General features: G+C 33.7%; 1 protein-coding gene across 1 annotated transcript; it reads right to left on the bottom strand.

The window, feature by feature from the left end:
• Positions 1 to 8,930: 8,930 nt before the first annotated feature.
• Positions 8,931 to 27,305, bottom strand: RGS13 (regulator of G protein signaling 13). Its single transcript, XM_074220391.1, has 4 exons — positions 27,241 to 27,305; positions 20,588 to 20,649; positions 14,114 to 14,280; positions 8,931 to 9,854 (listed from the first exon to the last, which is right to left on the bottom strand). The coding sequence occupies exons 1-4, from the start codon at positions 27,303 to 27,305 to the stop codon at positions 9,669 to 9,671; spliced, it is 480 nt and encodes a 159-aa protein (XP_074076492.1). The 3' UTR covers positions 8,931 to 9,668.
• Positions 27,306 to 68,011: the final 40,706 nt, after the last annotated feature.

The raw sequence follows: 68,011 nt of genomic DNA, 5'->3' as shown, positions 1-68,011 counted from the left end.
TCTGCCTTATGAGACTAAGTTGAAAGAGATCAAATCCCTCTTAGCAGTCATTTCACTTTCAGTTGCACCATGATCAATACAATTCACAGATAGAAAAGATTGGCAAACTGCTTCACTGAAGTCTCAATCATGATGGATGTAACACTCACATCTGAATATCTAACTCAAATTTGGTAGAATATTGGACTTCAATCATGAGTTTTGGGAGAGTGATCTCATGAAAGTGGTAATAAGAATATTAATGATACTGAATTTTTCTTCACTTGTACTCTCCTACTTGTATGTCCATCTTCAGCCTTTAGAAAGGGTTGTCTTGACCTGGTTGGCCTCTCTGATTTATGTGTTCTGGATTGGATGAAAAGCATATTGCACTGCATTGAATTGATTATTTTGGATTAAGATTCAATTCACAGGAAAACTAACCACAATATGTTCATATCTATTTGTTTATTAAACTCTTCCAAGCATCTTGATCAAATGAAACAAAGGAGTTTCAGTTCAGAAGGTGGTAAAAGTTCCAACAATGAGGAATGTAGCTGACTAAAACCAAAATCTCAGTGTGTCAGTGATGGGTTATCCTCCCATAAGAGGCATTATGAATGAAATCAGAGGCCATTTCATGTCTCTTCTTGTTGTCAATGTACTGTGGAGGGATTCTTAGGTAAACAGGAAAATATAACTTCCCCTGAGGAGAACTTTGATTCACCAATGAAAAAACAAATATTTATCCTTCTTCTATGTCTCTGCAACCAATTAAGGGACGTTGTTATAGAATACCATCACAAAAACAATACTTGAATAATGGAAATCCTCCCTCTTTGTAAGATTTGGTTCCTGACATGTTATTTTGTTGTTTTAAGCTTAATTTTGAAGGTTCTAGTGTACCCTTTTTGACTTATTTTATTGGTGAGGATGACCTGCATGTTCAGATGTACTGTTTTATATGTTTGTGCTTACTTGTTTTCTACTGAACTAGATTAATGAGGAATGGATTTTGGAATTCAGAAAAAAGTTTTTTTTCAGATCTAGTCTTTTTAAGTACAAGAGACTGCTTATGTCACAGCCCTGTACTCCTCTCTTTGCTTTGTGTGTCATTTTTTGTTTCCCTCACATCTAACATCCTCTATTTTGGGCTAGATAGTTTCAAGTTTCTTAGATGATAAATAGCTCCCTGCTTGTGACCTGTGGGGTAGGAAAACAATAAGAATTATTTGAAACAGAAATCCTCTATGCCCTGTAAACCACTTAAAATATCCCTTGTTTCCAAAGTGGCTCTGACTCCAGAATTGAATGGGTTACCCTGATGGAATGAGAGGTCTTTATGAAGACTTGATGTAATAAATCTAGAAATAGACTCTCATCATAATAGTGGACTCCTTTCCCCTTTCTTTCTGATCTTGTACAGATGATTTTGATTTTTTAAAATTAATTAATTTTTTCTTATTTTTGTACAAATTATTTTTTATACATTACTAAAATATTCTTGTTTAAGAGTAAACATAATACCCCCTTCCCCCCAAGAAATATAGACCTGCATGAGCAATAAAATAAGGGAAAGAGAAAAAATTAAAATTAAAATTAAAAAATGATAATAATAATAATGATGATAATAATAATAATAATAATAAATGTGCTTCAGTCTTTCAGTCTGTGTTCCAACACCTCCAGCTCTATCGTGGGTGGATGAGATTCTTTATGGTAAGTCCATCACAAAAGCTACTTCCATATTTTTCCGCCGTTGCCATTGCTGATTGCAATTCCCTCCATTCATACTTCCCCACTATCATATACTATATTTTCTCTCTCTTTTCACTCTGTCTCTCTTCTTAAATGTTCTGTAAGGTAGCTGAGTGGCATAGCAGACTGATCACCGGCCCTGGGACCAAGGGGCCCCGAACCCACTTGCTACCCCTAAGGCCCAGCAACCATCCAACCCTGTGTTCCTGGACAGGCCATCCAATCCCAGCACCTTGCAAGAAGTAAGAAAGCAAATGTGTTATATATGACTACTTGCTCCCCCACCATGGTCCAAACTGTCCTCCATCACTCACATTCCCCCCTTTCCCTTGTCCCCCTTCTCTCCTTTTTACTCTAGATGTCTATACCCCATTGAGTATATATATGCTGTTTCCCTCTCCAAGCTGCCTCAGATGAGAGTGAAGGTTCCCTCATTCTCCCTCAACTTTCCCCATTCCATATCACTGCAATAACTCATTGAAATAATAACTCAACAAGCAGTGGTCACACTGAGGGCCGGACTTCACATGCTTGCTCTGGCAGAGTTCCCCCTGCTGATTCCCCAAGTTGTGCTTGGTGCTCCCTGGGTTGTAGATCAGAAAACTGCCCATCTGCTACGCAGTTCCCAGCACCCTGCAGCTGCCTTCAGGAGGCTGAAGTTCCTTCACTTTGGTGGGCCACCCCTCTAACCCCATGGAGCTGAGGCTCTCTGTTCCTTTCCAGTTTACCTTGGGCTTGGGAACTGACTCACTGGATCCCTCTGTGGATTCCATCTCTTGAAAATTCAGTTAGAGTACTTACTTTGTAATTTTGGAAATATCAGAGAGAGAGAGAGAGAGAGCACCTAAGAGAGGATCCTCTCCTGTCACTATCTTGGCTCCGTCCCCTGATTTTGATTTTTTTTTACACCTGAAATGAAGACTTCATATTTATCCCTTTTAGATTTTAATTTATTCCATTAGATTAATTTTATTATATTGTTATGTCTCTTTCTCTGGTGATATTCTTGGTTAAATCCTTTTCATCATCATCCTCAATACAGTATTGGGGCTATCACATCCCAGTTTAAGGGGTTATTCCATTTGCAAATCTCCCTGCCCCCTCTTAAGGCAGCCCATTTTAGCTCTGAAACAGTGCTAATTGGTGGAAATATTTTTCCTTACATCTAGCCCAAATTTTTTTTTTATAACTTTTCCTCATTTTGCCTGGTTTTTCCTTTTTGGGTATAAATAAAAATAGCACAACAGTTTTTCAGATACTTGAAGACAATAGTCATATTTTTCCTGAGTCTTTTCTTCTCTATTCTAAATATGCTAGTTCTTCCAATTTATCTTCATATGACATACTTTTAAGACCCTTTACCATTCTGGTTAATATTCAACAGACACTGCAGATTTTTCAGTGATCTTAAATAGTCATTCAGAATAGTACTCTAAGGAATAGAGGAGAATGAACCTAATAGATTCAACCCAACTACAGAGATTTTTTTTTTTGATCTGATTCTGTTCTCCAGTTTGATAGCCATCCCTCTCATTTTTGTTTCATCCATGAATTTGATGAGTGCAAATTATGTTTTTATCCAAACCATGAACACAGGGTCAAGTACAGATCCTGGAGGATTTCCACTGGAGACCTCCTGATATGTTGACATTGAATCAATAATAAATATTCTTTGAGTACACCTAGTTAAGCAGAAGGCATGGATGAATTGTAAATTGTCCATATGAAAAACTTTAGATCTATACACTTCAACTATCTATTTTGAGTGAAGATTATCATTCTATTTACCCAGAAATCATCCAAAAATTTCTCTTATTTCTAGTATTTGAATATGAAATTATAATGAATTACCCATTTATTAAATGGAAGCACAGCTCTGACCTACAAATAGAATTTAATGAGCTGATCTTGACTGCTTTAGTTCATCATATGTTCAGCATTTCAAAATTCACTGAATACAGATACCACCCTTATAAACTTTTGAAAAAAAACTTACATTGCTACTTTATTCGTTAATATAGAAAATATGTTTTTTTTCCCGATTCTTTACTCGTCCTATCTTTGGGCACATTGCAATGTAAAGACTATTTGGTGAGACAAATATCTAATTCCCCTTGGCTAGCAGCCTTTTGTCTTAAGATCCCTTTTCCAAGTTTACCAAGGTACTCATAGAAGACAGAATACTGAATGCTATCCTAACCTGTTCTAAATCTGTATGCACATTTTTCCATATTATTTTCTCTATTATAATGCAAGCTTGTAGGTAGCAGGGACCATGTGTTTTACTTTCTTGGTATCCCTAACTTACATGTTATAAACACTTAATAAAAATTTTTGACTGGTTGACAAAGGATACAGACTGTATACAACATTATCATAGTTGTAAAACCATTATTTGATAATGTTGAGCCAAAAGAACTTTCCACTTGGAATTGTAGTTATGAAATGAAAGCAAAATAGAGGTAAAACTAAGAAGTTTATATTATTCATAGATGTAAGCACAAGAAGCCATCTGCTCAAGGTAAGAGTTTAGATCAAGTGAATAATAAAGATGTTATAGGCATGGAGGGGTAGTGATCTGCATTTTTGGAAAAATTTCCATGAGAACACAGAACTATTGATGTAAGAAAATATTTGTGACATTTTTTGCTTTAGAACAGATATTTAGTCAATTTTTTTAAAGATTAACATTCTTTATTTCTAGCATTAGGAATAAGATTTGAACATTTTTATATTTGTCAGTCCCCTACCTATCTTTATTCAGAGTTATTTTCAGTATATCTAGGAGACCATCCTGCTTCAACAATTGAAAAATGAAATAACTACCAAAAGGGGAAGTGTGGAAATATTCATATAAGTGTCCATCACTCGCAAATGTTGAGCCATTAACAATCTCATCAAGTAGGAAAATTTTACTGCTTTGCACTCTCTAAAATTTTATTAAAACTGCTTTGTCTCTGGCAGATGACTACCCCTCCATCTATTCATTTTCTGTGGTTCATCTTCTGTGATTTTCATCTATGCCCCCTCATAAGATACAACCACCCAATGAGACCATCTTAACAAATTCCACTCTTGTAAATTCTTGGTGTGTAACTCAGAAGTGTACTAGAAATACATTTGTTCTATTTTATATCTTTTGAATTCTCTAGTGAAAAGGTTATATTTTTAAACTGTCATTTATGATGGTTGTTAACAGGCTCATAGAGATTTGAATTTCAGTATAAATGTTTCCATACTTCTTTAGAATTTAGTAATAGTTTTGATAATCATTGGAATAAAACAGCAGTACATTTATTTCATATTTAGTGTGCTTCAAAGAGAATATTTATATTGAAAATTTCAGTCTTCTAAACATTTTAATTTCCATGTAATCAGCATTCAAAGAATTCATTACCTTTTCAGCCATTTGAATATGGGTTCTCTGAGATATGGTTCTCTGAGAAATGCTGGGCAAAGGCAATTAAATAGGCAGGCTTTCTTTCCCTTCTTAAACTGTCATTCTGGAAACTTTAAAAATTCAGCTCTTTAGAAATCTTAAGAGAAGGCATGAGTGGAATACTACATAAAAAGTTTTCCATACATGAAAGAATTTACCAGAACTAAATGTAAAATCTCAGTTTATAGAAAATGCTGAGAGGAAATTTAGTGCTAAATAAAGGGATAGATGATATTTGTCTAGGTGAAACATACACAGACCCCCACATGCACACATACACACCACACACACACACACACACACACATATATGCCCCCCCACATGCCCCCCCCCCCCAACAGAAACTCTCTGGCAATGATAAAGAGACAAAATTTCTTTATCTCTGACTGGTAAAAAAAAACCCCATAAACTCTGTAATGTGTGGCCCAGGGCCTCCCTCTCTCCTGAAGTTTCTTTGGATTCATACAAACTGTAGGTCTCAAGGTCAAATTTTTTGAATGCTTACTTCAGGAGGTTCTTCAGTATTGAGAATCTTGATTCAATGAATATTTTGTCATCCACAAAAATCATTATCTATTAGATACCTGTCTTCAATTTTAACTTAATTCTGGACACTCTCCATGAAGGTGGCAAACACTTTTGGCAAAAGCATCTGGGCAGGACAGTGGATAGAGTGCTAGAGTCAAGGAGAATAGAATCCAAATCCAATCTGGACACTACCTGTGTCATCCTGGTCAAATTACTTAAATCTCTGTATGCCTCAGTTTCCTTATTTATAGGATGGAATAATAGCACCCTACCTCCTGGGGTGGTTGTGAGTATAAAATGAGGTAATGTTTATCAAGAATTTTGCAAACCTGAAAACACTTTCTGGTTTAATTCTGGTTAATCCTTTATGAGTTAATATATTGTTAATTTGATTAACATGACTCTGTCCTCTAGATCATCCCTGAAGGAATTTAAAAAAACATGAAAAAACCCAAAACAACAGCAAAAACTGAGTTACCCAACTTGCAAAATTCTAAGTTAGAAGCATGTACAAAGTTGAGAACAAGACCTATGATCTGTGTAAAGGATGATTAGACCCATTAATGGAAAAGAAAACTTAAGACCCAGAGAGATAAAAATGACTCGTTTTAAAATCACACAGCTAGTAGGAAACAGGATCAGGATCAACAGCTCAGTCTTCTGTTGCCAAATATAATGGGCATTACACCAAATTTTCCAGTACACCAGCACGTTGATTCCTAATAATTAGGCCCTGTTCTTCTTGACCCTAGAACTCTATCAATTGTCCCACCTAGGTGCTTCTGCCAAAGGTGTTTGCTACCTATATGGAGAGTATCCAGAATTAAGTTAAAATAGAAGACAAATTTCTAATAGATAATGATTTTTGTGGATGACAAAATATTCATTGAATCAAGCTTCCCAATACTTAAGAACCTCCTGAAGCAAGCACTCAAATGATTTTGACCTCAATAGCCTTACAGTTTGTGTGAATCCATAGAAACTTCAGGAGAAAAGGAGGAACTGGACCACAGATTACAAAGTGTTTTTTTTTTTATACCAGTTGGAGAGTGGATAGAGTATTGGACTTGGAGTCAGAGTTCATTGAGCTCAAATCTTGCCTCAGAAATTTACTAGCTGTATGATCTTAGGCAAATCATTTAATTTTTCTGGCCTCAGTTTCTTTATCTATAAAATGAGGGCTTGGACTTAATGTTCTCTTAAGGAAAGGTCCTTTCCAGCTCTGGGTTTCTAAACATTTCAAAATTTCTTTCTTTCTTTCTTTCTTTCTTTCTTTCTTTCTTTCTTTCTTTCTTTCTTTCTTTCTTTCTTTCTTTCTTTCTTTCTTTCTTTCTTCCTTCCTTCCTTCCTTCCTTCCTTCCTTCCTTCCTTCCTTCCTTCCTTCCTTCCTTCCTTCCTTCCTTCCTTCCTTCCTTTCTTTCTTTCTTTCTTTCTTTCTTTCTTTCTTTCTTTCTTTCTTTCTTTCTTTCTTTCTTTCTTTCTTTCTTTCTTTCTTATTTTTTTAGATTTTTCAAGGCAATGGGGTTAAGTAGCTTGCCCAGGGCCACACAGCTAGGTAATTAATTAAGTATCTGAGGTTGGATTTGAACCTAGGTACTACTGACTCCAAGGCTGGTGCTCTATCCACTGAGCCACCCAGCCACCCCATTTCAAAATTTCTTGATGCAACATACATTTCCCACTAAATGAGTGATTTCATTTGATATTTTGTGTTGGGTATTCCTGGTCTCAGCTGTAGAGTATATTCTGATTGGCAAATCAGCATTATGATTTCTATTATGAGTGTCATTTATTATTATTAATTATTTTTAAGTAAGGGAAAATGTTTCTCATTCAAAACATAGGACAATATGAACCTTAATATGCATATCAGAAGCACTGGATTTGATCTTGATAATTTAAAAGAAGTAAGTTGCTCACTTCTGTTTGAAAGTGAACCAACCCTTCCAGGTTCTGATTTTTATTTTATTTTATTTTTTTGCTGTCCTCAAGGAAGGACCAGTCAGTGATATGTGACCTGGTGTTCTAAAAGAGTTAATGTGATCCCAAGAAATAAGAGTAGGATTTTCTTCTTATTGATATCATCAAGGCCACTTCAAACAAATTGAAATTTGAAAATTTGAAAATTATCTCAGGAAAGAAAAGAAAAAATATCATTCTTCAGAGTATGAAGTTTATAGGAGTATGGAAAGACAGTATGATCTATAGTCAGCAGTCTCTTAGGCCTGGGAGAAAACCCGAGTTCAAAATTCTAATTCTATTACATATCAACTATGTGTCTAAAGGTCAATCACTCCTCCCTGAGTCTCTGGCTACTCTTCTCTGGGTATTGGGTATAATAATACATATAGCACCTATTTCACAGAATTTATCTATAAATATCAGCAATTATTATTAGTAGACTTTAATGAGATTAACTCTGAATTAGTTTCAAATCACGATACTTTAATTAGATTTTACTTTGTATAATAAATAGTACTGATATTATTTGAAAAAAGTCTTAAGTCGTCTCCACCAGCCAGCACAGTATCATGGTTGCACCATCATTGCTACCTGTCCACTGGTGGAATGGAACTTGCTGGAGGAAAGGGGCTAATCTTTATCTTTATAAGTTCTGTACCTAGCCTAGTGCCTTGTACATCAAGGTTGCTTTATAAATGTTTTCTGAACTGAACTTTGGAAAAAAGACAGTAATGGACAAAGTGTTCTTTTAATATCTGTGAATGTTCCAGGGAAGTAATCTCACATAGATGTGCTATATTTCTCACATCTTCCCATGTGATTGGGAGTAGGGGAAGAGTGATGTATGTTCTGGCTGGTTAACTATGTAAGCCTAATTTGTACAATCAAAATCTATTTCTCCTTTTTCTTTTGTATAAAAAGAGAAGAATAATGTAAATTCATGGCCTCGGTAGGTCCATATAGCTATTGTGATTCACAAAATACTAAAATAACCAGGGAAAGGTGAATAACATATTGAATAAGTTCCATATTTATATTTTAAAGAAAGATAATAGCACAATAATTGCATGGGTTTGTCTGGAGGTGGGAGGAAGTGGGGGAGGCACTATTCATATCATTGAGGTCAGAGAGTCACTTATGTTTCAGTATATGGTCTGATACATTCATATCATGAGTAAAAAAAAAAATCCAGAAATAGAATAATATCCTTTTTAATTTTTAAAGTATATTCAAGTATAATTGGGAAAAAATCTGTTAGTTATGCAACTAGGAAACAGTAAACTTTGTACCTGCAGCTTTCAAATGTAGTAACTATATTGATGTCTGAAGTTTAGCAAACTATAAAGCAATGGAAAAGTATGCATGTTAAATAGCATGTACATGAAATACTATGCAAGTTAACAGTTTCTAAGACCATACCTTTGATATCTAGACTCTAACACAATTGGTTACTATGTATTACATTCTAGGTAATTCTACACAATTAAGCAAGAGCAATTTCTTTACAATATATAACCTACCCTGAAGCTAGTCTTCATTTAAATACAATTTTTGAGCTCCTTAGATATGTGTGAATCAGTAGCATGGTAAATAGATGAATTTTGAAAAACTTAATTTGTTCACTTGAGTGGAATCTCTTTAATGTGGGTGTTATGGGAAAAATCCTAAAATCTGCCTTAAATATAAACTGTTAAGGCTTATATTGAGGTACCTAGCAATTATATAGAACTTTAAGGTTTGCAAAGTGCTTTATAAAAAATTTACTTTATCCTCACAATATAGCTGAGAGGTAGCTGTATCATTTGCTCTAGCTTATAACCCATTTGGTATGATAATCTAACTACACTAGATTTCTCTTGAATTTCTAAAGTTTTCAGAGTGCTGTTTGGAAGCTACAGATTTGTCCCTTATTTGCTTTGCTCTATTTCCTTATTTGTCATGAAGGACAAGGAAGGTGCTTTCTATGCATCACCTTCAGTTTCTGAAAATGGTAATTTGCTTTTCAGATATGGCTGTTCATCTGTAGGCTTTTGATGAGGTTTTGATATAATTCAGACCTTAGGAATCTGGGATAGGAATCTCTCTCCATGTGCATGTACACAATTTTTTGAGCTTCATCAAAACAATTCTGGGTGGGCTCTTGAATGTTCTTTATGATGGCTTCTCTGGTGGGGCTGTCAATGTTAATCTGAAAAATTAAATGACATGTAGATTCATGGAACATGCCTGAATTTTGATTAACACTTCTACTCTTTTACAGTATGTTTCTCCCACCTTTTCACTTGGTATACTAGTTTATTTCTTAGGCACCAAGAAAAAAATTACAAGAGACAATTTTTAGTTTCTATTTTTGGTAAATAGTCATACCCACACTGGAAAAAAATATTCACAAAACTAGAGCCCAAAAAGAAGTGGTTTGTTAACTTTGGTGCGAAAATTAGGGAAATGTGGAGATGAAGGATCCTTTGTAGAAAAGTGGAAATTAATGATCTTATAGAAATGCTGCTAATAGGCTCTTTTTTCTGAATACTGGCAAACATTCACATTACATGGAGTATGCCTCAAATTCAGAAGAGAATGAGCAGAAGTGGGGGAAAAAGAATGAAGGAAGTGGCTTTAGTGAACCATGTATTTTCCAAATGAGTGTTTTGGGATATTATTCAACAAAGTTGGGTTCTGTGGAGGGGTACAATTTCCACATTCTATTCTCAGCCCCTGACCCACCATCAGTAGGAACTTCTGTACCACATCCTCTCTTCATCATCTGGGATTCCAATAAATTCTTTCACCTCTGCTATCCTGATCCATCCCCACCCTTGTTATTTCTTCTAAAATAGATGTGGATGGAATGTCTTAAGGATTTTCCTTATGCTTTGTTGTATTTATTTTAGGTGGGCAATAGTTTCTAGTGTGGTAACTGGCAAAGTCATAGAACCATATGGTTTTATAACTTGAAAACACATTGGAGATCACTAGGTCTGATCCTTTCATTTTATCAAATGAGAAAACTAAGAAAAATAAGAAAACAAAATTAGACCACAGACCCAGTGACTCAGTTGAAAATTCAGTTTTTTTTCCTATTACATCTATCAATTTAGATAGTTCAGTCCACTACCACTCACTTTGGGTCTTCACCATTATGCAATGAGTGAGGCAGCAATGAGACTTTTCAAAGAACTTTGGACCAATAGGCAGAGGACCCAGGTTCCTATAACTCACCTGTGTGTTCATTACCCATCTTTTATTTATTTATTTTTATTTCCCTTCTTTTAAAGCCTTAGTTTTCCCCATCTTTAAAATCTAGTACCCAGTTAGAGTAGGTTATTAAATTCTGAGTTATTGACTAAAAGAATTCAAACGTTCTTTTTAGAGTCCATTTTCTCTCTACACTTTCTACCTTGAAATCTTCATTCTCTTCCCTGATTTTCATGATTACATCTATTTAGATAATTCCCAAATCTGTATTTTTAATTCTGACCTCACCCCTAACTATCAATCTTCCTTTTCTTCACTGCCAAACTTCAGTAGAAAAGTTGCCCATACCAATAACTCAATTTGCTTTATCAACACTAATTTTCTTCAACCTCTGATAATTTGGTTTCTAGTCCCACCTACTCTTCTGAAATGATTCTGCAGTCACCGATAAAATTCTTATTGCTAAATCCAAAGAATTGCAGTCTTCATCTACCTCAATAACTAGTAGCATTTAAGACCCTTGACAACCTTCCATATGAAAACTCTTTCCTTTTTTGGATTTAGAGATAACTCATTCAATTGCTTTGCTTCTAATCTCTCTAATTCTTGACTCAATACTTTTTTTTTTTTTTTTTTTTTTTGCCAAATCTGATTCTCTTTTCTCAGTCAATTTGACCTTTATGCTGCATTCAACACTCTTGAGTACTTTCCCTTTTTGGATACTCTTTTCTGGGGTGTTATAATGTTACTATTTTCTAGTTCTCCTACTGAGCTGACCATTCCTAAACTCTGTTCTTGGCCTTCTCTTCTATTTCTACTCTTAAATACTCTCTCTCTCTCTCTCTCTCTCTCTCTCTCTCTCTCTCTCTCTCTCTCTCTCTCTCTCTCTCTCTCTCCCTCTCTCTCTCCCCCTCTCCCTCCCTCCCTCCCTCCCTCCCTCCCTCCCTCCTTTCTCTCATGAAGACTCACAAATCTGTATATTTAGTCCCAGTTTCTTGGGCACCAGCAACTGGATATTAGAAGATAATTTAAATTATTCCATGTTCAAAATAGAATTCATGATATTTACTCCAAAGTTCACTGGTTTACTGAACTTTCTTATTTTCTGGGTTTATAGGTTCATAACATTAATGTCTTACTTTTCCCCACTTTTCCTCCCATTCATATCTGATCAACTGCCAAATCTTGCTTTCTTTATCCAATTCATTTCTCATCTGACCTTTTCTTTCTATTCAAACTTTGTTATTTCCTCTCATTACCTCTTTCTTGGTTGATTGCAATAGCTTTCTAATTGGTCTTCCTATTTTAGTTGTCTCTACACTCTGATCCATTCTTCATTCAATGACCAAAGTGAATTTTCTTAAGCACAGATATGACCATATTGCTCCTTTACTTAATGAACTCCAGTTACTTCCCAGGTGTCTCTAAAATAAAATGGAAAACTCCTCTATTTGGCTTTTCAAACCCCTTACAACTTGCCTCCAACCTCATTATCCATTATTCTTCTACCTATACTCTATGGTCTAGCCAAAAATCACTTACTCAGTTTCTCATACTGGAATGTCATACTTGAGTCTATGTTCTCTCTACCATTAGCTATTGCCTTGACACTGACCAAAAATTCAGCTTCTGGGCTTCTGCCTGATGAGAATTCATTATATATCTGGCATGAAGCCTACCATTCTGTTCTCTATATATTTTCATGTCATGCCCCTTGTATTAACTCACCAATTCTGACTCTATACCTAAATTCAATATTTCAAAAATTGAGTTTATAATCTTTCTCCTAAAAGCTGTTCCTCATTTTGACTTTTTTTTTAGGTTTTTGCAAGGCAGATGGGGTTAAGTGACTTGCCCAAGGCCACACAGCTAGGTAATTATTAAGTGTCTGAGACCGGATTTGAACCCAGGTACTCCTAACTCCAAGGCTGGTGCTTTATCCACTGTGCCACCTAGCCACCCCAACTTGACTTCTTAATCTGTAACTCCTCTACTATCCACATTGTCACCTATGTTCAAAATCTTGTTATTGCCACTGATTCACTCCTGAGCCTTGCTTCTCATTTTCAATTATTTTTAAGTACTGCTAATTCTGTCTTCAGCATCTTATGAATTATTCCTTTACTCTATTGCCACTGTTACCATTTTCATGCAGCCCTTCACAGTCACCTTAACTGGGTTATTCTGATAGTCTACTAACAGGACTTCCTGACTCTACTTATTCCCTATCGAATCTACCTTTCAAAGTTTTACAAAGTTATGGATATTCCTTATGCTTAAATCAGGTCACATCCCATGTCTTCACAATTTGACCACATCTCTCTAATACAACTATTATTTTCTCTTGTAAATATTTTTGTGGGCGTTGCATTCATCTACAAATTGAAGGTTCCCTAAGGACATTCTTTACTTGTATCCTATTTACATTTTATGTCACTAACTGCACTGAACAGAGAGCTCTGTCTATAGAATGTAATTATAAGATATTTTTAATATAAATTTGAAATACAATATAATCTAAGCTTAAATAGCCTTACTCTTCATACTAAATTCATCACACTAATTGCAGTTGATATAATCATTTTTAGAAGTTCCAGTTTTAGAATGATACAATGCTATTTGACATATTACAGAGCTATATATCCTCATTTCAGTTTCATAAAATCCCATCAAGGAGTTCTTTAATGTTATTCATCTTTTTTGTTTTATAGATGGTGAAACAGACTTAGAGACCTGACATCATAGAATTAAGAAACTTCAGAGTTGGAAGAGATCTCAATACCCATCTATAGAACAAATCTTATATGAAAAAGAATCCTCTCTACAAATTATCAAACTTTTATTTGAATATCTGCAAAAGACATTCCATTATTTTCCCAGGTAGCCCATTTCTAATTTCATGATAGTTCTAATTGTCAGGAAGTTTTTCTTTTTTTTTTTTTTTTCTTAAAGTCAAATGTATATAGCTAATTAATGACAGAATCAGGATCCAGGTACTTTTCCCACATTGCTATACTGTATCCAAATGATATCTGAGGGAAGAAAAGTAATCAAATAGCCTATTGTTTGTCATAGGTTACATTCACTCCTAAAGTATTTACAAGTTTATTTTGTTTTCTTAAAATATCAGAAGAGAAGGATCAATTACTTGAGAAGAGTATTTTCATACCACCAGTTTTCCTTTTTTTAGAGATGTAAATATATATTCTTACAATCATTTAAATAGTCTTCATTTCTAAGTAAGATATTTACCTCTCTAGGGGAGTGAGGTTGAATGTAAGTCTTGTAAAGCTTCTTGGCCTTAGAGATCCTGCTAAATCGTGATGCAGTTTTTTTATATGTCTCACACGCCATCCAGAATTTCATATTCTCATCACTGTGTTCCATTTTTAAGTATGTTGCATAGATTACTGGACCATCTAAAAGTAATTGATAATTTTTTCCTTTGGACCATCATTAAGAAACATAATTGAAAAATATTAAATTAAAATATTAATTAAAAGTCTGTATCAAAGTTCTGAAACTCAAGCAAAATTACAGATTTCTAGTTTTGAAATATAGTTTAGAATTCATGTAGGGCTTTTCATTTGAGAAATCATATATTCATTTTACATACCATGTAAGCAAGTTTTAGGCTTGGGTTAGACCAGATCCACAGGGAGGTAAGAGCACAAGCAGGAGCCAGGATAGGAAAGCATAGTCAAGCAATAAATATTTAGACAAGCACTTTTTTTTTCATTGTTAGCAGCACTCCCTACATTCCCCTTCCCCTCCAAAAACTCCATTGTGTATTCATTTATCTCTATCTGTGGACATGTTGTTTCCTTCCAATAAAAGGTAAGTTCTTTGGGGATAGAAAATGTTTCATTATTATTTTTTATTCCAACTTAACTAAGTACCCAATAAATTCATAATTATCTATTGAATTGAATTGAATAAAGCATAATGCGAAGTGTAAATTAGGGTCTGGGGAATCAAGGTAAATTGAAAGACTAATGAGAACCCCAAGCACACAGTTACAAGGCAGCCTTCATGTCTTTACCTGGACATGAATAATAGATCAGAGATTGAGTTTGGTCTAAGAAAAAGAGAACAGTTTCTTTGAGACGGGAAAAGACAGGGGATCACAGAGTCACCAGACCCTTAATGATGGTCAGGGGAAGCAACTTGAGTGGACTTAAACTGATGGCAGCAGGAAAGAAAACCTGTAAAAACCCTCAGGGAAACCCTAGAATACTGAGGGGCAATGTAGTAGGCCAGGCTCTGAATTCTGAATTCCTCTAGCTCATTTTCCTTACTTTCAAAACTTCCAAGGTTGGTAACTTCATTCCCTTCACTGGATTCTATGAGTTCACTGGATTCTATGATCTAGCAATGAGTGAGGTAGACAGTAGTCAAATCTGACATGTCATTTTTGAATGCTCCCACAACCGTATAGTCTCCTTTTCAACACATGGTTGGTTGACTGGAACCAGTTATAGAATGTCTACAGATGCTCCGTGGCCTGTCTCGCCAATCATCACCCTCACTCATCAACACCACTTGGTTGGAAGCAGCTCCCTAATATCTTCCATGTGGTAGTTGAGATCTCAAGTGGTCTCAGCATTCACCAGACCATCATTAAAAAAAAGAAAAATGAAATAGTCCTTCAGTTCTTGCCCTCAAAGAACTTCATAGCTTTTTATAGAAAAAAAGCATAATACAGATAAATATGTACAAAATATATGCAAATTAATAATAATAGCTAATAATAATTCACATTTATATAGTTCTTCAAGGTTCCCAAAAAGCTGTTCATATAGTATTTAATTTGATTTTGATTTAATTTGATTTCCATAAAACTTTGACCCCCCCACCCCCGATAAATAAATGCTATTCTAACCTCATTTTACTAATGAGGAATTTGAGGCTGGGAAAGGTTAAGTGCCTAGCTGGAAAGAGTCTGAGGCAACATTTGAACACAGGTCTTTCTAACTAGCAGTTTTCTGGGGGCATAGAACAAAGAATTGAGGAGCTTAGCCAAGTCCTTTGTTAGCCTATGACATCTGAACTAAACTTTAAAGGAAACTAAGGATGTTATGATTCTACATTTACTTAGACTGGTTTAGAACATTCAATTCACTGAACATTCTCAATTCTTATTTCCTACCTGATCAGTTCTTGGGGGGGGAAGAATTTATTTAATATGTTAACCTGCCCCATCCTGAGTACTAAGTATGAGCTCTATTCTTCAATCATCAAGGACCCCATGTAGCCCTAAGACTTATTTTATTGGGCATATTTGAAGAACCTATTTTTAGAGTCTCTTCCATCTTGCTTCTCAAAATTACTTTTGACTTGTCTTTTTCCTACCAAACCTTGCCATACTTTTGGGTTTCCCAGATTTCTTAATTTGGATTAATCTATATTTTCTACAATGATTTCTTTGACAAGTTACTTATGTGATGAGATTTTTAAATACCCTGGTACTTTCGATTCTTGTCGCATTTTTTTTTCTTTTTTTCAAGGCTTCTAATAACGTATTTTAAAATTGTTTCCAGGCTTCTTGTGAGTTCCTGACATTTTAAATTCTTTCTTTCATTCTTTTTTAATTCCTACATTTTGTCATGATTTCCCTTTCTAAAAGTGTCTATATGATAAATTTATTTGCTTTCCCTCTTCTTTGTTGTTCATTCATTGTATTTGAGTCAACATTTGAGTCCATGTGGAATTTTATTGACAAAGACATTGGAAGAGCTTTCTATTTTTTACACTAGTTCATTTTATGGATGAAGAAACTGAGACAAAAAGTTAGATGACTTGGGTCACACAGGGGCACACAGCTAGTAAATATTTGAGATTGAGATTTGAACTTGTGTCTTCCTGACTCTAGGCCTGGTGTTCTATCCACTGTGTCTCCTAGCTTCCCCATCATCATTTATAATATTTAATTTAACATGCTATAATAGTTCTGGCCTATAGTATCTCACCCTTTAGACTGTTTTCTTTGCCAGTCAGGATCATTATTTATCCTCTGTGACTGATTGAACTACTTGTTCTAGGAACCTGCCCTTAATCCTAACAGCTTCATGTTATTAATTAATTCCATGAAAAACTGGTTGGGCAACACAATATGACAGATGGGCATCAAGTTGTAAGATGATTAGCATTGAATCAGAGCCACAGGATGGAGGACTGAACTAGTAGGGTGGGGAAGGTAAAGCAAGAGACCAAACTAGGTAGGGAGTCTAAAGATGTTCCTGCAAGATTCTTGGGACTTAACATTGGGTGTAGCCATAATGTTTTTAATGGTATTGGACAAGATAGGCCTTAATTTAGAAACCTCAGCATCACAATATAAACATTTTAGTAGCATAAATTATTTTAATTCTCCAAATAGAGCTCTGATTATCTGACTTCTCTAATAAAAAAAAACCTTTAGTGACTTTTTATTGCTTCTAAACTAAAATACAAACTCCTTCATTTGGTATTTAAGATTTTTTTAAAATCTGACTCCAGTATTCTGTTCCAAGAGTTATTACTTACTCATTACCCTCCTGCCTGTTCTCTATGGTCTAGCCAAATTGCTCTTAGGAGTATTTTCCACACAACTTATAGCTCCTATAATCATCCTTGGCCAGGGTATTCCAGACCTAATTAAACAGTTAAGTTTCTTTTTGTATATTCATTCCCATCATCTTCGAATCTACTCTGTTCAGATGGAGGCCAGAACCCTGACAACTACTTCCATGGAATCTTAGTCAAGTCTGGCTCACCCAGGCAATAATTTATTTTTTTGAGCAGAAGAATTTAGTTCAGAAAAAAGAATAGCAAAAGCCTTCATTGATGATGATATATTAAATTAATGCATTTTTCTAATTCAATTCAATAAAATTTTATTAGACAGTGATTATTTGTTCAAGGCACTATCCTATTTTTGAAATACAAAAATAAGTCCCTGTATTCAGTAAACTTCCAAAAACAAAAGTTTAAAAATTGTTTTCAAGGACTCATCATTCTAGATATTCTTAGCTATTTGAAGTACTAGATTATGAAAATAAAGAAAAATATACTTATATTAAATTATTTGAGAATGGACTTATTTCATTTTTGTCTTTACATACCCAGTACTGTATCATAGTATGTGCCACTTAATTGTCACTAAATAAATAAGCATAGGTGCATGTATATTTTCATTTATAGCAGTGTTTCACTTCTATTTGAATTTGATATCACTAGTATAGAGAACTGCCACTGAAGAAACTGTTCCTACAAATTTGGATGGCAGCTTTTCTCTTATATAATTTGGAGATTAGCTCTGGGCATTGAAAGTTTAATTAACTTGCCAGAAACTACATAGTAAAAGCTAGAGCTGGGGCTTAAATCTAGGTCTTCTTGATTCCAGCATCCACCATTTAGGGGTTTTTAATTTGGAATCCATGATCCATAAAATATTTTGATGATACCATGGTCCATGATACCAAAAAGACTGGGAACCCTTTGGTTAAAAAGAAGCTATTGCTCACATATAATACACAGAAGAAATTTATACACTGGCTTAATATAAATTTTCAGTCTTTTACTGTTTTCTTGCATCATTTGGTTTCTCCTTTAAATATACTATTCCAGTCCCATTCAGAACCTTCTTACTCAGCTCTCTGTGGTTATGAAGGGAGCAAGGTACTTTCTGAATATTAGGTTTTACCCTTGAATGAAGACCACAGTGATTCACAGACAACTCTGATGTCCTTAATGTTTATCATTCTTTCACATTTCTCACTCATAGTGAATTCCTTGAATTAGTTTTTTTTTCTGGGAATACTGAGCCATATCCATTTCCTCAGAACTGAACCTTCCACTGAAAAGAAGGTACCTTGATGTAATAGAAAGAATTCTTCTGAACCTGGAAACAGAAAAGCTCAGTTCTAGCCCTTGCCCTATCAGTTTCTTAGCTGCGTGAATTTTTACATATGTCAATTAATTTTCTGAATTTTACCTTTTTCATTGGTGAAATGGACATAGCCTATATTTATGTGTTACAGAGCTTTAAGGGGAAACTAGGTAGCACAGTGGAGAGAGTGCTGGGCCTACAATCAGACAGCTAAATTCAAATCTGGTCTCAGACACTAGCTGTGTGACCTTAGGCCAGTCACTTTACCCTGTTTGCCTCAGTTTTCATATCCACAAAATGAGCTGGAGAAGGAAACAACAAACCACTCCAGTATGTTTGCCGAGAAAAATCCAAAATGGGGGTTATGAAGAATCCAGACTCTACTGAAAAATGACTGAACAACTAGCAAAAAAGTTTGCAAACTTGATTTGAATGTTATTATTATCCCTATTTTACAGGTGGGAAAGTTGGGACTAAGAAATTTTAAATGACCTTTCAAGGATCACACAGCTAATAACATTTCAGGGAAAATACCCCTTCCTTCCTCATTCCAGATTCAGTGTACTAGTCACTCCTCTAGTCTGCCTTGCCTACCCCACAGTGATAGTATAAGGATAAAATGAAATCATATAAGTGAAGCAATCAGTAAAATTTTGTTTTCAGGGTTATTAGGGTCAAAGAATCCATCCACCAAAAGACCAGGCTATTGGGAATGATAGTCTCTCTTCTTCTTTAGGCTGAGCCGCAGAAAACAGGAATATATTGTGACTTTGGGACCAAAGTCTTTGTAGCATGGTAAAAACCTACCAGAAATTGTGCTTCACTGGCTTATTTAAGAACTAATGACAGGGATTGCCTCCACAAGAAGTCATTGGACTAAGATTGGAGTATTTATATATTTAAAGTTTGGTTTCAAGACTTTGTAGGTAGCCTTCTTGTTTCTGGCCAACTAATGTATTCTGCACCACTCATATTTCTTTTTTAATACCCATAACAACATTCATCTTCATTCAAGTCATTGGATTTTCTTGTCTTTTGATCCCTGATTTTGTCTTAGCAACTTCCTTTACTTTCCATCCTCTTCCATGACTTCAGGGATCATGGACATATATATAGTCAAAATATCATCTTTGATTTTCATTTCCTGTTTTGATTTTGCTTTTAGCTCTTTCACTATTGTCTTCCCCTTCCAAATATTAGCATGTTCAAAAAGCATATTTCTAAGATATTATATTGCTATCTGAGCCAGATAGAATTATAGACACATATTTAGGATAGGGGTGGGGAATTTCTTCAGACAGCCAGAGCTGAAACACAAAAATGATCATTTTCTTCATAGATACTTGACAACAGCAAATTGCTAGACTCCCTTTTTTATATGTGTCTCATTCTAAATTTAGAAAGGGATGGTAATGTTTTGCAGTAAGTGGTACTGTTTATGCATGTTCTTTCACGGAATTGTGCATATATATTCATGTGAATACTAAATATTCTTGATGACTAATATAATTAACACCAGAAGAAATAGTGGTGGTTGACATGACAAACTTTTTTTTTACACATTTTTTTACTTTTTTCTTATTTAATACTTGGAAGTTATCATCTGAAAAGTTATAGGAAAAGAGACCTAAATAAATCACCAAGCTTAAAAATGTACACACACACATATGTATACATACATGTATATATATATATATATTGAACATATATATATATATAAATATAATACATTTTAATAGGGGGAGTTTGGTGGTTAATGTATATTGTTTATTTATCATGATTTAATATATGCACTATATTCTTATTTAAAGATATAGGTAACTGTATCATAGTACAGCTAGCTATAAAATACTTACATTTTGTTGCCATCAGTTTTTCAAAAGATTCAGCCCACTGGAATGCTTCTTCCAGAGTAAGACTTTGGAAAGAAATAAGGTAGTTGAATGCCCTAGCTGACTTTATAAGACTTTCTGAATTAAAAATGGAATGGCTAAAGCTTGAGACAGTGTATTGAATGAAACAACATAGAATTATGACTATTATTTGGACAGGAGCTCATTCTTCAGCAATTCCTTTTACCTTTTAGATCATTTGGTAATCTGTATATCATGAATTTAAAGCTAGCTAAAATCTCAGATCAAGTAAATTGAATTATAATTATATAATAAGAATATGATGGAATTTATAGTAATTTTGATAAAGCTAACTAGAATTTCTATACTATTTTAAGGTTTGCAAGGCTGGTAATAAAAGTTTTCCTATATGTTGCTCAAAATAACTTTGTAAGATGGATGGGGAAGGGAAGAAGGGAAGGAAAAAAGTTTTTGTAAAGTATATAATGTCCAGGTACTGTGCTAAGCACATTATCAATATTATCTCATTTTTTCTTCACAACAACCATGGGAGGTAGGAACTGTTATTATCCCCTTATTTTAGAAAAGAAATCTGGAGCAAAGTGAGGTTTAAGTGACTTGCTTAGGGTCACACAGCTACTAAAAATATTTGTATGTGTGTACGTGTGTGTGTGTGTGTGTGTGTGTGTGTGTGTGTGTGTGTGTGTGTGTATTTGAAGTCAGATTTGAACTCAAGTCTTCCTGATTCCAGACATAGTGTTCTATCCACTGCATCACCTATTCCCAGAGGGGAAAACTGGCTGTTGAGTGACCTTATTTTTTGTTGTTATTAGGATTACACTGCTAGACGGAAATCAGAGATAAGATTGGACCTCAATTTTTTCCTTATTCCCAACCCATTGCTATTTTCACTTTACCACTTAGCTGCCTTGGTTATAATAGTAAATATTCACATTTATGTAATACTTTAAATTTGCAAAGAATTTTATGTGCTTTATTCTATTTGATCCTCAGCTAAAATCTGTAAAATATATTGTTAGTACCATTATTCCTCCTTTATGTTTGTTTGAGTGATTTACTCAATAGCATAGAAATAGGAAGCGGCAAACAATCATATTTTCTGACTACCTAGAGCTGTATAATCTTGGATTAATTTCAATCCCCACTCACATGCAAATGGATTCACTTCATGCTATTTCATAGTTGGTATTATTATTGCAATTTTATAGATGAAGTAACTGAGGAAGAAAGAAACTAGGTGACTTACCCAGGTTCACACAGTTAATAGTGAGTTTTAGATTCAAGACTCATCTAAATCCTCTAGTTGCCTCTCATTACAATTCATCTTTCCAAGATTTTCTATCCAAGATAACTTACAACTTCATTGTCAACAGAATGTGGCCTAAATTGCTTTTCATTTGTTTTATCAGCAGTATTCATTTTTAAGACAATAAGGAAGCGTTGGCATCAGTGTTCCCTCAAATTACTTTTTGCATTTAGATGACCATTTTCTGTGTTGGAAAGGGCTTCTAATATCATCTAGTACAATTAACCAAACAAAAGCCCAAATCTCATTTCTAAACACTTGATCTCCTAAAGGAAGCAGGAACATTGCTGGCAAAATGTTTACTGCAACTACCTTGTTCCTCTCACTTCTGCCAGTGATCATTAAAATAAATTATCCTTAGGGATAATCAATAGACTTGATGAATATTAGAGATGGAAGGAATCTAGGAGGAGATCAAGTCTTCCTCAAAGGAGTCAGGTAGTATAATGGAGAGAACTCAGAGACAGAAGAACTGACAGTTTTATAGATTTGATGGATTAACAGAACATCCTTCCTGCCTCAAGTACATTTCTTCTCTGTTTGACGATAGATGATGTAATGTAAAGTACATTAGATCTAGAGTTAAGAAGATTTGAATTCAAATTCTGCTCTAGTTGTGTGACTTTGGAAAAATCATTTGACTTCTGTCTACTCAGCTTTCTCAACAGTAAAATATTATTATTATTATTATCATCATCATCATCATCATCATCATCAGAGCTTCTACGGTTGTTGCAAAGATTAAATGATGGGTTTGTAAAATGCATGTAAACCATTTGCAACTATTAATATTAATAATAATGACTCATTAAATGGGAGACAAAATCTTTCAATTTTATAATTGAGATAAAGGAAACTAGAAACACTTAGAAACATAGTTAACCTTTGGGATGAGTTAGAAACAAAATCATCATGAAAATGACTTCTATCAATTCTTTTGCATCCTGAGTGTGGGAGGGGGTCAAGTTTGTGACAGAGCAGTAGGTCATTGGTTACCTGAAGGGATTTGGGCAGTGAAATCTAGTGAATAGAATTTGTAGTCTAGGAACACTGAAGGCAAACTCTTTCTAATTTTTGTTAAAAATCCAGGCCTGCATTCCTTTAATTGAGCAAGAAAAAATAGAATAGATGTTTATTTAGAGATATCCTCCATTGCATAAAGTTTTGCTAGAACATTGGTTAAGGACATGCAATCTTAGAAGGAAACATGCAATCAAAATATTTGTAAAGAATTATACTTATATTCACTGAAAATCATTTGAGTGTTGCTTAATAATAATATTAACTAGCAATTAGATTCTTTTTAATTATGTTGAAAAATATCTTTAGAGAATTTTCATTATTAAATGTTTTATGTATAGTTAGCATATCCATTTATATAAATGAATGATTCTGAAGTGAAAATAAAGTAACATGTAAACAATTTATTCTGATAATAGTTTTCCCATCAATTTTCTTTCTAATATATATATATATATATATACACACACACACACACACACACACACACACACACACACACACACACAAACACACACATATATATATATTTCTTAGCCAGCCAACCAAGAAAAATAAAGAACCCATTAGAATTTCTTGAAGAAACTTTGACAACTTTGCTGTGATGACTTTGGTCTAGATACAGGGGAAATTGGTAGGTTTCTTATGTGTGCTCCAGGGCATGTATGTTTGCATGTATGTGTTAGTATCTATTGCAGCAATTTCTTTAAAAAACTGTGAGAATAACATGAATTGGAAGGGATGAATTGAAAGAGCATGAAGGTCTAGCTGTAGTTCTGCTACCATTGAATACAATGCCCTTGATCAAATTATTTGATTTTTCTGGGTTTCATTTCATTCATCTGAAAAATGAGAGATGACCCCTAAGGTCTCCTGTAATTCTAAAGTCCCATGCACCCATGCAGAACTATACATAACTCTTTTAGAACTTTTTGAGTATCCTATCAGTCTCAAGAGTTTTGAGTAGCTTCCCTAGGGTCAACAGACCTTAGCAGGACTTGAACCATTAGAATTCAGCCCTAATAATGATTATAGTAATAATATACCTTTATAGTTGATTTTTGTATGCTCTTTATCTATTTATGAAACATTTATAATTCCTGTAAGTTATTATAGCTATACAATTGACAATTTATCTGTTTTCAAATCTGTTGTCTGCAACTTTCCTTTTGAGATCAGGCATGGACATGAAGAAAAATAGATTTCTGGACAGGAACAGGGTGTCCAATGGATCACCACTATCTATCTTTGTATGTAAGATTACCAGGAACAGCCACTAGCAATAACCGATATTTGATACCTAGGAGGAAAATTTGTCGAAGGGTAAACATTAAGGTATGATATGGAGATAAAAAAAAGCCAGACTCATGAAAAGGTCAAATGTCTGTCTGTAAAAATTCAGATGGACCCTGCCAAGTTCAGATTATCTGTTTGCATCACTATTGAGGCTTAACAGAGTGCTGCTGTTTAGATTGGTTTCAAAAACATTTCCATGAAATGGTGTCTGACTCATTTTTCGTCTCTTATTAGAACCTTAAGTACAGTAACCCAAAATAACTCTCTCCCTCTATTGGAGACAGAAAAGTTCAAGGACATTATGTATTTCACACTTTTACCTGACCCATCCATACCTCTCACTTGGACCAGATTTAAATCTGTCCTTTTAATTTAGGTCAAGTCATTCCCCTTGACTGCTTCTGATAAGAGAAAATCTTGTCCTTAGAGGACATGTCAACTTTTGCAGAGAAAGACAAAATTTCAGAGTTAACTTGCTAGTCTGGACCAACACTAGTCAAAGTGGTAGAGTTTATTCAGTGTTCCACCAGTTCTGTAATTTAATGCTACTTGGTGAAACCCTTAAAATGTCACCATAGTGTCCTAGCTCAACTAATAATATAATAAATAGCTAATTAAAATTAATAATAATAATAGTTAATAATTAACTAATCAACTATCTTCCTAGGAAGTACTCCAAAAATCAAACTTCTATTTTGGTATTCCCCTGGTCACATCCTCCAATACAAATGTACTTTATAATGACAGTGGTTAGCATTTTATCCAATCAATTATTAAGTAATGCAAGGCACCCTACTAAGAGCTAGAGATATAAAAAGAATGAAAACACAGTCCCTGACTTCAAGGAGCTAACAGTCTAATTTGTTTATTTTTTACATTGGCAAAATACTTTACATATATATATATATATATATATATATGTATATATATATATATATATATATATATATATATTATCACACTTGATTCCCAGAAATATCCTGGGATTTAGGTACTATTATTATTGCCATTATTTTTTCTTTTTCTAATTGAGGCTGCTAGGTAGTATAATGAAGAGACCTGAGTACAAATGTGGTCTCAGACATTTGCAAACTTTGTGACATTGGGCATATTAATTGATGTCTTGATTTTCTAAACTCTAAAATAGGGAAAATAACAGCACCTAACTCCTAGAAAATACCCATTTCTAAGGGCTTTAGAACAGTACCTGATATAGTGGCACTTAGTAAATGCTCGTTATCTTTCTTTCCATTCCTTTAGTTCCGTATACAGTCTAATGTACTATCATCTTTTCCTAATCCCTCCGAATTAACTGTATTCATGAAATAAGATATTTTAAAAAAGTGTTTTCTGAAATCTAGGTAAAATTTGACTAAAGTATATTGTTAACCTGGGCTGAAAAAAAGAAGGAAGCATTATGGTTATACAAAAGTCCATCACAAACAGTTACTAATAAAAAGTGTTTTTTTTAATTTTCAATTTAATTTGTGAACTTTTTTTTTAGGTTTTTGCAAGGAACCCAGGTACCCCTGACTCCAGGGCCAGTGCTTTATCCACTGCGCCACCTAACCACCCTTAATTTGTAAACTTTAAAGTTTTCAAAATATTTTACAAATACTACTTCATTTATTTTCTTGCAACAACTCTAGGAGGTAGGTATTAATATAATTATATATATAGTTGAAGAAATTGAGACTAAGAGGTAAATGTGCCCAGGGTCGCATTTCTAACTAAGGGTTGGAGAAAAGATTTGAAGTCAGGTCACTGATAACTACATAAATAAATATATATCTTCTGACTGTCTAGCTTGGTATTCATTTAAAGGTACTGAAGTGAGGGTACTTTTTACACCCAATCCCTGGGAGAAAATAAGAGTGCAGATAGGGTATTCATAGGGAATTTATGTTGTTCTTGGGGATAGGGAAGAGAAAGGATAGAGAGCTGTTTGCAGATTCTAGATATGACAATAATCACTGGCATCATATTCCTTTATATTTATATTGTCTTATTTGAACCTTACAATAACTCTATGATGTAGATATGATAAGCATCCTCCATATTACTGATGAAGAGACTGAGTCAAAGAACTAATCTGTGGTTTTGCAACTGGTAGGACTTACACCTAGGTTTCACACCCACTCTGAGTTCAGTATTGTTTACTTTTAGACCACATAGACTTAGGAATTCCTTTCGGACCCTGGGGAGCATCAACAGACTCCTGCTAAGTTCTTTTCCTTTGCTAATAAATGTTTGAAAAGTTGATGATGATCTTTGGGGCTATCTAAGCTAATATGTCTATGTAAGTTAATGACTGAACAATGGTTTAGAGTTTCTTAAAAATAGCTCATTTCTTCCAGGAAAAGCCTCCTAGAAGTACAACATTTTAGGACAACAAAGTGACTCTCTAATGGGGAGATTCACAGAAATCTTGAGGAATGCCAGGCTGGCTTGGGAATGGGGAAATATTTAGAGGTTTTCCACATCCCTCAAATCATGCAAGGAGATAAATACTTTTCACTACGTATGAAGGACTAGTTTACATTTAGAAATAGAATAGAGGAACTTAGGAAAACAAGGCTTACTTGCATAGAATTTAGATTTAAAGACCACCATTTATTAATTGAAATAAAAAAAAACATTTGTGAATGTTAATGAACAATTCGTACTCAGTATTCATTCTCTTTTGCCAAATCTTTGCTTTGGTTGTTGTTTTTGTTTTATTTAGTATTTTATTTTCCCCCAGTTTCATGTAAAAACAATCAAATCTTTTTTTTAACAACAAAAATAAGTAATGATGGAAATTATCCTGTTATTTAAGGACATTATGTGATAAAGTTAAATTTGAGCAAACAGACACTATGTTGTTTCTTTTGATAAGACATAACTAATTTTTATTTCTTCTTTTGGTTGAATAGCCTGTTTGCAATTAAAATGATAGTTACATAAAAATAAATATATATATCAACCATTGTAAATCTGTTTTTGTAATGATCATAGAATTTGTCCCACTTACTTTGAAGAGATCCCATTGGAGTTTTTTCTGCCTTTCTTACAGAGCCAGAAAACTCTTGTGCTCATTTTTCTAAAGCAATAAAAGAATATTTTAATACAAATCAAGAATTTTTGAATGATTAGATATTTTGAGTTATTTTTGAATGCAAATAATCACAAATACTTTAACTAAAAATGGTCATTTCTTGAAGTTAGTAGAGAAGAATTAAAGGAAGTGATGAAGAAATATTTCTAGAATTATAGAAGTTAGGAATTGAAAGGGATCATAAAGGACACCAATTCTAATCTTCCACATGAGAAAGGAGCACCTGCTACAAAAATCACTTATAGGTTAGTGGAACAATATTAGGTTCCTTCTTGAATGCTTGCGTTCACAGAAAGGTCTCTAATTCACAAGATGATCTATTCTATTTTTGTATAGCCTTTAGTTTTATATTAAATCCCTCTTTCCCTTTTTAACCTTTCTAATGTCCCAGATCTAACCTCTGATTCTATTAGAATATTATCTTTCATTCATAAATTGGTCTTTCAGATAGTTAAATATAACTACTATGCCACTTATTCCCTTCTGTAGGCTAAACACCTCCAATTCCATCATTCATTCTGCTTAAGACATGGTTTTCAAACTCTTGTTACTCATCCTCTTCTGGATCAGCTTCATTTTGACTTAAAATATAGCTGAACACAAGTCCAAATGTGACACAAAATAAAGTTCTCTTACACACAATGACCTACAATTTATATTTAGAATTAACCCAATAAAAAATGGAAACTCCGTTTTAGGGAGTTCAATTTTAATGAGAATTTGTGATGCAATATACATTTCATAAGGAGATCATACTTATGGTTGAATTATATTTCTAGAGTTTCAAGACTATTTATGAAGTTATTTAGCTCACATAGAAAGATGATTTTATTCCCAGAAATATATTTTCAATTCTTATAATTCCACATTAATCTTTTTCAGATGTTTGGTTTTGTTTTTAATCAGATTCTCAGTGATGTCATTGACTCTATATTTCTATCAATTTTTATATCCATACACACATATGTGTGTATGTATGTATGTATGTTTGGATGATAAGTGTAACAATGAAATATATTCTTGGATTGTGAAAGAACTGACAAATATGATTATTGAGTCACAGTCAGTGATAACTGCAAGATCATGGCAAACATGGTAAGCAAGAATAAATAAACTCAACTGTAAAGGTTTTCAAAAAAAAAAAGGAAAGCTAAACTATAGGCCATTAAGCTTGATTGTGATTCCTGGGAAAATTCAAAAAGAATCATTAAAGAGATGTTTGCTGGACCAGCTGAACCAAGAAAGGACCACAAATGTTATAAAGATCCAGCACCACTTCATCAAGAAAAGGTCATGTTAAACTACCTCATTTCCCTTTCCTCCCCACAGGATTGCAAAGTTAAAAGATGAGAGGAATGTTGTGGATACAGCTTGCATGAATTTGAGCAAAGTGATTTTTTTCGATATAAGAGAGAGATAAAGGTGAGAAGATAACATAATCAAAGGGATTCATGATTAGTTGGGCAGATGGTTTCAGTCATTGTTAATAATGGTTTAATGTCCATATGTCAGAAAGATCTTCAGTACAATACCCCAACAATTTGTACTTGACCCTATAAAATTTAACATTTTTTTAAAAGACTAAAGATAAAGGCAAATTTGGTTATCAGTAGTGGACAGTTAAGATCTAAATGATCCTTTCAAACTCTCAAATTCTGTGATTCTAGGATATGCTAAGATATGGAGGTGTAAGGTAGAGTCCTTGTCAAGCTGCTATTAAGGGAGGTAGAAATTATATAATAAACTAGATAATCATGCAAAATAGTATGCAGGTGCTAAATGGAAGGTACAGGTAAGTGCTAAAGGAATGGAGATTGAGTGATCAAAATAAATTGAATTGCTCCCTGAAGACTTCATGGAGGAGGTGAGACTTTTTTTCTGCTTATCTGTTGAATTATTTGTATAGCAGATAAGGGTATTTTACATGAGTCTGTTTGACCAGCCAGTAACTCAGGACCTACCTTTTGAGACTGGCCAACTCCAAAAGTATTTCTAGTATCCTCAGTCCTGCAAAGAGAGAAAAAGAATAAGAGATTCTTTAAAGGGAACTTATTTTCATTCAAAACTACATGACATATGGTCCTCTGCAAAAAAAGGGAAAAATAACTCATGTGGAAAGATGAAGAAGAGCCAACTGTCAAATGTAGTAAGACCAAGCTTTCATAAAAACACAGTTATGTTGAGAGCTTGTTTGCTTTTTCATCATTCAGAGGAAACTATCAACAAACTGTGAAATCACTTAGTATAGCCTTGGTGCAGGTAGGTTCATTTTAAAAATTAATTTCGGTACCAAAAGGGAAAACAAAATGATTAAATGTACCTCTCTCTTCAGAAAAGTGTGCAGTATATTATATATTCTGTCAGCTATGGTGATTCTGTCAATTTGGCCACATCAGGATGAATGGTTCAAAGATTCCATTTCAGAATCATAAGTTTATCACTGGTAAGAGTTTAGGAATCTCTGAAAATTAGTAAATGAATTTAAAAAAATTCAGAACTCTTTTTGAGTTTCTACTATATTTAAGTTAATGTGTTAGATACCAAGGAAGTATTAGAAGATGAATAAATCATAATTTATGTTCTTACAGATCTTACAATGTAGTTTAAACAAGTAAATATAAGATGTGACTAACTCATATTGCCTACTCTATCCAGAAGTGTTCATCAATTCCACATAAATACAATTATGTGATCTGATAAATAGATTACAGTGGAGTCTATGACATGTCTATTCACTTCACTTCTTGAGAATATGAAAAACCTCAGGAATATAGTTGCTTACAAGTGTTTAGCTGAGCTTTTTTGCTAAAAAGATAGTTTTTTGCAATTATAGAAAGCTCCTGTTACTTCATAATAAGTGGGGAGAGCGATAATTATGCTTTTTTAATTCAATAAATCCAACTTTTATTAAACACTAAATACACATAAAAAACTTTTGCATTGAAGATAGACATACAAGAATGAAAGAATAGATATCTGCTACCTTCAAAGACCTTAGAAAATACTGGGCCCAGGAAGTTCCACCTTTCAAGCAAGGCATTTCAAGGAGGCAAAATTGAGAGAATTTACACAGAATTACATGGAATAAAATGTATAGAGGTATGGAAATGGGTGAGGGTGAAGTTTAGGAAATAACTGATAGATGAAATAATTGAAATGCAAAGTATGCAGAAAGGAATAAAATGTGACAAATCTCCAAAGATGGGTGGCAATCATATTGTGAAGAGTTTTAAGTGTCTATGGATGGAATTTGGATTTTATCCTGGAGATAATAGTAAAATGCATTGAAGATTTTTGAGGAGGGGAATGAAAAGGCCAGACCTTTGTTTTAGGAATATTGCTCTGACAACTATTTAGAGGATGGAATATAGAGGGAGAAACTGGAATCTGGGAGAGCCATGAAATGATTATTGATGCTTGTTCTTCATTTTTCAAGAAGACTGTGACATCAGGGAGATGATGGTATGACCTGCCAGTGAATTAAATTTGATTGAGGGGGTGCTGTGCTAAGTCACCAGTCTCACTTTCTCCTCTGAAGGCATCTGGAATTATAATACTTGCTGGGAGAGGAGCTGAAGGCCATAACCAAACAAATGATATGTTTCAGGAGCTGAATTTGGACATATATATATATATATATGTATTTCCCGATTTACAGCAATGATTTTTTTTTACTGCTTCACACTGCCTTTCACTAAGAGAAAAAGTCAGGGTAGAGACTTGGAGAATATCTGTACTTTGTGGACAGGAAATAGATAATGATATATAGCCACAGAAGCAGAGAGAGAGTGTTCAAATAGATAGACTGAAGAACTGAAGAGCAATGTAATGGAAACCAAGAGAGGGGATAAAATAGAGGAAAATGGGTGTTTCTGAGAGTTTCAATTATCTAGTTGGATAGAACTGGGCAAATAACACAGTAGTTTTAATTTAAGATATCACTGGTAACCTTAAGCAGATTCCGAATCACAGAATCTGAGAACTGAAAGCTATCTAGTGTAACTCATACACAAAAGGAATCCTCACTAGAACAAACCCAAGAAATGATCATTAAACTCTGATTAAAGACATCTGAGAATGGGGAATTTCACTGGAGTGGTGAAATTAGAAACCAAATTTTAAAGGTGTAAGTATTGAATAACAGATAAGGAAAAAGAAATACCTTCTAGGTATGACTATGAAAGGAAGAAGAAAAATGGGATATCAACTTACGGGGAACGCAAGACCAAATTAAATTATTTATAGGGATGAAAACAATCTAAGCTTGTTATTATGAGAGACTGGTTGAAGGGCAGGAAGTTGAGGGAGATGGGAAAACATGGAATCAAGTGTAGAAGAGGAGTGGCTAGACTTGTCAAGGATAGGGGTCATGTTTTTCTCTGAAGTTATAGGAAAGGAAATAAAAATGAAGGGTGGAATAAAACAGATTTTGAGGTATGTGATAGAAGACAAGAGGGAAGTCAGAGTAGATAGTCTCTTTTTTTCTTTTCTTCATTAAAACAAAGGCAAGGGGCAGCTAGGTGGCGCAGTGGATAAAGCGCCGGCCCTGGAGTCAGGAGTACTTGGATTCAAATCTGGTCTCAGACATTTAATAATTACCTAGCTGTGTGGCCTTGGGCAAGCCACTTAACCCCGTTTGCCTTGCAAAAAAAAAAAACAAAGGCAAAATCTCATTCAAATCTTCTGGTAAATAGAATGAATATATATTAATATTTCAATGGATCAATGTTCTCATTTATCTGGATATTCCTTCTCCCAGTGCAGATCATAACCCATCCATAACTTGTCAACATGTGAGAGTCTTGCTAAGGTTTTTCCAAGAATCACCTATCAGATGATTTAAATGATATACTAGATCCCTTCCTCTAGGCCTTTTACTATTTTCTCCTGGTATCCTATTTGAACTGTCCATCTGTTTCCCCTACTCTCAGTATAGAACAGATTCACATTTTTTTGCTTCCAAATCTTCATATTTTCTTTTATTTGACTTAACCCATTATAATACTTCAATATTTCAAATAATTTGCGATTTTGTTAGTGTGTATGTATGCATTATACTTTATAACTCAAGATATCCCTATTCCTCTATGATATAGTCTCTATGATTTGTTATCAATGAGTAAAAAAAATCAAATAAAATATTGCCTTTTTGAAATTAGTATGATTCTTAGTAGTATACTTTAAATCCTATACTTAATAACAGGAATATGAAATTTGTCTGTATAAAGTTTTATATGGACCAAAATATTTATATTAGCTCTTTTTGTGGAGTCAAAAACTGAAAACCAAGGGGATTCGTTAAATGGGGAATAATTAAATAAATTGTGGTATAATATTATTGTGAGGAAATAAAGAAAACTTTCAGTTGTATATGAAGACTTTTGCAAACTGATACAGAATAAAATAAGAAAAGTAGAACAATTTATACTATAACATCAATATTAACTTGTATATTGCTATATAAACTAACTCATTTGATCCTCACAACATTCATGGGAGGTAGATGTGATTATAGTCTTCATTTTATGGTTGAGGAAACTGAGTCAGATAAGATGAATAAATGACCTGTCTTGGACCACAAAGTAAGTATCTGAGGCTAGATTTGAATTCAATTCTTCTTGACTCTGAGTCCAACTATCTATCCACTGAGAAACTTAGTTAAATCTGCATAAAATGAGAAAGAATAAGGAGCAAAACCAAAAGAGTTATATATACAATAATGGAAACACTGTTAAACTAAACAGCTTTAGAAACTGTTAAACTGTATGCTCCTACAGGATTTAGGATGAAACTTCCTACCTACCTACCTCCAGAAAGAGAGATGATGAATTCAGGAAATACAATGACACTTTTAGAAAATATAGCTAGTGAAGGAAATTTTTTTGCCTGACTGTGCATATTTGTTTCAAGGGATTTGGTTTTTTCTTCCACCTAATAATATCAGAGAGAAATTAGATTTCTGTTAAATAAAAAAAAGCATTTTAAAAAGAAATCTCATAATAAAAAACAGCTTGTAATCTAGTGGCATGGCTGTTGAGAACAGAATGACTTCTATTGCATAAGGAGCTATTAATATGAGAATTCACTGCAGAATAGAGAACATATAATGCATTATTCAAAAGGAAGAGGAAAATAACTAGTGAAACTACTATTCTAGTTCTGAATTAGACCAAGAATGGTTGCTAAAATGAAATGATGGCAAACCTTTGGAAAATGACTATTGTAATTCAATGTTCATATAGAAAGGAGGGAAAGGAAGTGATAGTATGATTTGAAGAGATTGGATTAAAAACAGTGGCAAAGGATATCATAATCACATGACCTAAAATCATTCAAGGGTAATTGACATAAGAGAAAGATCTGAAGAATGAAATTCTGACAATAGAAACATAAATTATTCCAAAGAACAGTAAGAAATGTAGCCATTCATAGGGACAAATGTAAACACACATGGGAATTCCTCAATTAACTGATCTGAAAGAAAAAATTCCAAGTTACATGGTTATAAAGAAAGACAAATAGTTGAGGATGACTACAAAAGAATCAGAATACTATCAGGATTGAGAAAAATTAAAAGTAGTTGACTCAAGAATAAATCTTAAAAACAACAAAAAAAAGTATTTTGTTTTGTTTTGAATGTAACTGGGAAATGGCCAATGAGGACCCAGTCTTTAGAAAATGACCAACTATGCTCTTCCTGGTAGATGATACACAGTATGGATAATATTTTCTGCCTACTGTCAGACTAATGTGGAACTTTGCAGCCAATTTCTAGCTGTGAGTAAATGAGCAGTCATGAGTGAGTAGGTGATGATAAATTGTTATCTGGTTAGCTGAGGACCAAGGATTAATCACTAAAGAGTTATTTAGCTGGAACTAATGTGCATTCAACAGGCTCTCTTCTCTAGTTGCTTTTGAGTGAAGAGTTCTACTTGCCATAAACTGACAGGTGGGGAAGCTGTTTCCCCATCAGTTGCCAGGATTACATGATATTTCCTTTGTGTTTATTTTCTCTTGATCTTAGGGTGAACAGGTATCTGGGGACTAGATGGAACCTTGTGAGCTTTCAAAGAAAGAACAATCAGAGAGACTTACAATGGAGTTTAGATCACTGGAACTGGAAGCAAGTGTAGCTGACTCCACTAAAGAATCAGCCTTTAGGAGTGACATGATTGACCTAATCAAACAATACAACAATAAACATTTATTAATTTTTTGTGCCAGATATTGTATTAAGCACTTGGAATTCAAAAAGGGACAAAAGAAAATTCCTGCCCTAAAGGAGCTTACAATCTAACAGGGAGGGGGAAAATAACATGATATAAAAAAGGAAGCTTATATATGCAGGATACAAAGGAAATGATTAGTAGAGGGAAGGCACTAGGTTGATCTACAATTTGACTCACTGAATATGTCAAGGAATTAGCATAACTGAGCAAGGGAGTGCCTCACCTTGAAACAAACTCAACGTGAATTCCTTTAAGGGAGAAAAAACTCTGAAACCCAAGAATAAGAATGTATCCTTCGGTTATACATTGTCTTTATTTACATTTGGGTTTCAAGTTTCAGCCCATTTTTCCCAACAGATGAAATGAATGTATATAAATGAGCAAGTCTATCCCCAGTTTGAGGGATATTTTTGTCACTTTTGTCATCATGATGTGTTTTCAGAACTGCTCTTTTATAGAAACTAATTACCATCGACTGCTTAATCAGTACTTTACGGACCACACCAGATGGAAAGTTGTAGATGATAGTGTTACAGAGTGCAGTTCCTAGATGATAAAACTCTGAAGGAAGAAATAAATAATAAATATTCCGCCTTCCTCTGTGGCCTTGATCTGTTCATCCAATATAAATTGAGAGAGAGAGAGAGAGAGAGAGAGAGATTCCAGAAAAATTGCTCTGATTAAGTTATAATGGAAATAAGAAAATAAAAGCAGGGACACTTCTGCAGAATAGGCTAAGAAAACTAACAATGGATGATATAAAGCAGGCAGAGTTATTGAACTCTGATTCTGTATATGCTACTAATAAAAAGTCATTTTTAGATTAGAAGAATAGAATAAAAATTAATTACAAGGATTTGAAATAGTATAAATCAATGAGTAAGACTATATATAATTGTATTCAATGCATTCATGTCAAGAGAATTAGAGAAACTGAATCTAATGATAACACTAGTATTGATCCACTGTCAACAATCTGAACATTCATGAGGAATGGGATTAGAAGCTGTAGGTCTAGATATGGGAAAATATTTTTCCAGTTTTCAAAAAGGGACTTTAAGTCTGTATAGAATTAATCAGTGAGTTTGGACTTCTTGTCAACATTCTGTAAAACATAATGAAAAGAATGATTTGTGAATGTTTTGGTAGGCAATTGGTGACCAGTAGGAGACACTATGAATTCACTAAGAAAAGACCACATTAAACTATTTTCATTCCTTTTCAGACAGAGTTGTTAGACTGGTAACATCAATTGCAGCTGGAAGTTTTGAATTTCAAGTAATTTGATATCTCCTTACTTCTAACTTCCCATTTATTATTTTAAAGACATTATAATGCTTCTAGTTACTCAACTTTTCAATGTTGGAGTTATTACTGATTTTTCCATCTCCCTTAACCCTCATATATCAACAATTGAAAAATCTCATTGATCCTACATCCACATTATCTCACAAATCTATCCCCCCTTTTTTCCCAGTCTCTCACACCCTTCATCCAACTTCTCTTTTTCATTATCTCTTACCTGGACTATTGCAAAAGTCTCCTAATTGATTTTCTTGCCTCCGGTTTTTTCCATCTCCAATCTTGGCTCTATCCAATTGACAATTTAGTATTCCTAAAATATAGATATGACCAAGTTATCCTCCTCCACTCAAAATTATTCATTGTCTCCCTACTAATACATCTAGGATAAAATTCAAACTCTTTAGTATTGCATTTATGTTCCTTCATAGATTGATTTTTACTTTTCTTTGCAGCCTTCTGACTCCAAATCCAGTACTCTATCCACCCCAACAATATATGGAGACCACAGAGAGGAAGATTTAGTCTCCATATATGGACAACCTTAATAATATTTAAGAGTTTGCCAAAATTAGAATTAGCTGCTTTAGAGAAGTAATAAGTTCCTTTTTTCCTCCCTCCCTCCTTCCCTTCAAGAGAAGGGAAAAGCAAAAAATGAAACCAAAAAGGTGAAGATAATCTGTTTTTGGTCTGCATTCAGAATCCATATTTTTTTCCTCCCCTGGATATAAATTGCTTTTTCCATCATAGGTCTTTTAGGTCTGTCTTTGATTGCTATATCACTGAGAAAAGCTAAGTCCATCAAAGTTGGTCATTGGACAAGGTTACTATTAAGGTGAACAGTGTTCTCCCGTTTCTGCTCATTTTACTTAGACATCATTTTATCTAAGTGTGTCCGGGTTTTTGTGAAATATGCCTGCTCATTATTATAGAAACTAATTGTTATAGCTCAGTATTATAAAATTATATATATAAAATATAATATAATTAAATTTATATTCATATGCTACAATTTGTTCAACAATTCCCCAATTGATGGGCATCCCCTCAATTTTGAATTCTTTGCCACCACAAAATGAGCTGTTATGAATATTCTTATACATGTGGGCCTTTTTTCTCTTTTTTGTGATCTCTTTGGGGTACAGACCTAGTAATGGTATTACTGAATCAAAAGGTAGGTAGAGATTTGCTCTCCAGAATGTTTGGATTAGTTCACAATTCCATCAACAATGCATTAGTGTCTCAGTTTTCCCACATCCTCTCCAACATTAATCATTTCCTTTTTCTTTATATTAGTCAATCTGATAAGTATGAGTTGGTACTTCAGAGTTTTTAAATGTGCATTTCTCTAATCAAAAATGATTTAAAGTATTTTTCATATAACTATAAATAACTTTAATTTCTGCATCTGAAAACTGCCTGTTCATATTCTTAGATCATTTATCAATAGTGGAATGACTTGTATTCTTATTTGACTTGGTTCTCTTTATTTTTAGAAATGAGGTCTTTATCAGAAACTGGCTGTAAAAAAATATTTTCCAGCTTTCTATTTTCCTTCTAATCATGGATTTTGATTGTGCACAAATTTTTCAATTTAATGTAATTGAAATTATCCATTTTGCATTTTATAACGCTCTCTATCTCTTCTTTGATCATAAATTCTTCTCCTTTTGGAGATTTTTAAATGGAGGCACTAAAACTACAGTGACAATTAAAGAAAAGATTCAGGAAACACTTTCAGATCTTGCAAGTTTAACATCCATATCACAAAATTATTTGAGATCATAAGCTCAGAAACTGTTGATTAATTTGAAATCATAGCTTTGCTCTGTCCCATATTTTAAACTGTAACCTTGAAATGAAAATATGGTATCTTATAAAGCCTCTGAAAGTCATGTTCAAATATCCACATGCAGAGAGAAATTGATTTATTCATTGATTCACAATGAAAGAAAGTCTAGGATAGTCTTTGATGAGCAGCTAGTTCTTAAACAGAGGAAAAAGATTCTTAAATGAGGAAAACAATAGAAATTAAAATAAATAATGATGCACCCATAGTCATAATTGGTTGAAAATATCTAATACTGTTTTTTGTATTATAATAATAATAATGAGGGAATGAAATCTTCAATATTTGCATTAATTCTTTAAAAATATAGTATAAAATAAATATATTGAAATATGTTTTTTCTATTTTTTTTGCAAGACAATGGGGTTAAGTGACTTGCCCAAGGTTACACAGCTAGTAATTATTAAGTGTCTGAGGTTGGATTTGAATTCAGGTCCTCTTGAATCCAGGGCTGTTGCTCTATCCACTGTGCCACCTAGCTACCCTCTCCTTTAAGCCATTCTAAAGAAGTCTAATAGTGAACATTTTATTAACTGACAAAGTTCTTTCCAACTTTACTGTTCTGTAACTGAAATGATAAACCATGGTTTTGTAAACCTGGAATCTTTTGAAAATTTTCTGGAATTCAGGTTTCCTAATAATGATCTTAATTGTATGTTCATAATTTTTAAAATTCAGTTTACCTGCATCCCTAAAATTATGTAGTCAAATAAGTATTTACTAAAAATTAATTAGGAAAAACCCCTAAAAATTGATCCAAACTCTTTATAAAGTTTAGACTGAAAAAAATTAGTTTAAAATACTATTCAAGAAAATAAAATATATACCAATTACCTTATTTTTGAGAATATACTCACCAAATCTCAAATTAACAATATATTTTCCCCCTCATATTGGCTTATATGATATATGAAAAACTTCCATTGATCTAAAAATAAAATAAAATAAAAATAATACTAATAAAATAGGTCATTGTGTGCTTCCTGGAGAATGCATATTTGGCAATGCTTTCTACAAATACCCTCGTCTAGGGTTTAAGTAAATGATTTTTCCAGTTCATAAATGCTGGATTATGGTTAACCTTATTTTAGGTTCATTAACTCACTTTATTGAGTATTCTAATAATTTTCTGTGCTAATATTTCCCAAATTCTTACTTAATTCTTTTATGAGTTTTATAATTGTATTTGGTCAAGCATGTCTATTTCATTCTGACATTTAGTTTTTTTCTTCTTAAATGAAATTCATATATAAGTTTGAAAGCACAACGTGAAAGTAAAACTTTCTGCTCACTTACTGATTTTTGACTATAACATAAACTTGTTATTCATTTGAAAGATTTAAAAAATATTAGTTACCTTAGATCTTGCAGTGAAAATGTTAAAGAAGGGTAGATTTGGATGCATATAATATAAATATTTCTCTGATCATTTATATTTATGCCAATTTACTTTGAAAAGATATTTTCATAGAATACAGAGATGTTTATATAATTATATAAACCTTAAATTAATCTCCTATATTCTTTTTTTGTTATATTCTTTTTAATTGCAGGATAGGGAATTTAGTTATTATGCTAAATTATGCAAAAGAGACTGAATTTATTCAATTTTACCTTATAGAAGAGACCAGAAGCAATGGGTAGAGGCTGCAATGTAAAGATTTAATGTCAAGAAAAACTTTAAAAAATTGAGTTACACCAAAGTTTTGCTTTAGGAGATTGCTGGTTTTCCCTCTAGCAGAGGTCAGATAACAACTTGGTGGATTTGTTATCTGGGCATTCCTCATAAGTGTGGGTCAAATTGTCAAATTAGATGCATACCAACATCAAATATCCTATGATTCTGTGTAATTCTATGCCATTTTTCTTATATTCTAGAAGTAGATCATAGTTTTTTTAAAGCTTTTGTCTATTCTAACCTCGAATTAGAATCAAAATTCTGAAACAAATTATATTTTATTTACTATAGCACATAACTCTTTTTTAAACTGTAGTTGTATATGGATGAACCTGCACAGAACATGAAGGAATGAATGCATTCCTTGTAATCAAGTTCAACAGATAAAAATGACCTCTCAAAATTATCCTCAACTGGACTCAATGTGACTTTTAAAACCTTGAAAGAGTCTGGAAATGCTTGATTTTCAAAATGGGAATGGCTGAATTACTAAACATTTCTCTTTATCTGAACACACACACATACACACACACACACACACACACACACACACACACTCACACACACTCACAGAACACATAAAAAAGAAAGAACATATTATACTCTGAAGCTGCAGCATTTCTCTTTTGCCCAATAAAGAAACTTCATTTGCTATTGGTACTTTGCTATAAAAAACAGATCTTACTAATGATGATGGGAATTTCATTTTCAGCAATTTCAGGCTAAATTGGAATAAGGTAAATAGCTGTCGTCTACTTTTTTTTTTGTCCTTAGAAGAAAAACCAATCCACCCTTCCAGCAAATGTTTCTGTGTCCTAATGTGAAAGACTGGAAATCAACAACCACTAGTCCTTGTTTATACAAAGTAAATATTCAGTTATAAGGCATTTAACAGTCACTGTGTAGTCTAATACTTACGGATATGTCTTGTTGTGTAGAACATGCTATTTAATAGCTTCTATTTCCAGAAATATTCTTGGGGTCAGGTTTTGAAATTCCACGAGATGTGTAGGCTTCTCTTGTTTTTCTCCAAAGAATATTTTCCTATCTCTCTGAGTACTTTTGAGGGTATACACTAGGTTAACTGTAGGAATCTTCTCTTTAACTCATATTCAATAGCCAAGCCTACATACTTCTGTATCTATGCAAAATGAGGCTCTGTTGAATATGAAAAGCAATTCTGCAGGACTCTGATACATTACTGATAAAAATGACTTTCATCTAATAGGATCAGGTCAGCTGAAATTGTCAGATTATCAGAAGCAATAGATATTCATTTTTCAAGAAGTCAGATATTTTATGAGTAATCCTTTGTATATTATAATTATATAAATTGTGTATCTAAAAGGTTAAACCCTCCTTTGAAAAGATAATGAAGTGCCTATTGCTGTCCTTTACTTCCTGTAAAACTAGTACATATCCGACAACACTGGAGACCTTATAAAATTAGTTGGTTAATTACTTAGACTGCAGGCTTTAAAGTACTTAGTATTATCTCAGGATTTTTAGAATGTATATAATCGTCTCAAGTTCCAAACACTGAAACTTCAACAAAATTTAATGCCCTAACTTTAATATTAAAATCTAAATATACTTTGCCAAAAAACAAACTTTTTTATTTGCAAAGATATTTGGATATTTTCCAAGATAAATTTAAAATTATAAGAATTTATAATGAAGATCATAGGGTCTTAGTTTTATAAGGGAACTTAAGAATCATCTAGTCTAATTTCCTACTCAAAGCAAGAAACCTTGAATGATAGAATATTAGCACTTTTCACTAATTAACATGCTCACCTTTTAGAGGATTTCTTAGGAATAATAGAGTCTAATCTAAGTTTAAAGATAAGAAAATATATAAATAAATATGGAAAGGAAGAGAGTTTGTCTAAGGTCTCATGGATGATGAATGTTATAGATTGTACCCCAAGTCTATTGATTCTCAGTATGGTGTCCAACTGACTAAACCATATAAATTGCTAGAGGCCAATCCAGCATTTTCTTGAATACTTTCAGTGACAGCCAAATACACAGACATTCTCTTTATTTAGATCACTTCTTATCAGTTATACAGACACTTAAAATCATTCATTTGGACTATTACTATAATCTTTTACTGAGCTCCATGCTTCTAGTCCTAACACAGTTGCTAAAATAGAATTTTTAGAGTTTTGGTTAGATGGAAGTGAGAGGTCATAAGAAATCTCAGATCTTGGGGACAGCTAGGTGGTACAGTGAACAGAATACTGACCTTGGAGTCAGGAGGGCCTGAGTTCGAATTTGACCTCAGACACTTGATAATTACCTAGCTGTGTGATTTGGGCAAGTCACTTAACCCTATTGCTTTGCAAAAACTTAAAAAGAAAGAAATATCAGATCTCCAATATTAATTACAAGACTAGAAGCAGAACATTCTACTATTTTGAAAAGGGTTAAGAGGAAAAAAGATAGGGTAACCAAAAAGAATAACCTGTCAGAGATTAGAAAGGGACAATAAAAGCAAATAATTAAGCAGAAAGGTCTAAATTCAGTGAAAAAATTTTATGAGTTAAAAAAAAGAAGAATTCATGCCATGAGGGGAGATAAATGACCATAGAAACAAAATTGGAATTTTTACAAGATCCATCAATTACGTAATAAACAATATAGGGGAAATATAGAAGGGGCTTGGATTGGTAAATGATGGATTGACATTAGCAAAGAGAGAGTCCTGTCCTCAATAAAAAAGGGACCAAAGTAAAATGATAATGAAACTTTAAAGCATGGAGTGATATGAAGAAAATTTCAGTAAAAACAAATTAATGAGAAATAAAAATATTCTCTTGTATTCTGTTGATGTGTTGGCTGTGAAAATGCAGTCAAAATTAAGAATGTGCAGTCTAAAGAAAGGCAAAACAGTCTATTATTTGGTCAAATAATTTTTATTTACTTCATTCAATGGGTATGCTTTTCATTATGCTTTTCCATTTATTTCACTCTATTACTTAATAGACTGGGGAAAAGCCCTACTTTGATTCTCACAAAACACATTGGAAATCACCTAAGTTCCCTGAGGGAGGAAATAAGGAATGTTCCACTAAAAGTCAAATTCAAACTACTGGAAATGGGCAGTGATGGCTGGGATAAGAGGTCACTCTCTAGAGAAGTTGTAATTGGTTTCCCCTGTGTACCAGGAAGCTGGAGGCTTATAGTGTGGCTTCATTCAGATTTTGAATCTCTGTCAGTGTGGGCTTTCCTGGTTCTGAATTTTCTGGGTTGAGACTATTTCTGCTGAAGCAATGGACCATTCTTTCATGATCAAATGGCAAAGTGGATGCAGCATGACCCACTTTTAAGGGGAACCTGACCAATCAGCTTCTTCCTTGGTAAAATAGATGGTCAGGGTTGTTTGTAAAAGTATTTGAATGTATTGATGTCACACATCAGGGTAATTCATGATAAACAGATCTGGCCATCCTTACCAGTACAAAATTGTCTTTGGACAAGGTAACCTTGTATGTTCATCACAAGTATTAGATTGTCAGAGTTACACTTTCAAGTTGATAACATATTCATGGTCTTGGGATATGCATTCTCATTACAAATTCATGAAAATGCTACCCTTGTCATAAGTGCAACTATGTCAGATATACCAGCAGAAGCAAAATAAGCAATTAGTAAAAAGGATGAAAATACAAGTTACCTAGATAAAAGCTTGTATCATTATAAGTAAAGATGACAGAGATGTACAGAGAAAGATGGAAGAGATCATTTGAGAGGCATTAGAGACCTGCAAACAATATTTCACACTATCACTTTACAGAAAATTATACAGCAAAATTTTCCAGAATTATTGAGATTAAAGGGTTGTGATACCATGTATACATTTTTATCCAGCAATGCCACTATTAGTTCTGTGTTCCAAAAAAAGATGAATGAAAAATAAAAAAGTAGATAAAAATAAAAAAACAGGTGCTTTTTTAAAAAAGCACTCATGTGTTCAAAAATATTTACAGCAGCTCTTTTCTGGTGGTGGTGAGTTGGAAATTGAGGGGATGTCCATCAATTGGGGTATGGCTAAACAAATTGTCATACATAATTTTGTTGGAATATCATTTTACTGTGGGAATATTCTCAGAAAGGGTAAGCAGGATACTCTCAGAAAAACCTGGTGTTTTACATGAGTTGATACAAACTTAAATGAATTGTGTACAAAGTAACTGCAATATTGAAAGATGATCAACTATAAATGGCTTCATTATTCTTAGCAATACATTAAAGACAACTCTGATAGCCTTATGAAAAAATCCTATATCCAAAGAAAGAATTGTCTGAATATAGATTGAAGCATACTTTTTTACTTTATTTTTCATGAGGATTTTAGTTTTGTTTATGTTTTCTTTCACAACATAGCTAATACAGAAATTCTTTGCTCCACTACTCTTGTATAATCTATATCAAATTGATAATCTCAATGTGGGGGGGGATAAGAAAGTTGGGGAAGAAGGGAAAAATTTGGAACTCAAAGTTTTAAAGACTGTTTAAAACAGTTAAAACATTTTTAAAAAATGTTAAAATTGTTTTCATATTAACTAGGGGAAAATGAAATACTAAATACAATTTATTTCAAAAAAGGGTTATTTGAATCAAGACAAGCCAAGTCTCTGGGAGATGTCTTAAAAATAGGAAGACCTGGGTTCAAGGTTCATCTCAGATTCATATAAGTTGCATGATTGGGAAATTAAACTCTTAGTGGGCTGGGAGACTTCCAAAAATTCTTCATTGCAGGGAAGAGGTCAACTTCCATTGATAGAAAAGAGTTTCCTCAGTTTTGAGTTCCCTGTGACAATAAAATTACAGGTCCAGTCCTTATCCCTGTAGTTAATTAGACAACAAAACAGTACAACAAGTAAAGGGAGAGGACAAGAAGAGGGATTATTTGATTAGGGACATCACAAACTGAATAAGCTAGATAGAGGGAGAGAGATATAACATCTATGTAATATATTTTATCTAAGGATGGAAAATATAATGTAATGTCATTATAATATAATGTAATACAATATATTATATTGTCCTAAAGCAGTATTGCGACATATATATAGTATGAACTAATATGATCATTTCTTTAGGCTTGTACCCCAACCAAATCCTTTATTCCTTGAGACAGTCACATTGCTTCTATTGGTAGAGAAGATACTAAGCATTATATTCTTTCAGTCCAGCCACTCTTAGTGGAATGGGAGAGGACATAAGAAGATGTAGTTTTGTGTTAAAGTGAGACATACATAGAAAAGACAAAGAATAAGGGGTGAACATATAAACTATTTGAAGTTTAGATGCCTTTGTATAATATCTTGAGTAGCCCTTTCTGACACACTGGAAGTTTAATAAGACAAAAGACATCTGTGAGTTACATTAGTTACTTTCCATTTTGCACCCAATTCTTGATTAGCTAGAAGGATGTTTTAGAATTTATCACTTAATTAATTTGAATTTTGATTTTATTTAGTATTATTTTCTCCTATAGCATTGTGGTCATTATTCACATAGTTTTGTATATTCTCTTTATTTCATTTTATTTTCTCTATCAGTCACACAAAGAATGGGATAGAAGGAAGAGAAAAAGGGGACACCAAGAAAAGGATGTATCCAGGATAGTGGACCCTGATTGCACTGTGTTTTCACGTTTCTTTCAGACATGTCCCATTATTCTTTCACACCAGAACAACTTCTTGAAGAAGTCTTAGAAGGTCATAGATTTGATGGAAGCCAGAATTGGGGTTGAAGTTCTGACTAAGACCTTTGAGATTTATATTTCTATTGTTTGTGTCATAAGCATGGAGGTACTTGGCATTGTCTGGATGAACAAAAAAGTAAGTATGAGGATCTACAAGTTTCTTTAAAATGACAAGGTAGGACCAAAAGCTTGGAACAAGGGAAATTCTCAATATTTAGACCAGAAATATAAGTAAAGATCTCTATGGAGAGCTCCTTTCAGATCCTCCAGGTAGTCCTGTCATCATCATCTACTTGGCTATACTCCCGAAATTTATCATTCCTCTCCAAACAGATACCCTTCCTCTTCTCCATTCCTCATTACACTTTCAGCTTCATTTTATTTGTTGATCTCCTCCATCAAATTGTGAACAGGAGGCAGGAATTGTCTTTTGCCTTTTTAATCCTCAGCCCAAAGTGCAGTTTATTGACTAATTGGCAGAGATAACCTACCCTCTAAGACCCAAAGGCAAGTTCATTCTTTTTAGACCACTACTGTAATCCACTTGGAAGCTTCTAAAAAGGTAAGAAATGATACATAGAAGCTGTCTGAGAAGGTTTCTTCCTCTAAAATCAGAATCTTTAACACCTTTCTCTCTTGACCTTAGCTCATTTAAGTTTGGGTATATGCAAAGGGTGACTCACTTAGGAAATCTGCTTGTTTTACTGTACCAGTGGGATGAACTACATAACATTTAAATTGTCTCTTCCGGTTCTCCTTAAGTCTTTTCTTAGAATCTCCTCTAGTTCTGTGATTTCATCCTGCATCTTCTATTTCAAGACCTCTATAGAGTCAGTGACCCTATTTGATCTCTCCTTTTTGAATCATAACTCATTTCTCCTTTTCTTTCTTTTAGTTATTGTGTCTGTATCACAAATTCTTTCTTACAGCGCTTGACACTAGACATTCAAATTTGATTAATGTGAAATGAAACTCAGATATTTGTTTTATACTTTATTATCAATAATTAAGAGTTTTTTTATATGAGTGCTGATATCTTACATTTTCCACTTTGCTCAATAATTTCCCTCTTCTCAACTGGGGAATGAGTCTTCTTTTTTATATTTTATTTAATTCCAGATATACATGCATACATATATGAATATGAAAGAAATTAAATTAAAATACATTTTCCCACTCAAAGGTTTTTTTTTTATATCTCTTTTTAAAAGTGGTTTTTCTTTGTGGGAAAATTGGGTAATTTTTATAATCAAAATTATCTTTTTTATGGTGATTCATACTTCTGTATGGCTAAGAACTCTCCCTAGTTAAAGAACCAAAAACTATTATTTTTTATGATTATCTCAAATTTGTAAATGGTTAAGAACTCTCTTCCTATTCAAAGAACTAAGAAATGCTTCGTTTTTTACATCCTTATTTTCAAATGTTTGGATCACTTATTCTATTGAACCATATGAGAAAATATAAAACAAATGGTGATCTGAAGTTATTTTTCTATCAAACTGATTTCCAACATTCCCAGCAGGTGTAAAAAAATGGAGTATTTCTCTTAGTGGTTATGGTTATTGGACACAGGATTATGATAGTCAGTTGCTTATGAGTCTTGCTTACATAGTTTTTACTACTTAAATTCAACTTCTTTATGATTATATTAATTTAATGCAGACTAGAGATAGTCTCTTTTTTGTTGAAACCCTAGTTGGAATTGTAATATTTCCTTCCTTACTAAATTTTACAGTATTCTTTTCCTATCAGCCTCTTTCCTTCCATTCACCTTGTCCCTTTTTCATTGTTATTTCTCTCTCATTTTAAACATCTATTTTAAAAATCCCTTCATTAATAAATTATTAAATTAATTTATCAGTTATACTCTTTCTAAATTAAAGTTGATTTGTCAAAGTCAGAATTGTTTTTTACTTTGCTTTTATACTTAATAAACCTAGTTAAAATTTATGTATATATATATATATATATTTGAAGATTCCATCAAAATCTGTCCCTTTTATTAATAATTTTTCTTATAGATTTCATACAAAACTTTTTTATAATACCCCATTGAGTTATGGGGTAAAGGGAAATGGCACCTGGGATTCCAGTAGTATAAAGTCCTTCCCATGATGAAAATCTTTTGATTCATTCAGACCAACAACTACTCTGCAACTTACAATCTTAGCAAGGTTGCCTGGAGCACTGAGAAATTGGTTCCTTGGCTTAGGAATTTTTTTTAACCACATATCTGAAAGTGTTAATTATTCAACAATTACAAGAAACTTAAGATAAGGATATTTTTTTTGTAACACAGAATAACAGAAATTTAGAAATAGAACCTTAGAGACTCCTGAAATAGTTTCATATATAAGAGAGTATAAAACTGGTCATCCAACCTGGAAAATCTTCAGTGAGACCCATGTTCAGAGGCAGCCCATTTCACTTCGGCTTAACTCCAAATGTTCGGGAATATTTACTTTGTTAGCTCCACCAAGCCTAACTTTGCCTTTGTAACTTCTTTACCTATTGCTCCCAATTTTCTTCTCTAAAGGCCCTCAGAACAAATCTAATCTCTTTTTTTCTTCAATAATTTGAAGGCAGCTGTCATGTCATCCCTAAGTTTTTCCTTCCCTAGGTTGACCATCCTTGATTCCTTCAATCAATCCAAGAATCAAATCATGACTCAGACTCAAGACTTGTACTAATGTAATATGACTGCCCAAAACTGCTTCAACTGTACCATTCCAACTCTTGGACAATGAATTATTGAGTTTTTCCCCCTAAACAGCGTAGAGAGATAGATTTCCCCCTATATAGCATATGAAAGAGGTACATACTAAACTAACACATCCTTTGCGTTTTCATAAACAGTATATTTTATATATTTAACAGCATAAAATAATATCATTTACTAGAATATGAACAAAAATAATGATTTTTAATAAGAAAAAGTTGGCTTTATCACACTCACCTTATTATGAAGTAGGTGATAGATAGCATTGTTGCTTTCTCTTTTAAATGAGTTAAATTTAAAGACTGTCTCCAGCTCCCATAGTAATCATGGTATAAGTGACACTTAACTCCTATTATCTTACCAGTCCAGAGTTCTCTTTCTTCACCAGAGGCTGAAGCTTCAGCTCTACAGATTTTTTGGTCATCAAGAGAATGAACACCTGTTCTATACATTTCCTGTTTTCTTAACTATTTCAGAGATTTAAAATGACTATGTTGTATGATGCTATTTTAAATTGTTTACAATATCTAGCCAGTACTATTCCCTAGGGTATGTGAGTTGGGGCGATTCATTGCAAATCACCCCTTGAGGGTTCCCACACTGCCCACTGATGAAGGAAAGATGCAATAAAAAAGAATTTGAAGTTAAGAGGATGAATTCTGCCTCAGCTAGATACCTCTTGAGTGACCTTAGATTAGGTCTCAGTTTTCTCATTTGTAAAATGAAAAGATTAGGCTAGAAAAGTGATGTCAAACCATTAAACTGTATATAAGACTCATATTGATTTAATTAAACAAACCTCACATTAATATTATCTATTTTTTATTATATTTTTATTTTTGTTGTTAAATATTTACTATTCTGGCAAATAATCGGGAGTATAATGGCTCACAAATTGTATGTAGATTCTGTGTCTAACAGTTTTTAGATGACCACTGAAGTCCCTAAATTTGTGAAACTAAGATGTTCAAGGTCTCTTTCAATTTTAAATCCTTTGATATTATGCCCCTAGGAAGAAGCCTAACTTGGGTAGTTCTCTTGGGTGGAACTTGGGAGTAAAAAAAAAAAACCCTGAAAAATTCCCATTCACAAAGGTGCACAGGGTAGGACAATTTTATTTTTTTTTATTTTTTATTTTTTCAAGGCAATGGGGTTAAGTGGCTTGCCCAAGGCCACACAGCTAGGGCATTATTAAATGTCTGAGGCCGGATTTGTACTCAGGTACTCCTGACTCCAGGGCCGGTGCTCTATCCACTGCCACACCTAGCACCCTCTCCCTCTATTCTTAAGGCTATATTTCTTCAATTCTGTGACTTATTTTCTCCATTCAGTCTATCCTAGGTATTCTTTTTAACCTGAATTCATCTCTACAAAAGGGCTTGGGAGATCAAGATAGTTTAAGAGAGAGAAAGCAGAGTTCCAGTATAGTTGAGTCTCTCCCTGACCCCATGAATGGAGCTATCTTTCATTTGCCTAAAACATTTTGACGTTTAGAGCTGGAGTTAATTAGTAAGCTCCCTTTTGTTTCATAACTTTCTGTTAATGCAGTATGCAAAGTTGAACAAAGACATGTTTGTGAATGTGGTCAAATAAGGACAACGGCATTGTATAAAACAAATGTTTGTTCTTAGTTATGATCTGAAAATGATATAAATGAGATGGTTTTAAAATCTATAGGAAGATTTAAAATATCATGAGAATTGGACAAAGTTAATCTGTCTTAATAAAATATGCAGTTGAATATTGAAAGCTTCAGAAAGTCATTTAACACACTAAGTTCAACTCAATTCAATAAACTTTATTGGGAGGGGGCAGCTAGGTGACATAGTGGATAGAGCACCGGCCCTGGAGTCGGGAGGACCTGAGTTCAAATTTGACCTCAGATACTGAATTACCTAGCTGTGTGACCTTGGGCAAGCCACTTAACCCCATTGCCTTAAAAAATAAAAAAAAAATAAGTTCTACTGGGCACTTATTGTGCTGGAACCCCCCCCCCCCCCCAAAGCAACCATATAAATCAATGAACTTGGAAACCAAACATGGACAGGATGTTTGAGGAGTTCTTATGCCATCTCTAAAAGTAGCTTATCAGTTCAGTATTTCATTCTGCCTGTGATGAGAAATTACTTATATCCCTGAAAGTGGATTTACACTGGAGAAGACCAAAAGAGAGCAGAAAATAACCTCACCTACTGAGAGTCAAAAGTGATTGTTGTTAAAAAGTTATGATATTTGAAGACCATACATTATATGAGGTTGTTTTTTTAAACATCAAACAGAAGAGCATCTTATTTTTTGTTTTAGGTTTTTATTTTTTTTGCAAGGCAATCGGGGTTAAGTGGCTTGCCCAAGGCCACACAGCTAGGTAATTATTAAATGTCTGAGACCGGATTTGAACCCAGGTACTCCTGACTCCAGGGCCGGTGCTTTATCCACTGTGCCACCTAGCTGCTCCAAGCATCTTATTTTTTTTTAAAAAAATAATGGTTTAAAAAGTATCATTGTTTCCTTTTGCTTTTACACCATCTAGAGTTATTTCTCCCTTCAGTCCAAAAAATATTTCAGTGCCAGGTACCCCACCTTCCTCCACTCATTCAGTGAATCTTTCCTTATAACAACAATTTTCATTAAGCAAAACCAATCTGATACAGAGATTGCCTTCATTTATGTTTGCAACATTAAACACCCATTGTTTCCTACTTCCAAAACAAATGGAAAAAAGGTAAGACAAGCTTTTTTTCAAGTACTTTTCATAATATTGATTAGTCACTACAATTCCACAGGATTCATCTCCATTTTAGCCCATTTTTAATTTTCATTACTGAGGTCACTATGTATAATGTTTTTGGTTCTATTTCCTCCATATCTGTTCATGCATATCTTCCCATGTCGTTCTGAATTCATCATATTCTTCATTTTTCTAAATCAAAATTCATTTTCAAATGGAGTTAGTGTAGGTAGAACTTGGTAATGAGAAAGGAAACTGGTGGAGTTAATGGTCCCGTTGATTTTTCAAATTTTCTTATGAATTAAAAAAAAATCTTTTCTTCAACTTTTGAATACTCCAAAGTATGGGTGCCCAAACTTTAACACTTTTGGGTCACATCTCCCAGCAAAAACTTGTCATAGAGCATATATAAAATTTAATATTTATTTATGACTACAACCCATATTATCAATGAGTATATAATAATAAAATGTAATAATGTTGCATTTGAGGACTGCATGTAGTCTGTGAACCATGGGTTGAACATACCTAAAGGATCTCATAATAAACAGTATTTATGCTATATTTTGTTATTCTTACCCTAAAAAAACATAATTTTTTTAGGTTTTTGAAAGGCAAATGGGATTAAGTGGCTTGTCCAAGGCAACACAGCTAGGTAATTATTAAATGTCTGAGGTCGGATTTGAATTCAAGTACTCCTGACTCCAGGGCTGGTGCTCTCTCCACTGTTGCCACCTAGCTGCCCCAGATACATGATTCTTTAAACATATTTTCAGTTACCATTTGAAGATTATTGAAGGGAGATTTACAAAAAAAATTATCTCAAATTTCATAAATGCAGTTGGTTAGGGCATGTGATTTTTATAGTTACTTTAAATTGTCTCCTCTTCCAATTTCTTCACAGTGTTGTCCTCTCATTATTACAGTCTGGGGGTCCAATTCAGGACAATTTCCTAATAATTTAGGTACAATATTGGAATAATTTTATATATATATATATATATATATATATGTATAACTTATTCAGCAATTAATAACATGAGATTTATTTAACTATAGTAGCAGAGAACTATTCAACCAGGATAGACATTAAGAAAAGAACCTCTTGAGTGTCTTCAGAAGAATGAAGTAAGTTCCTGTGGTGAACTTCTCAATAAACATTTGAGAGCCCCTGAAACTCCTAGTGGCTGCTTAGTGTCCAGGAAATGAGGAAGCGACATTAACATCCTGAACTCTTAGTCATTTAATCAACATGTCTCTATACCTTTTAAGGGGAAAAAAACAAAACAAACTATCCTAAGCATCTTAGAGGGAGGGATTAGGATATTGCTCTGACCACAATCATCATCCTTAAAATGTTACCTAATTGTGGGTATATCCAGGGTATTATGAATGAGATATTATGAATGAGATATTGCATGTAAAGCACTTTGAAAAACTTAAAGCACTGTAAATCATTAAGATGATGATGATGATGATGATGATGATGATGATGCTGATGCTGATGCTGATGCTGATGATGATGATGAATTATCCTATAGTTGCCAGGTCCCCAGTCTGGTGAGGATTTCATTCCTTGAGCCTACTATTGTACTCCTTTTGAGCTTAACCAATATTTATATAACAATACAGGTATATCTTGATAAATGTTTACAAATTCAGTCTGAAGATTTAAATTGGCTCTTCTAAGTCCTTGGAGCTGTTTCCAGTAGACATCTGATTTCCTCCCAGGTCAGAAGTAGTACCATTTTTCTTCTCCCTGTTTACTCTTTTTTAATGATCTCTTAGTGATCTTAATGATCATCTCTATGCTGATGACTCTCACTGGCTCTAACTTCTCTTTTGAAGCCCAATACTGTATCTCTAATTGCCAGTTTGACATTTAAAAATTTGATGTCCTTCAGGCATCTCAAAGTGTCTGAAACAGAACTCAATATATTGGTCCCCAAACCAACCCCTACTCTGAACTTTCTTATTTATATCAATAACACCCCAATTCTTCCTATCCTATAAGTGTACCTACTCAATATTATTATTGACTTCTCAAATCCTACCCTATTCCAGACACATATCAATCTTGCACTTTCTTTTTTTTTCTTTGTAAGGCAAATGGGGTTAAGTGGCTTGCCCAGGGCCACACAGCTAGGTAATTATTAAGTGTCTGAGACCAGATTTGAACCCAGGTACTCCTGACTCCAGGGCCGCTGCTTTATCCACTGTGCACCTAGCCGCCCCAGTCTTGCACTTTCTATGCCATATTATCTCTTGCATCTGTCAATGTCTTCCCAATCATAGTCACCATGCTAGATCAATCCTTCATCCCCCTTTACTTGATCTATTACAATAACATACTAATTAGTCTTTCTCCCTCTCCTCCCTCATTTCAGTTCACTCTCCACTCAGGTACAAAATGATTTTCTTAAAGCTCAGGCCCAACAAAGCTATTCCCCTACTCAATAAATTTCAATGACTCTCTTATCTTTAGGTTCAAACATAAACTTTATTGTTTGGCATTTAGAGACCTTTATACATTGATTCCAACTTATATTTGTAACTTTATTGCATATTACTGATTTTTTCATTACCATGTTTCAGCAAAACTGTCTTTTTTGCAGTTTTTCATATATAGCCCTCCAAATCTTGTTTCTATGCCTCTGCACCTGCTGTCTGGCATCCCTAGATTCTACCCTTTTCTCACCTAGTTTCCTTCAAGGATCAGCTAAAGTATGACCTGATTCATGAAGCTTTTCTTAATCCCTCATCTGCTAGTACTTTGCTCCCTAAATCAAATTCTACTTTCTATATACTCTAATATGCACATTTTGTCTCTTTTGACTAGAATGGGGACCTAGTAAAATATATGAGAACAATGTATATCTCTAGATATATGAGGTAAGAAAAGAGTGAAATCCATGGATGCAGTACAGTTGGAGAGAATTAAGTAGGGTAAGCCTAGAACTCCTGTTGTTTTTTAATGATGCGTAGGAATCCATGAAGCATAATGATGAAGAATGAAGAACCGAAGAAGAATGAAGGGCATTCTAAGTATAGAAATAGCATAATTAAAAGGAGAGGAGAGGGTTTGAGCTTTTACACACACACACACACACACACACACACACACACACACACACACACACACACACAAACACAAAACCGAAGGGTACATTTTTCCTGAGACAAAATTTTTCCTGCCTCTCCCATCATCTCTATTTTTTAATATCTCTTAATAAAGAAATTGGCTCTTTTCTCTCCTGTCTACAAACATGCTCAGATCTATCACATCCTTAATTTTTTTAACATTAAACCTGCCAGCCCCTTCAAGTTATTATTTTATGTCTATTCTCTTTTTTCATCATCGAAATCTTGGGGGGGGAGTTGTCTAGAATGGTAATTTAATTCCTTATATCACATACCTATTCATTTTTTATCCCCTTTATACTCTGTCTTCTGATCTTGTCACTCAACAGAAACTTCTTTCACCAAGATTACCCATGATTTCTTAATGGATAAATCCAATGGATTTTCTCAGTCTTCACCTTCTTGACTTTTTGTAACATTGTTTTCATGTGTTCTTTTTATTTTGGTGAAACCTTTTTTATATCCCCTTTGTTAAATCATTATTACATCTCCCAACTCCTGTGTGGCATATGACCCAGGAATGTTCTTGACTTATGAAAAGTTTCAAATTTTATTTATTTCTTTAAACATTTCCCAATTGTCTGTAATTTTAAAAAATATTCTCATTTTTAAAATTTTGAATTTCAAATTCTCTCTCCTTTTTATCTCTTCCCTACCTTGTGATGGCAAAAATATAATAATGAATGTACATGTGAAGTAAAGCAAAACATATATTCATATTACACATGTTGCAAAAAAAAACCCCAAACCCTTAAGACAGATGAAAGAAAGTAAAAAAAATTCTTCAGTCTTCACTGAGAGTTCATCATTTCTCTCTTTGGAGGTGGATATCACTTTTCATTATGGGTCCTTCAGAATTGTCTTGAATCATTGTCTTGATCATAATAGTAGGTCATCATTACAATATTGATGTTACTGTGTACAGTGTTTTCCTGGTTCTTCTCATTTCTCTTTAAATCAGTTCATGTATCTTCCCAGGTTTTTCTGAAACCATCTTCCTCAACATTTCTTATAGCATAATATTATTTCAAAACACTTATATGGTACAACTTAATCAGTCTTTTCCTAATTGATAAGTATTCTTTTAATTTCTAATATTTTGTCATCACAAAAGTAGCTGCTACAAATATTTTTATACAAATCAATTCTTTTCCTTTTTCTGTGATACCTTTGGATGCAACCTAGTAATGGCATTGTTGGATCAAAGAGTTTGCATAGTATTAAAGCCCTTTGGGTATAGTTTTAAGTTGATCTGCAGAATGGTTGGACTAGTTCACAACTCTACCAACTGTGCATTAGTGTTCCACTTTTGCCATATCCCCTTTAGTATTTGTCACTTTCTTTTTCTGACCTTTCCAATTTATTAGATGTAAGGTGGTACTTCAGAGTTGTTTTAATTTGAATTTCTCTAATCAGTAGTGAATTAGATGCGGCAGCTAGGTGGTGCAGTAGATAGAGCACCGGGCCTGGAGTCAGGAGTACCTTGAGTTCAAATCTGACCTCAGACACTTAATAATTACCTAGCTGTGTGACCTTTGGCAAGCCACTTAACCTCATTGCCTTGTAAAAACTAAAGAAAAAAAAGCTAAAAGACAGTGAATTAGAGTATTTTTTCATGTGACTATTGATAACTTTGATTTCTTCCGAAATTTGTTCATGATCCTTCGACTATTTTTATCAATTGAGGAATGGCTTGTATTTTTTATAAAGTTTGCTGTTTCCTTTATATTTGAGAAATGAAATCTTTAGCAGAGAAACTTGTTGTAAATTTCATCCCCTCACCCCTAGTTTCGTGTTCTCTTTCTAATATTGGTTGCATTGATTTTATATTTGTAAATATTTTTAATTTAATGCAATCAAAATTATCCATTTTATTTCCTATGAACCTCTCTATTTCTTGTTTGGTTATAAATACTTCCCTTATCCATAGATCTGGCAGGTACATTGTCCCATGCTTCTTTAATTTACTTATGATTACATCCTTTATGACTAATTCATATATTTATTTTGTCCTCATCTTGATATATGACATGAGATATTGACCTAAGCATAATTTCTTCCAATCTACTTGCTAGTTTCCCCAGCAATTTTTGTCAAATGGTAAATTCTTATTTTGAAAACTTAGATCTTTGAGTTTTTTAAACATTAGATTACTATATTCAATTACTGTGGCATATTGGGTATCTAATCTATTCCATTGATTTACTTCTCTCTTTTTTTTAGTGAATCCTAGATGGTTTTCATGGATACCACTTTGAAATATAGTTTTAATCCATCCTGCTATCTACTTCTTGGATGAGTTCATTCACAATCAAAGTTATGATCATTAACTCCATTGTATTTTCTTCTATTTTTCATTCTCTGTTTTTATTCTTTCCTCTAAAGTCTGTTTTGCTTCTGATCACTTGCCTTCATTGATCTACCATTTCTTTCATAACAATTCTACCACTTTCTTGTATTTCCTTCCCCTTCTACTCCCCTGTTGAATACCATAGAGTTCTGTACTCAATTGAGTTTGCAGATCTATATTTTTCCCTCTTTGAACAAACTTAGATGAGATTGATCTTCAAGTACTGCCTGCTCCCTAATTTCCCCTCCTCTGCAAAGTTCTTCATTGCCCATACCTTTTATGTGAAATAATTGTACACCATTCTTCCTCTGCATTCTACCTTCTCCCAGGAAAACTTTTTCTCATTCATCCATTTTTTGACATCATCCCAACATAATTAACTCACTTCCTCATCCTTTGCTATGTTGAATTCCTCTATCATAATAATGATAAAAGTTCTTAGAAGTTATATGTAGCATAGTTCTCCTTAGAAATGTAAAGAGTTTAATTGTATTGAATCCCTTACTGTTTTCTCTTTCATTTTTGCCTTTTTATACTTCTAGTGAGTCTTGTATTTTGAAAGTCTGGTCTTTTCATCAGAATGCTTTTTTTGAAAGTATCAGTCTGGTATTTCATCAGAAATACTTGAAAACCCTGTATTTCATTAAATAGCTATTTTTCCCTTGAAAGAGTACTTTAACTTTTCTTGGGTAGATTAGTTTTGACTATAATCCTAGTCTGCTTGGTTTCTTTTGCCTTCTGGAATATCATATTCCAAGCACTCCACTCCCTTTACCTTGAAACTGCTAAACCTTGTGTGATCCTGACTGTGATTCCATGATATTTGAATGCTTTATTTCTGGCTACTTGAACCATTTTGTCTTTAACCTGGGAGTTCTGGAATTTGGCTATAATATTCCTGGAGGTTTTCATTTAGGAATCTTTTTCTGGTAATGATGAGTAAATTATTTCAACTCACTAAGCCTAGAGACAGGGAGATTTTAATTCACATTCCTACTAACTATGTGATCTTAGACAAGTCACTTAAACACTGTTTACTTCAGTTTCCTCAACTGAGATGGAGTCAAACATACCTTCTTAAAGAGATTGTGAGGATAAAGAGTGAGAATATTTAAAGAGCACTTAGCAATGTGATTTAGGAGGTACTTTAATAAAAAGCATGCTGCATTTCTTCTTGAGAATGTAAAAGGTATAGTGAGAGCACATTAATCAGTATCTGAATGCCAGGAAGCAGTCTAAACTCTTAGAGTTATAGAAGAGTAAACAGAATTGTAACTAAGGAAAATTCATCTGGCAGTGTTGTGAAGGATGTGTGTGGGGGATGGGAGCAAGTTGTGGGGAAAGATGATAAGCTCAGTTTTGGTTATATTGCACCTGAGATATCCAGAAGTAGTATGAAGACTGCCTTCCAGGTGATTATTGCAATATGTATGTGTATATAATATGAAAATATTATATACGTGTGTTTATAAATAGCTCAGTTCTCTCTGTATATATATATACATATATGTATATATATATATATATATATATAAAATCATTCCATGTGGTTTTAAAATGGAATACTTAATAGATGCTAATAAAATAAAAATGTCAAGTTTTCCCCATATTCTAATTGAAATTGAACTCAAAATGCTTTTTTTGCAATTTCCAATCTGTGCATTTTATCAAAATATCCCTTTTTAGAAATTTATAACCTTGGAGAGGTGCCTAGTTTCTTTAAGGTCAGTTGTTAAGAGCAAGGATTTCTGGGACCCAGTGATTTTCTTCACATTAACATTTTCATCCTTTTATACTTATGGAATTAACATAAATGTTTCTGGGTCTCTGCTAGATCAGAGATATATGCTCTGCCACGGCAGATGAAAACAATCATATTATTTCTTACTATTCCATAAAAGGAAGAATTGTATATCTTATGTACTCATTTCACTTTATGAAATGTTCAGTTTAGAGTAAATACTTTCTCAATTTAGAGTAAAACCATGTGTTAAAGTAGAACTTCTTGGAGGAGAAAAAAAAAAGCAAGTTACAATTAATGCTGTGTCTGCTTGAATGCTACCTAATATTTGGACTACTAAGTTTATGGTATTTTAGAAATGATTTCTGTAGAATCAGATGAACTAAAATCAATTGAGATGTATTTATACATTTTAAGTAAATTCCTTAACAAAATGAAAGCTATTTGAACATTATTTTTAAATTTAGAAATTCATTCTGTTTTATTCACAAACTTTACATAACTTTATTTTTTAAAACTAAACAAAAAATCAAAATAAAATAAAATGGTGAAAACATGACAATATTCAAAATTGACACCCTTCCCACTTTTTAAAAGCAATAACTCTGACAGTTCAATCTGATAGACTAATGTCTGGAAGAAAGTTAACAAGACAAGAATTATGAATAAAGCAAAAATATCATTTCACAAATAGAATTTTATGTAAGTGAAGGGACCTTCTTAGATATTATTTATTAAAGCCTTTTTTAGTAAATTTCACTAATTTTATGAAATTTTATTTTACAAAATAATCAAATAGAGTTGATTCTTCACTTTGCAAAAGAATCTGATAACAAAAATAATCACTGTAGGCTTACTTTAAAATAGTGGACTCCCTTAATGCATTTAAAGTATGATTTAATTAAAAAAATGGAATTTCTGTGCGTTTTTCTTTACCACAATCATTTTTTTGGGGGGGATGAGAATTTTTAGTTTAAATCTCCCTCAACAATGCAGTTTAAAAATCTATTAGTAGCTTAGAGTATTTCATAGAGCATTGAGAGGTTCAGAAAATTGCCCAAGGTTGCATTGATAATAGTCTTAAAGGCAGGTCTTGAAGACAGTATTTCCTGTCTCCAAAACCCATCCTTTATCCATTTTGCTAAGCTCTCTCATTACCAACATAGCTATTACATAAAGCAAGGTACATCTGTATTTCAAAAATGTCTAAATGGGTGCAGCAACTCCAGATATTCATAGATCTGATAATATAATTTATTTTCCAAGTCTTAACCACATGAGTGACTGAACTGATAGGATGAATAACCTCTCTAGTTTAGAAATAGATATAAAGTGCTGCTATGCAATGTTTAGAAATGCTATTCGAGGACAAACATTCCTAAGAAAAGGCTAAAAAGGGCATTTTGAAACAACTGAAAAGTAAGGAATATTCCATTCTTCTCTGTAGCTACTAGAATTTTATTCTCTAGGGACTAAGAGAATCTATTTCTAGCTTGCCATTTATTTGATATAAGCTGGCACATCTGCTATGCAGCAGTCCTGCTCTAAGTTTATAAATCGTCTGTGGGTGCAGGATGATGAGATATTAAATGACTTTTCCTGGAAGAGAAGAGGACTCCTAAATCATTATAGCAGAAGTCTTTAAAAACAAACAGACAAACAAACAAACAAAAGAACAAAACAAAACAAGGGCAGTCAGTAATCTTACAAGGATGGTAGGGCACTCTGTTATTTGATGGATATTGAAAGGATGCTCACCTCAAAAATATTTCCAGGGACCTAACATAAGCATCATGGGAGGTACTCCTGACTTTTACAACAAAGGCAAAGTTATTATTTCCACAATCCTATATTTAAAATATACACATGGGACTTTCTTAAGAACCTCTTCTGGTGCTCACACATTCGCACAATTCATTTATAGACAAGGACTAAAAAGAGTTGGAAGAGGTCTTAGTGATTCAAATTATAATGATTGAAATTATATAACAATTCACATTTATGTTTCCTTTTAAGGTCACAAAGCATTTTTCTCCTAACAATTCTGTGAGGAAGATAGAATGTTTTCTCCATTTTAGAGATGAGGAAACTGAGACTCAAGTGGAAAAAGGTTTCATAGAACGTTTTACTCATCATTTCGTCCAATCTCCTCATTGTATATCATATCCTCTGTTCTTAATCAGGAATTTAATCAAGAATGTATACCCGGGGGTGGCTAGGTAGCCTAGTGGATAAAGCACCGGCCCTGGAGTCAGGAGTACCTGGGTTCAAATCTGGTCTCAGACACTTAATAATTACCTAGCTGTGTGGCCTTGGGCAAGCCACTTAACCCCATTTGCCTTGCAAAAACCTAAAAAAAAAAGAATGAATATCCCATATGGCTCTACTCATAGTCCCTGTAATTTTACAAACCAAAATACCCCTCCCTAGATATCAATCTCCTATTTGTGTTGTTTGCCTCAATAAAAATACAATAACCTTAATGGCAGGAACTAGTCCTCTACTTTTGTATCCTCAGGGCTATCCTCAATGCCTAACATTTAATATGTTCTTAATCATGTTTCATCTTTTTTTCCTTTTCATTCATAAGGAAACTCAGATCTAGAGAGGTATTGTGACTTACTCAAAGTCATATGGCAAGGTAAAGTCAGAATAAAAACTAGAACCTAGGAATTGTTGATGAAGTGCTGTAGGCTATTTCTTGAGACCACATGGAGGAAGTGGAGGTGGTGTTAGAGCCTTTCCCCTTATTGCATTTCATTACTTATTGTGAGTCTTTAATCCTAGTTGCTTCCTGAAAGATTCTCCCAATGGGGAAACTTTTAAAGATGCAGTCAGTTCCAGATGACTAGCCAATGGAAGAAGACTGCTCCAAATCACAATAGGTGAAAACATAATGTCCACGTGTGCACTAATCCTGCTCCCAGGAAGCAGATCCATGGGATCTCCCATAAGGGTGATGCCATTTAAAAAAAATCTGAGAATGCACCAAACTTAGGTTACATCAGTATTTCTACAGAAATGAAAAAGAAGGTTATTGATTTGCATCTACATAATGTAAGTTCTTTGAGGGCTGGTACTGTCTTGCTTATGTATCTTTGGAGCCTTAATTTTTAGAACAGTGACTATCAAGTAGTAACTACTTAATTTCTATTTTAGTTATTCCACCTCTCTCTCTCTCTCTCTCTCTCTCTCTCTTTATATATATATATATATATATAAATGTATATTATATATATTTATCATTTATCTATCATCTTCTATTTGTCATATTTTATTCACATTTCTGTAGTTCAATGACTTAATATCATAGTCACACAATAATAGTTGTATCTGCTTTGACTTTTGACTCTAATTACTTTGTATTTGGCATTATATAGCTGCAGCAGAGAGCATGATAGTTATTTGAGACAAAAACAGAGGAAGAATAGTAGAGCACTGAGGCTAGGGAGAAGAAATGATTTAGAGCTTGCACAAGGTTCCCTTCTATCTCTAATGTTTTCTGAATTTACAAGAATGAATACAGGAAGGGAGGGTATCTCTGGGTTGGAGAACTGACTGTAATAAATAATTGCTTTCAGGAAAGGAAGATTTCAAGGGAGAGTACCTTCGAGAGTGGAGGAAAGATGCCATAAGACAAACTTTGTCCTGGAAAATATTATTTTGAACGTAAAAAACTCGTTAGTGGTTTTTTAGTTAAACTTTAAATAAGGGAGACTGTTGAAAAGATCAACTGAAAGAAAGTCCAACTTTCTTATTAAATGAATATTCACATGTATGAAGTTTGGAAGCATTGCCCATACTCAGCACAATTAATTGTATTATATATATATATATTTATGTATATATGCATTATATTAATTGATAATATAGGATTCTCTTTTGCCCATGAGGTCTAGAGAAATTGATATTGCAGGGCGAAAGAGCATAAAGGATTCAGGAAGAAGCAGAATCAGGAATATCACAGGGATAAAACTCTATATAATTAAATATAAATGTGAATTGTGATTTATCACTGGAAATAAATGGTAGGAGTGTTGGGAGATGAGTAATCCATAGAGTAAAGAGGGTCATAGAATATGTTTAGGAAATGATAGGTTATCTATCTATCTATCTATCTATCTATATCTATATATCTATATCTATATATATATATATACTCAGACAAATGAAAAGAGCTTGCATTTTATAGGAAGAGGTAGCATACATAAAGATATATATATATATATACATATATATATATATATATATATATATATATATATACAAAACAGATAAAAGACAATTATTTGGGGGAATTTGCAGAGATTTGGGAATCAGGAAAGGTTTCATTTTAATGTTAGGGTTTGAACTGAGTTTTGAAGTAACTTAGGGATTCTAAGAATTGAAGAGGAAGGACGTATGTATTCTTGGATAAGGAGGCTAGCCTGCCCAAAGGAAACAGAGAATAGAGATGAAATGTCATTGCAGGTGCAATGGAAAGAGCATTATGCCTGGAGTCAGGAAGACCTGAGTTCAAATGTGGCTTGCTATCCGGGCAAGTCACTTATCCCTGTTTGGCTAAATGATTTGGATGAGGAAATGGTAGACCACCCCAGTATCTTTGCCAAGAAAATCCCAAATAGGGGTGAAGAGTCAGACATGATTGAAACAATTGAAGAACAAGAAGTCATCTGGGGGCGACAGCAAGAAAACAGTATATTTTACACTGAAGTGTAGAATAAGGGAAAAGGAGCGATTATATTATCAGAATGGAAAGGTGGATTGGAGCCAGGTTGTGAAGGTCCTTTATATGCCAAACAGAAGCATGTGTGTTCAAGGGATAAGAGATAATAGGGAAGAACTGGCATTTATTGAGCAGGACTTGATCATCTCTAAGGCCCACTTCCTCCTCTAATTTTCCATGAATACAAGAGCCTGGAACACAGGAGGCAGACAAATTTGTATATTTATGAGTGGTTAGAATTTGCATATCTACTTTCCTTCTCCTTTAAGCAGGACTAAAGGACCAAAAGAACAGGAGTAGATTCCAGCCTCTGAGGGAATAGATAGGTTGAGGGAATCTTAGTGGCAAAATATATTTGGATTGATGACAGTTGTCATTCAGACAATTGGGGTTACTTCTCCTGAAGATAATATTGTTATATTCTCTCATAAGTCTTAGACTTGCTAATGAGCATTCCTACCTTTTTCTATGGAGTTGATTTTGATTTCTTCTGAACCTTATGATTATAGTCTGTGTGACTGTGTATGAATATGCATGAGTGGGCATAGTGTGTGTGTGTGTGTGTAGGGATAGGGTGTTGATGGTGTAGAAAGGATGCGACTGTCAACCATACCATGGAAACAGAAGAGAGGGTCACTCAGTGTCAGTGAGATGGCAGATCAATCATGTGAGTTGTTAAGATCTCCTGCTCAGTAACATTTAATCTGTTTGTGAGACCAGCTCTATGAAAACTAACTGAGTTTGGGTCTTTCTGCTGACTCACTGGATTCCCAGGAGGAAATCACTTGACCTTTCAGTTTCTCAATTTCCTTATCTGTAGATAAAGGATGAGTTCCTCTGCACCCCCTCTCATCTAACTCCCAACAACATATTAATGAGATGGTATCTGCTACTTACTGTGAGATTAAGAAATGACGTGGAGCAGTGAATGCGGGGAGTCATTTTTTTAAATGACTTGGAAAGTGAGGGGAGGATTATTTCCCTAAGGCATTGTGAAAAAACAATGTGGGAAATATTTTTTATGTTTTTATTACTATATCTTTAGACCAAATTTGCCTCAGTAAAAACTAATCTGATATTAACTGGTTAAATGGAACTTGGTCCATAAAGACACCAGGGGAAATGACTAGAGAAGGTTCATGAATTTGGCAAAGACAAAGAGATAATACCAACCTCAAATCTCTCAGTGCCCAAAAACCCTGATGTGGGGGTGAGAATATAATAGATCTGATCCTGTGAGAGTTCTGCTGAACTACAGTCCCAAAGGTCAATACAAATGATTATCTAATTCTCCTTGAAGTTCAAGCTGGGCTGGGTGCAACAAAAAGAACTCTATTTCTGGACTATCATGTCTCTATGCCTTGCAGATTTTTTTAGGTCCAGATCAGAGTTCTCCGATCCCTCACCTAGAATGAAAAAAAAAGACCAAATAAGAAGCAAATGCATACAAAACTCTTTCTCTAAATTATAGTATGATTCTATGACAATAAGTTACTCCCTCCATCTTCTACGCAGATAGGAAATTTAGACTCAAAACACAGATCCAAACACATGATACTCTTCCCCTACTCCAATTCAAACATTTTCAATGGATATTTATAGACCCTAGGATAAAATAAGAAATTCTAAACTGGATATGTCATATCTATATTTTAGGACTCTTAGTTTGGTATCTATGTGGAAGATGTATAGAGTAATTTATTTTTACCAGAAAATTATACTTACTGACTGACTGATGGACTTTGTATACAAAAATGGTAAAATATATGTATAAATCATCAGTCTGAATAGCATAAAACTTAGCAAACAAACATTTTTGAAAAGGCTTCAAGTTTAACATTAAGGACGAGTTACTGGAAATAGAAGCTCCATTTTTTTCTACTAAATGATTCTATTGTCTTTTAGTGTTGTTTTCATTTTAGTTACTGGAAAAGATTTTGAGCTCCTTGCTTATATGTTGGATGCAATCTAATCCTCTACAATAATCAACATTCTACCATAGTCTTAGGGTTCTGACTTTAGGCTTCTGAACACACTCTTGAGGAAATAAATTTTTACCAAGGCTTCAGTGATTCCTCTGGGGACTTTCAAATCCAGACTTCACATCAGCTAATGCATGTTTCCATGAATCTTGAACTTAGATTGGACATCAATTTTTGAGTAGCTCATACTCTACCCTATCTGTCCCTTTCTTCTAAGTAGTAACCTCCTACAAACTAGCTAGATAATGTGACATTATCACCCTTATTTGGGGGTAAAATAGATTATTTTGTCAAATTTTTTATTGTTTTATTTAAGAATTGTCAGTTTTTCTCAAAATTATCTTCTTTGCTTTTTGTTGTAGCTTATATATTACATTATCATAATAATTGATTTATAAGTGACATATTAATAATTTTATTATTCTATCATATTGATAATTTTGCATATCATATATAACATTTATAGTATAATCAATATAGTTTTATTTCCTGAATCTAATTTCATAATATTCATATTTTTACTAGAGTCTAAAAATAGAGTAGTAAATATGATTCATTTTAGAATTTCAAGTTGAACAAATTTAAAGGTTTAACATTTATAAATGCAATAATAGAACCATAACTGTTTTCTATTTTTGAATGTGACATTTAAACATACTTTTTCAGTGTGGTGCTATAGTTTATAAAAGACAAAAATGTTACAAATTATGAGAAGGAAATCCTGATATTCTTAGCAACTTAAAGACCCCTTCCCTCACCTCTTCCATCCTCAGAGCAACACAGTCGAATTCAGAATTCCAACTTAGAAGTCCTGGATGAAAATCCTAGCTCTGTCTCTAATTACTTGTATGACTCTGGGAAAGTCATTTGACTTCTTTCAACCTCATTTTCCTTAAATTTGGGAGTTAAACCTGATGACTTCTGAGTCCCTTTCAATTCTAATTCTGTTATCTTAGGAATCCAATTTGTCTTTGACCAGAATGCATAAGCTCAGTACAAGTCTTTATGAAAAGAGTGGTTATAGAGGCCCATGAGTCCCCTAGTTCTGAGAATTAATTCTTCTATTAATTATCATTAGTTTTCCTGTTTTCCTCTCAACAGGAATGAAGGAGATTTGGGCAACTGGAGCAAAATATGTTGATATTTTTGGGACACAAGAGTAGGGATCATAGCCTCTGATAATGAGCCTAAAGTTGCTGTATCCCATTTGTAATTCATGTTAAAAATATAGATATTTGACTTGGGTAGGAACTCACTTTATTTTTTTTCAGTCTTCTTGATTTTCTCTAGTGGTTTTAAGTAATACAATATGTAAAATAGTACCCTGGTTCCTGTTTGACAGGCTGAGGACCAGTTTCTCATCACTCCCATGGGGCCACTTAAGATGAAAATAGCCTGGAGAGCTTTAATTTTTCTATTCACAATGCTGTATGTTCTTGATTTATGTTGCCACTTTAAATTAGCATACTATTTTAGAGAATGAAGAAAACAGTTTTTTGAAAAGGCGAAACAAGGCCATCTGTGTTGCAGTATTGTTAATCAGTTCCTGTCTCAGTGGCATTAAGTTGCCACTACAAATAGAGGGACATGCAAATATAGTTCTTAGGTATAATTATATTTGTCTCCTGACTTTTTTGTATTGCTGCAGCCTGATTAATTGTGTCCATATTTAATTCTACTCTTCTGGGAAAACCCATAGTGATGATGTGAATTCTAAAATGTAAGATACCATAAAGTATCTTAAAAACCAACCCTGCTTCTGCTGGCAGTCTCTCCAAGGAATATTAAATTCATCTTTGTTATTTTCTTCTGACATAGTTATTGATAAATGGGGAATTGGAGCCACCCTAAAATAAAGATTCCAGAGATCAGGGTTCTTTAAATGAAAAACTCACAACTGACCCTGGGGGTGTAAAAATTTCAGATTTTTTAATTCCTAGACCTGCAAAATTCAAATACATTGTAGACCACAAACAGTTCACAGATTTAATTCATTTGGAAAAACAGCAAGTTACTTGAGGAAAGGCTGAAAAACAGAGTTTAGGCAAGTATGCCTGAAGGAAAGGGGAAAGAAATAGGAAAATAGTCATAAAAAATGATAGGTTTAGACCTGCAGCATTCAGCATAGAGGAGAATGTGGCAAATTTTTATAGAGCCTTGCCCACTTCCTGTGCAGGGAGGAATCAGGGGAAAAGGGGGTCAAAGAGTGACCCCCCCCTTTACATGACTGGGTTCAGGTATCTACTTTGGAAAACTGAGAAGGCAAGATGCTGGAGGAGGGGGAGAGAGATGGGTTGAGGTTACTCTAGTCTTGGCGAATTTATATTCCATAATGAAGAGTGGTATTGAACTATGGAGAGAATTTACATCTGAGAGGGGCTTATGCTGAACAATTTGGATTAGATGCTCACATTGAACAGCTAGGAAGGGGAGAGTCAGAAGCCCTCAGAAATTATTAGACAGGCACAAATAATGCTTTCTTAATTTTAAAAAGCTAGACAGATATTTCTCCTTCAGCATAATAATTCCACAAATAAATATTTAAGAAAGAAAAGAATTCCCACAGAATTTTAGAGTGTATAAAAACTTCAAAGGTCTTCCTGTCTAACCCTTTTCAAAGCCATGTCTACAATCTCCCCTATAGTCATCTACCTTTTTGCTTGCAAATCACTATGGATGTTCTTTTTTGCTGTCTCAAAAGTAGTTCATCTATCTTCTCAATAGCCAGAATAATCAAGTTCTTCCCTTTATTGGAGCAAAATTTCTTTCTATTAATTTATATCTGTTTATATTGCTTCTTTCTTCTGATCTCAAGCAGAGCGAATCAAATTTTTCTTCCACAATGCAATCCTTTAGCTTTGTGAAACCTGTTATGCTTCCCTCCCTATTTTCTCTTCTCCAAGTCAGTTTGTGAAATATGGTGGTTTCTAAAGTAGACACATTATTTCAAGCATGGCTAATGTGAACAGAGAATACATCAAGACTACTCCTCCTTTGTTCTGGTTGCAGCAAATTTATGTCAAATGTAGTCTAATATCAAAGTCTTTTGGTTGTCTTATCATACCACTAATTGATATTGAGCTTGCATTCTACTAGAACTCCTGTGTATATTTTTTTTCCTTAGGAATCTAATAATTGCTTCCTAGCCATCCTACATGTGGGAAACATAGGGTATAATATTTATCCCTATTAAATTTGCTCCTTTTTAGCTTTAGAACATCCTTTCAGACTATCAAGATCTGTTTTTGTTCTTTACTCAGTTATCTAATGGTACTTTATTAGGTCTTTATTCCTTGTCATTTGCAAATGTCATTTACTTCTGTCTCCTATGCCTTCATTCAATCAATTGATTAAAAAAATAAAGAATGAAATGGATCTATTTCCTGGATCTGGGGAAAAAACTATCCTTCTCCTGGTTGATGTCAGTGGACCCATGTTAACAACTCAATTGCCACTTTACCTTTCCAAATACATCCAAAATGTCCATTCTAGATTTTACTAAAAATAGGCCTCAAGCTCT

The sequence above is a fragment of the Macrotis lagotis genome, chromosome 2, assembly GCF_037893015.1.
Source record: "Macrotis lagotis isolate mMagLag1 chromosome 2, bilby.v1.9.chrom.fasta, whole genome shotgun sequence".
In the NCBI taxonomy this organism is placed as follows: Eukaryota; Metazoa; Chordata; class Mammalia; order Peramelemorphia; family Peramelidae; genus Macrotis; species Macrotis lagotis.
This window is presented reverse-complemented; position numbering and strand designations above follow the sequence as displayed.

Bases quoted from the DNA above. Each gene is read 5' to 3' on its own strand.
- RGS13 (XM_074220391.1), bottom strand. From the start codon at position 27,305: ATGAGCACAAGAGTTTTCTGGCTCTGTAAGAAAGGCAGAAAAAACTCC. The intron at 20,650-27,240 runs GTAAGTGGGACA...TTCTTTCCAAAG, and splicing joins TCCAATGGGATCTCTTCAAA to TCTTACTCTGGAAGAAGCAT. The intron at 14,281-20,587 runs GTAAGTATTTTA...AATTACTTTTAG, and splicing joins AAAACTGATGGCAACAAAAT to ATGGTCCAGTAATCTATGCA.